Source organism: Balaenoptera physalus (genome assembly GCF_965194825.1).
Source record: "Balaenoptera physalus genome assembly, chromosome: 5".
Taxonomy (NCBI): Eukaryota; Metazoa; Chordata; class Mammalia; order Artiodactyla; family Balaenopteridae; genus Balaenoptera; species Balaenoptera physalus.
Genome location: NC_138884.1, coordinates 52,695,544 through 52,767,632, shown reverse-complemented (window position 1 = coordinate 52,767,632; position 72,089 = coordinate 52,695,544). Strand labels below are relative to the sequence as shown.

General features: G+C 38.5%; 1 protein-coding gene across 6 annotated transcripts; it reads left to right on the top strand.

Annotated features, from left to right (window-relative positions):
* Nucleotides 1-32,019: 32,019 nt before the first annotated feature.
* Nucleotides 32,020-63,668, top strand: LOC309661833 (uncharacterized protein). 6 transcript variants are annotated; one of them, XM_082463962.1, is made up of 6 exons: nucleotides 32,020-33,115; nucleotides 37,979-38,049; nucleotides 41,045-41,141; nucleotides 42,754-42,855; nucleotides 49,331-49,489; nucleotides 63,469-63,668. In XM_082463962.1, the coding sequence occupies exons 1-6, from the start codon at nucleotides 33,038-33,040 to the stop codon at nucleotides 63,604-63,606; spliced, it is 645 nt and encodes a 214-aa protein (XP_082320088.1). In that variant the 5' UTR covers nucleotides 32,020-33,037; the 3' UTR covers nucleotides 63,607-63,668. The 6 variants fall into 6 exon arrangements, with proteins under 6 accessions (XP_082320088.1, XP_082320092.1, XP_082320091.1 ...); XM_082463966.1 differs by having other exon boundaries at nucleotides 60,881-63,668; XM_082463963.1 differs by lacking the exon at nucleotides 32,020-33,115 and adding an exon at nucleotides 33,123-34,743.
* Nucleotides 63,669-72,089: the final 8,421 nt, after the last annotated feature.

The window sequence follows — 72,089 nt, the reverse complement described above, 5'->3', positions numbered from 1 at the left end:
CTTCTGGGAATTGTGTTCAAATTTTTACCTTAAGATCTCATTCACTATATCACTAATGACAGCAATAATTTGGAAACAACCTAAATTTAGGTTTGAGTCAATAAATTATGATACAACCATACAGTGGAGTAGTACATAGCTATTTAAAAGTACATGGTAGGGAGAGAGAGGGAGGGAGGGAGAAATTAGGAGTACGGGATTAACAGATACAAACTACTATGCATAAAATAGGTAAGCAACAAGGATTTACTGTATAGCACAGGGAATTATATTCAATATCTTGTAATAACCTATAATAGAATATAATCTGAAAAAAATAACTGAATCACTGCTGTACACTTGAAACTAACACAATACTGTAAATCAACTATAATTTTAAAAAATAAATAAATAAAAACAAAAGAACATGGTAGAAGAGTACTTAATGACATGCAATATGTTCATAATATATTAAAGCTATTTTAAAACAATTGACCAACAGTATGATCCCACTGTTCGCAAAGAAAATATGTATACATAAACATATAACCCTAGATAAAACACTAGAAGGATATACAAAAATTAATAATCAACAGTAATAGTAATTACTTCCCTGATGGTTCTCAAGGAATACCCCGCAGCGAAGGTCTGTTCGAGAACAACAAGCTTTGGCGGCGCGAGAAGTGCTCGGCGGTGGTTCGGCGGGTCCAGAGCGCCTCCGAGTCAGCCCGGAGCCTCACCACCCGCGGCGCCCAGCTGACAGCAACGCCCCCGCCACCCGCTCGTCGCGAACCGAAGAACCCGCTGTGAGAGGAGATGAGAATGACCACGAAGCAGAAGCCCCGGGAGGGGCCCCGTCACCTGTCAGGCAGGGCTTCCGTAACAGAAGGTCTGGGGCTCAGGCCACTAGCCCTGCAGCAGTGGTTACCCGGTGTGCCCTGCCCTTCTCTCGCTCGTTGGTACTCTCTGTCCCTAACACCGTGGGTTACCCGGTGCAGACCTGCTGCTGCCTTCTACTTCACTTTCTGCCAAGTGATGCAGAGTCTCTTCCTTCTGCCTCTATTCGGGGCAGATGATCCCAGCCCCAGATTAGGGCCAGTGCTCTATGCTGCCCTGGAGAAATAAGGAAAACGATAGGAGTGGCTCAGACAGTACAGCTGTCGTGAGAAAGTCAAGGCCAGAGCTTTTCTGTATGTTACCCCTGCATTCGCTTCTGGTTGGCATCATGGCCCCAGGCCTTCCACTGTGTCTGAACAGACTGGTCCTCGTGTCTGCTTACTGCCCCTGTGAAGAGTTCAGTGAATGCTATTTCCCTCTCCCTTGACTTTACAAGCAGATAATTTGTACTCCTCTCTCCTTCCTTAGACATGGGAAAGGATCGCTTTAGTCAGAAAGAAACCGATGTAAACAGTCATCTTATAACTTGTATTTATAACTTAGTCCAGGGCAAGGGCAGATATCTGTGGGTCCCATCAGGCCCTGTCATGGAGTGAACTGAATCCTTAAGGATGGCTTGAGCTGACACAGCCTCTTCCCAGTGGACCAGTAGGTCAGACCCACCTCAACCCCTTGGGGTTCAGGTAGAATTGGACCCATCTTGGGATGGCAATGAACTAAAAGAGCATTTGGTTCACTGTAACTCTTCCACCATGAGCCTTGGCCATCAGGCCTAGGGATCAGATCTTGATCAACTGGATCCCTGCACAGTTCATCACAGAGGCCTCCAGTTACCCTGTGACCCAAACATGCCCCCCCACCTCCAGCCCCTTATCCTCACACTGAATGTCTCCTCAACAGCAGATTGTGCTGGAAATTAGAGCCGTGTGCCTCTATTTATTCTCTGAATTGTACTGTAGAAACAAGTGTTTATGAGGAATAAACAAATCACCAGAACTGCCCCCCAAAAATAAATAAATATAGGTAGAAGTGTATAAATAAAAACTAGCTGTGTAAATTCCATTAAATGGATAAACCACAATTTACTGTACCATTCCCCCCACCCTTTCACTTTATTTTATTTATTTATTTTTGGCTGCATGGGGTCTTCGTTGCTGCGCGCGGGCTTTCTCTAGTTGCGGCGAGCGGGGGCTACTCTTCGTTGTGGTGCGCAGGCTTCTCATTGCAGTGGGTTCTCCTGTTGTGGAGCACGGGCTCTAGGTGTGCAGGCTTCAGTAGTTGTGGCGCATGAGCTCAGTAGTTGTGGCTCACAGGTTCTAGAGCACAGGCTCAGTAGTTGTGGCACACGGGCTTAGGAGCTCCGTGGCTTCCAGGATCTTCCCGGACCAGGGCTCGAACCCGTGTCCTCTTCATTGGCAGGCAGATTATTAACCACTGCGCCACCAGGGAAGCACCCCCCTCACCCTTTTAAGTTGGAATTTCTTTCCAGTTGTTGCCATTACAAATTACATAATGATAACACTTTCCAAGTTTTGTAATTTTTTTAACAGAGTCACAGAATCAGGATCCAAGGACTTGTTATCTAATCTTTCCAGCTTCCACAGTTCTGTGGAAGAGTTCCTCTCCTCCTGGCAGAATGGCCAACAGGATCAGGAAACCACCTTTGTGCCTCAGTCTTAATGCCTGGTCATTGACTTCCCTTACTCTCCAAGCTAAAATCTTCATACTCAGTAGAGGGGAGAGAGAAGGAGGGAGCCCCTTCCCAGGGGGGCCTGTACTCTTATTTAGTCATTCAACAAACTTTTAAGAGAAACTACTGAATATTGTGCTCTGACAGTGTCTCTTTGACCACAAAATATTAGCACTCTTCTAAAAAGTATATAGGATTTCATGGCACACCTTTTGTGGGTTAACATCAGTCCTCATCCCGTCTTTCTTTCCTACCCTTTTTTATGTTTTTATGTTGCATCATTTTTTACCTATTTCAAATTTCTTTAATCACACTATATCGTGGGTGCCTTAAATTCTTCCTGGGACAAAGAAGAGAAAAGGTGAATTAAGAATACTTCTGTAGGACTTCCCTGGTGGTGCAGTGGTTAAGAATCCGCCTGCCAATGCAGGGGACATGGGTTCTAGCCCTGGCCTGGGAAGATCCCACATGCCGCGGAGCAACTAAGCCCGTGTGCCACAACTGCTGAGCCTGCGCTCTAGAGCCCACGAGCCACAACTACTGAAGCCCATGTGCCACAACTGCTGAAGCCCATGCACCTAGAGCCTGTGTTCCACAACAAGAGAAGCCACTGCAATGAGAAGCCCGTGCACCGCAATGAAGAGTAGCCCCCGCTCACTGCAACTAGAGAAAGCCCATGCGCAGCAACGAAGACCCAACGCAGCCAAAAATAAAATAAATAAATAAATAAATTTTTAAAAAAAGAAAAAAAGAATACTTCTGTATACTTATGACTGCAGTTAACAGAATGCCCAACTTAGAGTGATTTGAACTCTAAAGACACACATAATCCTCTCAAGTAATAAGTCTGAAGACATACAGTTCAAGAATTGGTCCAGCAGTTCAGTGACCATCCAGGTCACAGGCTCTTTCCATCCTTTTGCTCTGAAATTCTCAACACATTGGATTTTCATCCTCTGGTTGGTTGTCTCACAGTATTAAGATGGCTAAAACAACTCCAAATATCATGTCCTCACACCATAGTGCACAACACCAGAAGAGGAAAAAAATGACCTCATACAAATCTCTCTAACAGGGAGAAATCTTTCCCAGCTGCATCCCAACAGACTTCTCTTACATCTCATTGACCAGAACTGGGTCATACCTGTACCATTAGCTGCAAACACATTAAGAAAATGAGAATCTGGCATTTTTAGCTTCATTCAGGAGAGGTGGGCTTTTCTAGATGGGAAGAGGTGGTAGAAAATATGTATTGAGTAGACAACCAAGTGACAGCTATAGATACAGGATGTATGGATGGGGCTGGTGGTGGGTAGAGGGGTGCATACATGTTTACATATCTGCATAAAGATAAAGCCTTTTTTTAAAAACTTTGAGGCCCTAAGTTTTGCCTTCAAGGCCCACGTGTCACAACATATGGCTCACGACACTCTCACACGTTCTATCTCCCTTGCCATGCTCACTCCCCTGTCTCCTCACATGGAAGAAGCCTCCAACCAACCTCCTGCAACATACTTTCTAATATTTTCATTTCAACACTGTCAGTGATGCAATACCTAATCGTTTTTTGTTTGGAATGGTTGACATTACCCAGACACATTTACATTTCCTCTCTAGGTGACAGACTCTTCTGCTTAATAACAACCAAACTTGTCTGGAAGTCTAAGGAGTCACTATGAATAAGTTACTATACGTAATTCAGTAATTCAGGAAAAAAACTCCAATAAGAACCTTATATTCAAATAGAATTATAAAATACCTATTTATTCATATATAATACTCCACCATCTACTAAACACTCTCATATTCATTATCTTATTAATCCTTACTGTGACCCTGTAAGATTAATATCATTATTAACATTTTACAGATGAAGAAACAACTACTCATTAGAATTAAGTGATCTTGGCCAGTCACACACAATAAGTGACAGGCTAGGACTTTAAGTCACTTCAGGAGACATTATACCAGTTACTTTTAGGTTCTACAAAGCAGGAAAGAACCCAGTGATTTCTCATATTTTACTATATAACTATATTTTTTAAGGATTATGAGACTTCAGGCATGTCACTTAAACTCTCTGTGTCCTTAGTATTTTGTTCTATAAAGTTAGGGCCTTAAATAGATTAAAGTTCCCAGGCACCATTGTAACAACAAGAAAAGATGATCTAGTAAATCTCTGAGCCTTACCTAAGTAATATCTGAACAATTATCACTGCCACAATCCCTTTTCTTCCAAGCCTTATCCCCAACATGATTTTACTCATTCATACATTCACTCAGGAAACATTTATGAAGCAACTGCCATGAGCCAGAAAATTTCAGGAGAAAAGATAAAGCAACAGAAACAGCTTTCTTCCCTAATGCCTGGGTTTTCACTGTCAATAACTTTATACCCCTGCCTAGGATCATCAAAATTTTATGGAAAGATTAAAAGCGGTCAACTTCTGAGGTTTCTTTGTGTTCTGAGAGGCTGTGAATCTATGACTTCAGACATGAGACATCAAATTAAGAGAGTGATTATAAGAGAAAAGAACCTCTAGGGAGAGAAATAATCAGTGAAAGGAAAAGATGAGACATAACAGCTCGGTCTTTTCCCATTAACATTTCCTCAAATAAAACATAGCATTTGGGTGGGGTCCAGATAGAACCAGCACTTCCAGAGACCCAAACATGGCCCCCCCACGTCAGCCACATCTCCCCACGGGCGCACTGTTTCTTGCTCACGAGATTAATTCCAGAGCTTGATGATCAGATCACAGTTGGTATTGCAGTACCTACCTGGGACGCTGGGCATAGCCCTTCCCTGTGCTTTTGAAATCCCAGATTTCCTAGTGGCAAAGATGGGTGGTGATGGATGTTTCTGACTCCAGAGGGCCACTGTGAAGATTAATGACTTATGTTTTGCAAAGTGTCTTTAAATCCCTAGATGAGAAGTGTTCATACAGCTGGCTGCTGCATGATTAGCATTTGCTTGCTTTAAATTGGTTACTGCCTCCATATTTCAAGACCCCAAAAAAAGACCCAGATTAAAGACAATGCCCAGGAGTCCACTGACGGCTTTTAGATTGCACTTCCCCAGAGGCTGATGAGCTGACAGAGATAGAACGCTCCCGTTCAGCACCACCTTTACAGAGACACGTTGCATCTTTACTTTCAGATGCGGGATCAAGAGCATTAAAAGTCACATTTGAACCAACATCTGATGTCTCCCTTGAGGCCATGCTGCAGACTGCCACCACACTGCTCTGTTTTTGGAACATTTCCAGGCTAATAGCAAAATGATTTCTTATGGGACTATCAGAGGCGCGGAAGACTGAGTGCAGATTTATCTTGTTATTTAGAAAAATAATTAGTAAATAAGTTTGAGTGATAATCACAGAAAGTCCAAACCGGTTTAATATGTGTGGCTTCTAATGATGTGCAAACTGATTAGAAACTATATTTACAATCTGATTATCCTTAGAAAAACTAGAGCAAAGGCCAGTTTTGGAATTGTTGTTTCATTTCAGGACTGATTTTTTGGGGGGTTCAGCAATTTGAGCAACTTAGGTTTTAAAAGATAAAAATAAATTGCATTGATCTGATAAAGAGAAAATAAAATTCCTATATTGGTTTTCCCCTGTGAAGCATTTTCCCTGGCCTTTCAAGGTTTTTTTGAAGAACATTAAAAGCATCAAAATGAGCAAAAGGTATAATTTGTAATTACATGACCCATACAAGACTCTAAAAGGTTTCCATAATACCACTAGAAAAGATTTGGAAGCCAACGTTGAAGTAGTTACAAGTGCAGTGAAAATCTATATTTGAAAAGTTCTAATGGCTTGTAGAGTCAGTTTTCACAAAAATAGACAGAGTAAACCCTTGTCCTACAGATAAATTAGATTTTAGATGAATAGCTAGTAATAATGCATGAAGCAGTCACATGAATATTATCAGACATTATCGACTGTATATACCAAATGCAGAGGGACATTGGGAAAAATGGGGACCTCATCATGGTTTATTTTGAATTTTCAATGTTCTAATTTGGTTACAGATGAGAAAATCAAAGTTCAAAAAATTAAGTCATTTGCCCAAGTTCATGTAAGTTAGTGCAGTGCAGAAAAAGTATAGTTCAAACACAGCTACTCTGACATCCAAGTCCATGTGCCAGATTTCCTCACAAACCCAGTTAACCTGAATTACAGAGCTACAAACACATCTTTATGCATCCTATGTATTTAAATACTTGGCTCTGTGTTATTGCACAATCTTCAGAAACAAAAACAGAAATCATATAAAATGGTAACCATATATTACACAGTACATATTGAGAGCTCTCATCTGAGAAATTATTTTTGTGTCACTTTCCAGGTGGGATAATCTGCATGACACAACAGAGAAGATCAAGAATAATATGACTAAACCAATCATGGGCAAAGGATGCTGGATCATCATGACTGGCTTAGATCAGTGATTCTCAAAGCATGGTCCTTGGACCATCAGCATCAGTATCACCTCAAAACTTGTTAGGAATGCCCCACCCCAGACCTACTGAATCAGATACTGGGGGGTGTAGCTCAGCGATCAGTGTTCTAATAAGCCCCCCAGGTGAAGGTGATCATGCTAAAGTTGGAGAACACTGGCTTAGGCTTTGACAAATTCTGATTCGACCTCTGAAGCTAGAGCATGATTACACCCTTGAGGTCGCAGGAGGGAAAGTAAACACCTAAACAAATCTGGGGCTCTGACAGCAAGAAAGATGTCTGCCAAAGCCTCTGTGTAAAATGCTTCAGGGGATCAGAGGAGGGTTAGAGGCCTCAAGGGAAGTGACATGTGACTCGGTCGGCAGGATGGGAGGGTTTCATAGGGCCAAAAAGGGCATTTTAAAAAGTGGAAACAAAATGAGCGAAGGAAGTTGCTATAGTTCCCTTAGCCCAGAGCCACTTAACTGATTGGGATTCATTTGTTGAAGATGAAGTAAAAATTCATTTCCCCAAATGCCAATCTAACACATACGAAAACCCCCAACTCCTTCTTTTTCAATTATAGATATGCCTAAAGGGGAATTGTAATTTTAAAGGACCTCAATGTGAACAAAGAAACTAATTCCCTTGAGGTTACTTTTCATATTTAGATGAACTTCGTGAGACCTTGTTATTACCCACATCATAGTTCCTCTGTACACCTAAATTATTATCACTACTTTTTTCAAATGGCCAGTACAAATTTTAACAACAATATCTTGGGTCATATTTTTTAACTACTGCTTTGGGGTTTTCTAATATGAACAAGAAATGTGGCAAATAAATAAGTCAAAGACAAATAATAGACTAGGGGGATATTTCTAACACACAGAATAGGAAAGAAGTTAATATTCATAATACATAAAGACACTCCTACCAATAAAATAGAAAACACAGTAGAAAAATGAGCAAAGAAAGCAAACATGTCATTCATTCAATAACTATTCACTTTCATTTTTAGTTTCAGTATCATTCACATCCTGGCTTCACCCTTTCTAGTTGTGTGACCTTGAGCAGTTTATTTAATCTTTCTAAGATTCAGTTTTCCCACCAACCATGGGCAGATGATAATAGTATCTACTTCATAGGGTCTTTGTAAGTATTAAAATATATATGTAAAGTACAAGAAAGCTCAGAAAATGCTGTATGTTGCTAGTATTATGTTATGTATTCTAAGACAAGCACTCTACTAGGCACTAGTAATTCTCGAAAGAAGAAAACTAAATGGCAACAAATTAATAAAAGATGCTTACTATCGACGATATTCACAGGTTTGTGGGGAATTGGCATTCTCATAGTTTGTCAGTGTAAACTGCAGACAAAGATTGTGAAGCAGGTGGATAGTATCAACTTTAAATGCAATACCCTTTGATGTCAGAATTCCACCACTAGGAATTTACCTGAGGGTACCCAGAAAAGTATGAAAATGTTCACCACAACATTCTTGTAATGGAATAAAAAGTGGAAATATCCTGAATATCCGTATATGGAGACTGATTTAAAGAAATATGATACATTCAAATAATGAAAAATCCATTAAAAAGAATAAGATAGAGGGCTTCCCTGGTGGCACAGTGGTTAAGAATCCACCTGCCAATGCAGGGGACACGGGTTCGATCCCTGGTCCAGGAAGATCCCACATGCCGTGGAGCAACTAAGCCCCAGAGCTACAACTACTGAAGCCCCGGGCCTAGAGCCCGTGCTCTGCAACAAGAGAAGCCACTGAAATGAGAAGCCTGTGCACTGCAACGAAGAGTAGCCCCCACTCGCCGCAACTAGAGAAAGCCCGCGCGCAGCAACAAAGACCCAAAGCGGCCATAAATAAATAAATAAATTTATAAAAAAAAAGAAAAGAATAAGATAGATGTGTATGTACTGATAGGAAGGCATCTTCAAGATATACTAAGTTTTTCAAGAGTGTAATACGATTTTTTAATGAACATCTTAAAAGGATTTTAAGATGAAAATTGCATATGCATGCAAATTTTGTGGAAGAGTAACTTGGTCACCTTGGGATGAAGAACTAAAGATCAGGGTGACTGATGCTAACCAGACTTATTGTGGCGATCATTTCACAATAGATAGATACATACATCAAATCATTTTGCTGCATACCTTGGATATGTCAATTATATCTAAATAAAACTGGGGGGGGAGGTAGAGATCAGGGAAGGGAGAAAGAGTTTTAATTTTTTCTTTCTACACTGTTGGAATAGATATTATCCTTTTTCATGAGACTGTGAATTGTCTTTTTTTTCTACATTTTTCAGTACTTCTTTAAAACCTAACTTTTTTTAAAAAAGAGCAAATATTTATTATCTCAGTTTCTGAGGGTTAGAAATGCAAGAATAGCTTATCGAGGTGGTTCTAGCTCAGGGTCTCTCAGGAGGTTGCAGTCAAGATGTGGGCTTGGGCTAAAGGATCTGATCGCAAGGTCACTGACATGTCTCTTGGCCAGAGGCCTCAATTCTTCCCTCTATGGACCTCTTCATAGTTCTGCTCACAGTATGGCAGCTGGCTTCCCCAAAGCAGGTGATTTAAGAGAGAGAACAAGAGAACAAGCAGGAGGTTGCAGTCCCCTTTTTTTTTTAAATCAGTTTCTTTTTTTTTTCCTTTTTTAAAAATATTTATTTATTTATTTATTTATTTATTTATTTATTTATTTGGCTGTGCCGGGTTTTAGTTGTGGCACACAGGATCTTTGTTGCCACATGCGGGATCTTTATTTTATTTTTTTTTAATGTGTCAAACCAACACATTGTATACCTTAAACTTATACAGTGTTATATTAATATGTCAATTATATCTCAATTTGAAAATTTTTTTTAATTTTTTACCTTGGCTGTGTTGGGTCTTTGTTCCTGCGTGCTGGCTTCCTCTAGTTGGGGCGAAGCAGGGGCTACTCTTCGCTGCAGTGCGTGGGCTTCTCATTTCAGTGGCTTCTCTTGTTGTGGAACACGGGCTCTAGGTGAGCGGGCTTCCATAGTTGCAGCATGCAGGCTCAGTAGTTGTGGCACACGGGCTTAGTTGCTCCGCGGCATGTGGGATCCTCCTGAACTAGGGATGGAACCCATGTCCCCTGTATTGGCAGGCGGATTCTTAACCACTGCACCACCAGGGAAGTCTGAGTGCGGGATCTTTAGCTGCAGCATGTGGGATTACAGTCCCTTTTATGGCATGGCCTCTGAAATCACACACTATCACTCTGCTTTATTCTAATTCATTAGAAGTAAACCAGTCCATATTCACGGAGAGGGAGATGAAGCTCCCCTTCTTAAAAAGAGGAGTATTAATGAATTTGTAGACATTTCAAAGTCACAACAGAATGGGGAATAATTCAGAGGCAAATTTAGGTGGAGAGTGAAACAGGAATCAGCATATTGAAGTAGATATATTTAAAGAACACTGGCCTTGAACCAGAAGAACTGGGGTTTATTTCCTGACATACAGCCAGCACATAATAAATGTTTTTTAAATGAATGCATGAATAACAACTTTTCTGAGATTGTTTTCAAGTCTTTGCTCACAGGCATAAGAGCAATCGCCACATTGCAGGGCTCTCCTGAGGGTTGAGTGGAAAAATGGGTATCAGAGCTCTTTGTAAAAGGAACACTTGTAGCCAATCATGCCTGGAGGGGACCATGGCTTGGGACAAGGGGAGGGGCCTCCAGCATACCAGAGTCCTTGCCCATTCCAGGTACCTTTTCTACCTGTCTGGGTCCTGGGGCAGTACTCTGATTCCAGCTCTCCATCTCAGCTCTCTATCTCAGCCCCAGTCCAGACTCCTTGCCATGTCTTACCTCCAGTCTGTGTTAACAACCTGACACATTTTATTTTATGAAACACCACCAAGCTCCTCCATATTCCCCATCTCAATAAATAGCAACTCCATTCCTCCCATTGTTCGGACCAAAAACTTAGAGCCATTCTCAACATCTGTCTCTCTCACTCCTCACATCCAAATCATAAGCAAATCCTTCTAACTATATCCAGAATCCAGCTGCTTCTCACCACTTCTATCACTACTACCCCCCACCAAACACGTCACCTAACACACCAACACGATTTCTTTATATGATTGCGAAAACCTTTCCCAACAAGCCATGTGCCTGGATCTAACATCCAACTCTGGATACAATTTCTTGCTCTGCCCCCAGCATCATTTTGCAACATTTTCCATGGGTTATATAATACAATATTACATAAGGACTAGGCATGATGCATGCCTAGTGGCACTATATTGCAATCAAGTCATGATGGCCAGTCTGTGATCATTTGTCTCCTGCAACACAAGGCACATGCCTGACCAAGGTCTACCATGACATGTGACATCTAGAACTACTAAGCTATTCATGACAAGGAGGGGAGACACTGCCAAACACTGAGAAAAATAAAGCATACATGGTCCTCCATGATATTGCTGTAACATTGAATTAACCAGTCCTTGAAATGCCAGGCTTGTCATGCAGATAATAAAGCCCTTATTGCTTAAACCATCCTAAAATGATTTCAGAAACCCAGTAGAGGAATAGGATAGAGGATGCTACCAAAAATCTGAGATCAGGTAGACATTAGCATTAAATTTAAAGTTCCTAACTACAAAAAAAAAGAAAAAGCACACTATTTTTAAAAATTTTTATTGGAGTACAGTTGATTTACAATGCTGTTAGTTTCTGCTGTACAGCAAAGTGAATCAGTTATACATATACATATATGCACTCTTTTTTAGATTCTTTTGTCATATAGGTCATTACAGAGTTTTGAGAAGAGTTCCCTGTGCTATACAATAGGTCTTTATTTGTTAACTGTTTTATATATAGTAGTGTGTGTATGTCAATCCCAATCTCCCAATTAATCCCTCTCCTCTGTTTCCCCTGGTAACTGCAAGTTTGCTTTCTACATCTGTGACTCTGTTTCTGTTTTGTAAATAAGTTCATTTGTACCATTTTTTTAGATTCCACATATAAGTGGTATCATATGATATTTATTTGTCTTTCTCTGTCTGACTTACTTCACTTAGTATGATCATTTCCAGGTCCATCCATGTTGCTGCAAATGGCATTATTTCATTCTTTTTTATGGCTGAATAATATTCCATTGTATATATGTACCACATCTTCTTTATCCATTCCTCTGTTGATGGACATTTAGGTTGCTTCAATATCTTGACTGTTGTAAACAGTGCTGCAATGAACACGGGGGTGCATGTATCCTTTCAGATTATGGTTTTCTCTGGATTTATGCCCAGGAGTGGAATTGCTGGAGCATACGGTATTTCTATTTTAGTTTTTTAAGGAACCTCCATACTATTCTCCATAGTGGCTGTACCAATTTACATTCCCACCAACAGTGTAGGAAGGTTCCCTTTTCTCTACACTTTCTCTAGCATTTATTGTTTGTAGACTTTTTGATGATGTCCATTCTGACTGGTGTGAGGTGATATCTCACTGTAGTTTTAATTTTCATTTCTCTGATAATTAGTGATGTTGAGCATCTTTTCATGTGCTTTTTGGCCATCTGTACGTTTTCTTTGGAGCAATGTCCATTTAGATCTTCTGCCCATTTTCTGATTGGGTTGTTTTTGTTTTGTTTTGTTTTGTTTTGTTTTGTTTTGACATAGAGCTGCATTAACTGTTTGTATATTTTGGAGATTAATCCCTTGTCGGTCGCTTCATTTGCAAATATTGTCTCCCATTCTGTGGGTTGTCTTTTCATTTTGTTTATGGTTTACTTTGCTTCTTTCCTTTGCAGAAGCTTTTTAGTTTAATTAGGTCCCATTTGTTTATTTTTGTTTTTTTTTTTCATTACTCTAGGAGGTAAAGCACACTCTTTAGAAAAGGAAAACTTTTTCCTGATACTAATTCTATGAGAAATTTACCATGAGAAGATAAAGGACACAGAATAACATAATGGAGACAATATGTCAATGGCAAGATTGCTAATGCCCCCCAAAATTCCATGTGCTCCTCACCATTTCCCAGCTCCCATGAAGCCTACTGGTATCATGTCACTAATTCTTAACAACAGAATGTGAGTTAAAGTGATGTGTCACTGATTTTTATATAAATTTATTTATTTATTTTTGGTTGCATTGGGTCTTCATTGCTGTCCACAGGCTTTCTCTAGTTGCGGCGAGCAGGGGCTACTCTTCGTTGTGGTGCGCAGGCTTCTCATTGCGGTGGCTTCTCTTGTTGCAGAGCACGGGATCTAGGCGCACGGGCTCTAGGCACACAGGCTTCAGTAGTTGTAGTACGCAGGCTCAGTAGTTGTGGCGCACGGGCTTAGTTACTCCATGGCATGTGGGATCTTCCCGGACCAGGGCTCGAACTCGTGTCCCCTGCATTTGCAGGCAGATTCTTAACAACTGCACCACCAGGGAAGCCCCCTGATGTGTCACTTCTAATCCGAGAAGGATGTACCTTATCCATACCCTCTCTCTCTCTTGTCCATGCAGCTGGAAACAGAGTACTATATGACAGCAGAATTGCGAGATAAAAGCAACTTGAATCCCTGAGTCACCACTTGGAGGAGAGTCAAGCAGGGGAGCCACCCAATCTACATCACACTATGACAGAAAAGAGAAATAAACCTTTGTTGTGCTAAGCCACTGAGATTTTCAGTTTTTTCTGTTCCACTGAGATTTTCAGCTACTTAGCCTAGCCTGACTGCTACATCTCCATCAGTGATTTTACACTCTACTTCATTAAGATTTTGGAATCAAGAATGTCCTTTAAAATAGATAGGGAGGGCTTCCCTGGTGGCACAGTGGTTAAGAATTCACCTGCCAATGCAGGGGACGCGGGTTCAAGCCCTGGTCTGGGAAGATTCCACATGCCGTGGAGCAACTAAGCCCATGCGCCGCAACTACTGAGCCCACGTGCCACAACTATTGAAGCCCACACGCCTAGAGCCCGTGCTCCGCAACAAGAGAAGACACCGCAGTGAGAAGCCCGCGCACTGCAACGAAGAGTAGCCCCCGCTCGCCGCAGCTAGAGAAAGCCCGTATGCAGCAACAAAGACCCAACGCAGCCATAAATAAATAAATAAATAAATAAATTTTATTTTAAAAAATAAAATAAAATAGATAGGGAATTCCCTGGTGGTCCAGTGGTTAGTAGTCTGTGTTTCCACCGCAGGGGGACACAAGTTCAGTCCCTGGTCTGGGAACTAAGATCCCGCAAGCCATGTGGCCCAGCCAAAAAATAAACTAATTAATTAATTAATTAAATAGATAGATGGTTGAGGCTTAATTCTTCTAAGTTGATCACATTCTTCCCTTTACCTAACTATCCTCAGCCCATCTCCCAAACACACACAGAAATACACACTACTATTTGGTATCTTTTCCTGAGTCCACTAGGCCTCCTATCTCTCTAATAGATGCTCCTTTCTCAGGGAAGTCTTGTTCACATCCATTCTATTTCATCCATTCTCTGCAGCATTTAGGAAGCTGAAAACAGAGAAGGAAGATGAGGATAAGTTTAAAACACAAATTTAAATGATGACAAGAAAGAGAACATCACCAGAAGGTTTTATCCATATTGGGAGAGTCCTCTTCCTCAGCATTAAAAAAATCGTATCATATCAAACATACCACTTCAAATGCTCTAAGAATTCAATCATCTATTGCCATACAAAAAGTATGCCAAACCAAAACTACTTGAGATCTTCAAACAAACACTTTCTTGACTAAAAACTCCTAGACACATACATTATTTCAACTGTATAGAAATACATTTTGAAAGAGTAAAACACTGAGGGGAAAAAAGGGTAGATGTGCAATGAAACACTGTTGGATTTCATCATTTCAGGTACCAATCTGTACACTTTTCCTACCTCTCTCTTCCTGGGTATAATGCATGCACTGAGCTGAACTTGAGCTGCTCCAGCCCTCGACCTGGAGATGCTTAACACTGAGTCACCCTTCCTGGTAGACTGCCTAGGGAGGGAGTCACTGGGACCTCCAATTCTAACCTGAGACCCCTTTACTGCCACTCAGACTCAGGATGCTATCTCCCAAAATGACCATTAATTTCCTTTGTGGACCCTGAATCTCTTCCCCCCTTAAGGTCCTATTATTAAGTTTCTGCTTGTGGGTTTATAGAAATTATTCTTTGGTCCCTATTGCAACTTATTGTTCCTAAAATTATTCTTATTAGTCTTGTACCCCCCTCCCCCCAAAAAAACCCTACTCCCTAAGGTTGGGACCTACAACCGAGGATGGTTAATAATACTGAGTATTTATCAGGCCATATGCTAGTCGGTTTTCCTACAGAATCTTTAAATTCCCACAACTACACTTGAAGGTAGGTACTATTATTAGCCCCACTCTGAAGAGGTTCAATCACTTGCCCAGAGTTTCCAGGCTAGGAAGTGGCAAAGTCACTGCTGTCTGACACTATTTAAGAAATTCAATGTACCGTGGTATAATGGATTTCAATAAATTAAGGAACTATCCACAGACTAGCCAGTGAGAGTGATTATTGGGCTGAAGGCCACATGACATTCCTATACTGTCTAGGGACTCTCAGGCCTAGTTGGATGGGACAGCACCTGCTCAAGAGAGACCTGAGTGTGTGCATGTGTTTGTGACGGTGACAGGTTGGGGAAGGGAATCAGCCTAGTCAGGAAGGTATTACCCAAGTCTGTCCATAAATGGGCAGCTCAGAAACAAAAGCTGAGCTCAGGTTAATTTTTCTATCCGTAAATCAAAAAACACAAATGTAAATTTTATAACTTTTGGTGTTAGCCAAAAATTTAGGCAAGCTAATCCAAACACTGAGGGCCTGCACATACATAGGGAACCCTATTTATGTGATGTCTGCACTGCTAGGTCTGGGTTGAGGGAAGAGGGTCAAAGGGCTCCTTAAAAAACTTTCACCAGTTGCTGACCATCTTCTCAGTGCTGAACCGATCCAGCCTCTTTTCCCCCCTCCACACTCTCCCTCTGGAGTCAGAGTTAAATCGATCCAATCTTTGGAATGTTCCTTATTGTTTTAAATCTACACTGTGTTCTAGTCAAAGTAAGGGGAAAAGACAAGATTCCAGTTCTTTGTATAGATAAAAAAAGAAAAGTGAAACTGAACCGAAATACTCTATTTGGTCCAAGATAAACATACTCACACTCACACTCATTTATTTAAGCCATATTTATTTAAGCCATGTGTGAACTTATAAGTGAAATTTAACATCAGGTTTCAAACCATGCATTGAGTAACAGCACCCTCAGGAGGCCACAACTAATGTACTGAGTTACATTAATGGTGCTAAACTGCCGCTCAGCTTCCAAGACGGGAAAGTTGTGCAAGAGTAAGCAAAGGTTGCAGAAGCGTATGCTAGCCACCCTATAATTGCCCCCCAAAGTCATCTTACCCAAATTATCATTTAACAAAGGCAATTTCTGGGCAATGTTTAATGTGTAGGTGGGGAAAAGAACACTAAAGTCAGAATGGTTTTAGTTCAAGCTCTACAATTAACTACATGACCTTGAGAAGGTTAATGAACCTCTCTTAGCCCCCATCTCTAAGATGGGTATAATCCTTACTAAGCCTGTGCCACTGGGCTCAAATAAGATACATCTCAAAGTACTTGTTAAATATAAAGCAATTATAAATGTCAAGTATTATCAGTATTATCTCTACTGAAATGATATAGCATGAGAGGCATCACTTCATTTTGGGAAGATCAAGAAGGTAATACTTGACTTAAATAACAAAAGACGTGTTATTTCTGTGTGATAGTTATCCACTTTTTAAAAAAGTGAATGTAATCTTTAATTATGAAAAAAAAGAAGAAAAAAAAGAAAGCAAAGAAAAAGCACTAGCTTTGCACGGGATCTTTACTACACAGAAAGATGTGCACTTCAGACTCACATCTTAGATGATCTACTTTTTAGCTCCTTTTAGAGGTTTTGAATCATTTAAAATAGAGGTCAACATCAACAAAGATCATTAAGTAGCAGAGGTAGGGCACTGTGCTAGGAATTCAGAGCCCAGAGAAAGGCACCAAATTTGTATTTCAATCTCAGATGCTAGGAGGCACCTCAAGAGGTCATCTAATGAACCCAGTAAGTTTCTCCTATAGCTCCTGCATCAGAGAAAGATCTCAGGATAAAAATCTGGCAAGTATAGTTACCTATAAAAGTGTGGTTCTAGGCAGGACCATCACATCTGTATTGTTTTGAAAGTTTTAAATAATAAATACATTTTGCTTTGTCATGGAAGGAATCAAACAAAAATGATTTGTAGAAGTTAGTAAACTTTTTTAAAGACTGAAGCCAAAAAACATGGTCCTTAGATTCAAAGGACATTCTAGAGATAATGATGCCCAGCCTAAAGCAGGACGCCAGACTCCTTTGCTTGCATCTCACCTATAAGAGTTTTTTGTTTGTTTTTTTTGGCTGTGTTGGGTCTTTGTTTCTGTGCGAGGGCTTTCTTTAGTTGCGGCGAGCGGGGGCCCCTCTTCATCGCGGTGCGCGGGCCTCACTGTCGCGGCCTCTCTTGCTGCGGAGCACAGGCTCCAGATGCACAGGCTCAGTAGTTGTGGCTCACGGGCCTAGTTGCTCCGTGGCATGTGGGATCTTCCCAGACCAGGGCTCGAACCCGTGTCCCCTGCATTGGCAGGCAGATTCTCAACCACTGTGCCACCAGGGAAGCCCCCCTATAAGAGTTTTGAAGGCTATTTATCTTGTATAGTATTTTAAGTGAAACATCTAAATTGTTTTCATCATGAATAGAAATACTTTCAAAAGATATAGTTCTTGGTATGCTGTAAATATTGTATACAATTGATTCTAAATATCATAGCAATTTGACACACATTAATAAACAAGCTCCTCTTTAAAAGTTGAAAATGCCACATCATTCATCTTTCTCCTTTAACTCTGACTGAACCAAGGTTCAGTACAAGAAACAGAAACCGCCCAAGGCATTTTAAGCAGAAAGGAATTTAATACAGAGAATTAAGTTCATACAGAATCACCATATAACGGGGACTTCCCTGGTGGTCCAGTGGTTAAGACTCCACGCTCCCAATGCAGGGGGCCCAGGTTGGATCCCTGGTCAGGGAACTAGATCCCGCAAGCCGCAACTAAGAGCCCGCATGCCGCAACTAAGAAAAGATCCCGCACGCCACAACTAAGACCCCGCACAGCCAAATAAATAAATAAATAAAACTGTAAAAAAAAAAAACAAAACCTCACCATAACGAGCTCTTAAGTAAGCTTGCAAAAGTCCAGCCTAGGCAAATCTACAGAGATAGAAAGTAAATATGTAGTTTCCTAGGAATGGGGTGGGGGGTGGGGAATAGGGCGTGACAACTAATAGGGTAAGTAATTTTATTGGCACACAGCCCTGTCCACTCCTGTACTGTGTATGGTTGCTCTTACACTACAAGGGGAAGTTGAATACTTGTGACAGAGACCGTATGACTATTTACTATCTAGCCCTTTAAGAAAAAGTTTGCCAATCCCTGCTTTTATTCAAAGATGCCGTGTTGAACGGTCAGAAATAAACATGTAACTTTTCACCTTCTCTTCCTTGAAATGAAGCTTATAAATAAGAACCCAGGGCACAGAATGAGACACTGGTGAAAGCAACTCCTCACCAGGCTGTTTATCGCTAATAAGAATTGTAAAACTACAGAGTGGTCCACCTTGCAGACTGAAATTTCCCAGCACACATTTTACAAACTTTATTCTAAATCTAAGATAAACAATAGTTTTGTTTTTAATGGTAATATTTATAGTACACCAGAAATTGCAGCCTTTGCAACTATTTAAGTTTATGATGAAAAATTTTAGATGTCACCTTAAAAATGTATGTGGAGTACATGGCAGTTTTTGTTTGTTTTTTGTTTGTTTACTTGTTTTCAAAATTCCCAGGGAGGGCATAGTGCAAGCAAAAATGTTTAAAGATCACTGGCCTAAAGATGAAAAGTCATCTTTGATTTTAGCAAGAGCCCTAGATGGATGTATAACATCCCCCTCCCTAATTAGAATTATCAGAATTACCTTAAAAGTTAGCTATCTTGGGACTTCCCTGGCAGTCCAGTAGTTAAGACTCTGAGCTTCCAATGCAGGGGGTGCAGTTTCGATCCCTGGTCAAGGAACTAAGATCCTACATGCCATGTGGTGCGACTAAAAAAAAAAGTTAGCTATCTTTTTTTCTAATTATTAAGACACATAGTGTCTCTGTTCATTCAGTATATCACATTATAGAGGTTTCCAGAAGAAAAGATCTATACATAAGTTAGTCTGAGTATGGATACGTAAGTGAAGGGAAACTAGCATTGATAGAGCATCCACTGTTTGCCAGATTCTCTACATAAATTTCCTTATTAAATCCACATAATTACACTTCGAGCCATGTATTATTATGTTAATCCCATTTTTCAGCTAAAAAGCAAAACTGATACCAAGTGAGTTTAGGCAATATACTTTAGACCCATACAGCTAGTACGCAACAGGACTAGGATACAAACCCAAGACTGTTTGACATGAAAGCCCATGTACTTTCTACTCCCTGCACCACTTGGTTCAGCTTTCTTATACCTCAGGTCTGTATTTGCATGTGTCTGAGTCTATGACATGCAAATATTCTGGAACCTACAGTGATAATACTAGTTCCTAACAGTCCCTGACACTTAGTTCCCCTGAAATCATCAGCTGACAGTAGTCAAATTATGTAACAACCAATGGGGCATCAGTACCAGCCACTCTAAACCGATGCCAGCATAAAGATGGGTACAGGGCTACCTGGGTTTACCAACTGAATCTCAACCCTGACTGCACCTAAAACCAAACCATTTTTCAGATAAAGAAGCTAAAGACTAAGAGATTAATGTCCTGCCAAATGTCGTACCATCAGTTACCGGCTGGACCAGAATAGAACTCCAGTCTCCAGAATCTCCTGTATTTTAGTGATTGATTGATAAGTGTGTGAATGACTGACATGACTCTGTTTTCTTTCTTTTACAATCTAAAAGAACTCAGGATGGCTTCATGTATACAATCTCCAGCGCCGGAGCATGGGCATTACAGGATGGTTTCAAATAAGCAACTAAAGGTCCAGGATAAATCTGTGAATATCTGTTAAATGATTCCAGTCCTGATACCTGCCCTACTTCTCTTCCTTTTGTACCTCATCATCCACTGCTTGCATTCTACCAATGGAGAATGGTGCAACTCACAGTGCATGCAGAAAACCTAAGGATTTTGTTAAATTGCGGTCTAATTCAGTAGATCTGGGGTGAGGGCCAAGATTCTGCATTTTTAACAAGCTCCCAAGCGATGCCCGTGTTGCTGATCAGGAAACCATGCTTTAAGGAAGAAGGACTTAGACCACATTGTATGAGGAGTGTTACTTTACACAAGGATTTTCTAAATTAAAATAATAATAATAATAAAGATTAAAAGATGTTTAGGATTACCCAAATTGACAGTCTCTAAAATCTACATTTCTGAGCACTGAACTCTAACCAGTAAGCAAGCTGCTTCATCTGATGTGTTGGGAAGTGGAATTATCACACCTCCTTAGCAAAAAAACAAAACAAAACAAAAAAACTATTGTATGAACATACCTACTCTGGATCACATTATCTTTTATACTTTAATAAAAGTAATGACACTGCCTAGAAGAATACCTACTAAAAGTGTATGCTCCATTTTTCTCATGGCTAGAAATTCATGAGATTCTATTTCCCTTTTACTTGGCTCGTTACTCTTCGCGCTGCTTTCTAAAAACAACTCTACCACCGAGTGGACAATACGAAAATCGGTTTATACGATACAGTATTCAGGCTTTTTCCAAATCCATCCTCCAACTTCACAGGTTAATGAAGGGTTATTAATTCTGGGCTAATAAATAGAACCCCAGTAGAACTCACTACTTTAAGATGGACAATCTCAAAATAAGCCATATTAATGAATCATTTTCCAGTACCATTTAAACGATGACATCTGAACAGAACCGACACTGCTGATCAGAGAATGTGTAACAACACGTTAAATATTTTCCTCCATGGACACCAATGATTAGAATACATGATTAAAGCAGTTTTCTAACTTTTGAACTCATACTCAGTAGTAATTCACAACCACAGATCTTGAACAATGAAAGCAACATGGTTTTCACTGCTTTTATCTTGCATTTTTATAATTCTATGCCTACTTCAAAAGCAGGGAAACGGAAACAAGCAACATTACAGAGAAGTATAATACAGTGAAGAGCACCAGGGCCCTTCCACTGTGGGGAGTGTGCTGTGCCCCTCCCCTTCACTCTGGCTCAGGCATGTAATTTATTTTGGCCAACAGGATATTAGTAGATGTAACACAAGCAGAGCCTTGGAAAGAGCTTGCTTGATTGAGTTTATCTGTACTTGCTCCTCTGCTATCACCATGAGAACATGCCTTCTGTATTTATTTGTTTATAGAATTTGTATTTAGGATTTTTATTTCTATAAATTTCCCTCTAAGGACTGTTTTAGCTCCATCCTATATTTTGGCATGTTGTGTTTTCATTTTCATTCATGTCAAAGTATGAGGGAATATCTCTGGTGATTTCTTCTTTGGCCCATTGGTTATTTTAGGAGTATGTTATTTAATTCTCACACATTTTGAGTTTTGTAAAATTTCTTCTATAATTGGTTTCTAATTTTATTGAATTGTGATTAGAGAATATATTTTGTAATTATTTCAATACTTTTAAATTTATTGAGGCTTATTTTATGGCCCAATATATGGTCTACCCCGTAGAATGTTCCATGTGCACTTAAGAAGAATGTACATTGTGCTGTTTTAGGGTGGAGTATTCTACAGTTGTCTATTAGTCTAGTTGGTGTAGAGTGTTATACAATTCTTCAATTTCCTTGTTGATTTTCTGCCTATTTGTTCTACCTATTATTGAAAGTGGGGCATTGAAGTCCCAACTATTTTTTTTTTCTTTTGGCCGCACCTCACGGCTTGTGGGATCTTAGTTCCCCAACCAGGTATTGAACGCATGCCCCCTGCAGTAGAAGCATGGAGTCCTAACCACTGGACAGCCAGGGAATTCCCCCAATCTCTACCTTTTAACTGGAGAGTATAATCCATTTATACTTAATTACTGATAAGGTAGGATTTACATCTGCCATTTTGCTATTTGTTTTCTACATATCTGATGTTTTTTTGTTTCTCGATTCCTCTAATACTGTATTCTTTTGTGTTAAATAGACATTTTCTGGTGTTCCATTTTAGTTCCCTTGTCAATTCTTTTATTATGTATTTTTGAGTTATTTTCTTACTGGTTGCCCTGGTGATTACAATTAACATCTTAATTTATAACAATCTGGTTCTGATTAACACTTAATTTCAATAGTATGTAAAAAAATTGCTCTAAACAGCTCCATTCCCCACCACTCCTCTATGCTGTTATTACCATAAATTACCTCTGTATACATTGTGTACTAATCAGCATATATTTATAGTTATCTTTATGCAGTTGTCTTAGATCAGATATGAGAGGGGAAAAGAGTAACAAACAAAAGCTACATTTTTATTATCTTTCATATTTAGCTATGTTTACCCACTTTACCAGTGTTCTTTATGTCTTCATGTGGATTTGGGTTACCGTATAGTGTCCTTACTGTTTAGTTTTTCATACAGGGCAGATCTGCTAGAAATGAACTCTCTCAGTTCCTGTTTATCTGGCAATGTCTTAATTTCTCCTTGCCAGATACAGAATTCTTGGTTGGCAGTTTTTTTTTTTTCTTTTAGCACTTTAAATATGTCATCTAACTGTCTTCTGGTTTCCATGGCTTTTGATGAGAAATCAGCTGTTAATGTTATTGAGGTTCCTATATGTGTGATGAGTCCCTTCTCTCTTGCTATTTTCAAGATTCTATCTTTGCCTTTGGCTTTCAATGGTTTGATTATGTTGTGTCTCAGTGTGGATCTCTGAGTTTACCCTACGTGGAGTTTTTGAACATCTTGGGTGTGTAGATGAATGTTTTCCATCAAATTTATGAAATTTTCAGCCATTATTTCTTCAGCTATTTTTTTTCTGCCCTTTTCTCACCCTCATTTCCTCTAGAACTTCCATTATGCTTATGCTAGTACATTTGTTGGTGTCCCATTGGTTTGTTCAGCTTTGTTCATTTTTCTTCATTCCTTTCCCCAGACTCGATACTATCAATATATTCATCTTCAAGTTCCCTGATTCTTTTTTCTGCCTGTTCAGATCTGCTGTTGAGCTCCACTAGTGATTTCTGTCATTTCAGTTTTTGTACTTTTAAGCTCCAGAGTTTCCATTCTTTTCTTTTCATAATTTCTGTCTCTTCATTGATATTCTCTGCTTGGTGAGATGTTGTTATCACACATAAATTCTTTAGATATGGTTTGCTTTAGCTGTTTGGAATATTTTAAATAGTTGATTTAAAGCCTTTGTCTTGTAAGTTCAACATCTGGGTTTCCTTAGGTACAATTTCTACTGACTGCACTTTTTCCATGCACACAGCATATTTTCTTTCTTCTGTTTTTAAAATTATGCCTTGTGATTTTTTTAATATTTTTAAATTATGTCTCACAATTTTTTGTTAAAAACTAAACATTTAAAATAATATAAAGTGACAACTCTGGCAATCAGATTTGCTCACACTACCTACACTTGTTACAGTTGTTGCTATTTGTTTAGTGACTTTCCTGAACTAATTCTGTAAAGTCTACATTCTTTGTCATGTTAGTGTCTCTACTTGGTTAACTCATTAGTGAGCTAATGATTAGACAGAAATTTCCTTAAACCTCTGGAACCAATCAATCTCCCAGGTTTTGCTATGAGTGGCTCTGTGTGGATACTGGAGCATGCCTTTAAAACTCAGTTTATAACTCCACCTTAGCCTTCACTTCCTGCTTGCATAGAACCTCGTGGTCAATTAGGAGCGAGAGCTTAGGGCCTTCTCAGGTCTTTTCTAAGCATGCTCACAGCTCTTCCATGTACCTGGCTTTCTAAATTACCAAGAATATTTCAGAGCTTTTCAAAGCCCCTATGAACAGTGCATTCACCATAATGTAGTCTACCATTTCCCTCAACTGCTATCCATCTTAGGCACCTGCAAAGTTAAAATCTTTGCCTTTAATTGTTCTTGATAATGCCCCCTGTGGGAGGAGAAGGTTTTTAGCATTGAGTGAGCCCTGAGCTAGCCTCGTAAGTGAAGTCTCCCAGGGAACCACCAGACAAACCAGATAATAACAATTCTATAAGAATGAGCCTTTGAATAAATCCCATATACATTTTGCCAAGCTGCCCAGAAATGTGGGCTGTTAGTTTTTAAGGCTATTACATAGCTGGAAAGTGGGGGAGGGGTGGACTATGGCAAGTTAAAATGCCACAGAGCTCACTGTTCATACCAAGATTCAGCCATTTTTCTTGAATAAACAATTCCTGGGTTACTACAAGCCTTTGGTTAATTTCCAGAGTTCTAAAAAAGTTGATTCTGAAAATTTTTGACAGTTTTTCCATTGCTCTTAAGGAGGGGAAAATCTTTGGAGGTCCTTTTTTCTGCCATTTTTGCTGCCATTCTCCCATAACCTTTTTCAAGCCAAAAATGATCCAAACCACAGCTAAATACAAAAGCACTAGTAGGCAGACCCCAGCATCATGGGAATGAAGAGTTAGGAGTTGTGAAGTAATGAAGACATAACAAAGAGCCTATGTCTTCTGTGAAATTGTCCCATAAGGCCCATGCAGAATACCCACTAATTTCCAACACCTCTTCATCTCCTTTTAATTAAACCTGCTCTTCCTTACACCAGCACTAAGATAAATGAGAGTAAGCTAATTCAATCTTATTAATTCCCTGTTTTGTTTAATCACTAGAGATTGTTTTCTACTCTTTCTATTTCAAATACACCTTGACTCAGTTACAATATTTCTGCAGAGGAATGTGCTCTACATTCCAAACAATCACTTTATAAACTTTTTAAACCCAACAGATTTGTTAACAAAAAATTAGCTGTCTGCAATTAATGGCTGAGACCAATATTGTAAAAAATAAGTGGTGTAGGCTGGTAGATAACTGGAGCCCTCTGAAGGAAGTAACACTTAAGCTGGATTTTGAAGGATGGAAGAGGAATTAGGAGAATGTGGGGAAAGATTATATGTCCAAGAGTTTCCAGCCCGGAATCAGCATAATATGATGTCAGATCAGTGAGCAGACTATAGTGGTAAATAATGTGGGAAGGAGAATAAGGTTAAACTTAGGGAGATACTGGGGTTTAAGAAGACAACAGAAAACCTTAAACAACAGACAGAGAATTTTGGACTCCACTTGTAGGACAACAGTTCACAACCATTTTCTCTCTTCCAATGCACTTGAGAGATGCAATTGCTCCCAGTGCCAGCAATGGCACACAATTCAAGAGATCCTCAAATATGGGAATGAGGTAGTGAGGACGATATCAGAATATCTGAGGAGGAAGGGTGGTAAGGGACATGAGAAATTTCAAAAAACCCACTTGAAATTCTGATATTCCTTCCTTCAGCACTCCACTCATCCCTGCACACCTCCCTCAGTAGGAATGGGAAGCCACAAGAGACTTTTGAAGAAAACACTGTCCTTTTTAAAGTGCTTCATGGCTGCTTGTTAAAGTATTTCATGGAGTAACTGCCTAATTTCCTAAACACTAGACAAGTCTATTTCTGCACTTTCCAAAGGTAATTCATAGAATACTCATCCCATAGATACCGTTTGTTAAAAAGGTTCAGTCCACATAAGTTTGGGAAATCTCACATCACATCCCTTTCTGTCAGAGATTCACAAACCATATTAATTAGCCTACCAAAGGATCTAAGGACTCCCACAGTAGAGAAACCGGTTCAGTTTTTTTAACCCAGAGTTTCCACACACTTATTTGATCACAGATTTTATTCCCACGTAACACCTGTTAATATCCAAGCATTCCACAGAAAAAGTTGAGAAACTCTGGCCTATGTTAGTTTGTACATGGTTGGAGCATGTCACATGTGGCTCTGTACCCACCACAGACCTTCTTATGCGAGACAATAAAGCATTTTGTCCCCACTCCCCATAACCTTTCCTGTCTGCTCTCATTTGCCTCTTCAGTTCCTCATGCAGAGAAGAACCCAACTCCAGCCCTCATTTCTACCCTGTAAGTACCCCCCAAATGGCTTTATTCAGTGGGGATGGTGAAGTGAGGCTTCTGGGTTCGTCAGTGTTTTTCTGGGACCCTCACCAATGTCCATCCCCCAAATCTGAGCTAAGTAACCGACCTGACTAAAAGAGAAAACAGCCTGGAGAACCTGAGGGCACTTGTGGGTCTGCCTGTGTAATTAACTACAAGAACGGGAAGGGTTGTGAAAAGCTGCTGAGCAAGGGCCAAAGAAAAGAGGAGAACAGACCTGTCTGGACCTGAATGAGTTACAAAAGCAGATGAGAATGAAAACGAGGAACGGCCTTCCTCCTAGCTCTCATTTCCTTCTTCTGCAAATGCCCTGAGCGGCCTTTTTAATCCTTCCCCAGCACAGCTGTAGTCTGCTTTCTCCTTCAACGCTGTGCTCTGTGCGCCCTCTGCTGGCCCTGACCAGCAGTTAGATTTAAAACCAACTGCCCCATAAAAGTTACATTTGGGTGGCCTACAGAGATCTTTGCCATCTGCATATCCTCTCTTAAACTTAGCTACACTTCCTAGCAAAGATGAGAGTTCAACTTCTTTTGTATCAGCAACAACAAAAAGTTGGGGGGGATGATAAATAAGGAACTATAAAATAATTATATTCATACTATGAAATGCAGCCCACCTATATTGTGTCCACAATTGTGCGAGGCACTGAAGATTTAAAAATTAATAATACTCGTCCCCTACGCTCAGGAAACTTACAAGTTAGAGAGAGGAGGCCAACATACAGCACATTTCTCAAAGGGAAGAGTTTTAGAAAATTTCTGTAACATGTGCCTCGAATGATGATTCCAATATGTTCACTGAATCTATAAAGAATCAATTCAATATACCAGACCATGCCTTCTTAAATGTGCCTCTTATTGGATAGATGTGGTTACATGACAATATGGACTCATAATGATCATGGAACACCTGCTGGGGGCCAGTCACGAAATGCTTTATATGTTAGCTCATTTTGTGAATTAGGTTCAGAGGTGAGCCTAAGGAAGAAACTGAGGTTCAGAGATGCCAAGATTACACAACCACCACGTGGCAAAGTCAGCATGCAAGTCCAGGCCTGCTTGACTCCAAGGTCCCTTCAATCTCTCCCCACTATCTCGATCACGATCCAATTTCCACAAATATCACTGCTACCTGAGGTTCCCCTCCACTTGGTCATTGAGTATAATGGAAAAGCCTAATAAGACAGTCAACAATAGTATCCTACGTCATGTTCATATCGAGCAAAGCATTATGTGAGGGCCCTGGCCTTAAGGAGTTTACAATATAATGGAGCAGGAGCTACATGCAAAATAAATTAAATGCAGCCAACAGATTTTCCACACGCCAGAAACAGCTAGCTTGAAAACATAATGGAAAACAAATTCCACTAACAAGAGCACCCAAAGTACCCCAGAATAAACATTTAAAAATTTGTCAAGCCGGGCTTCCCTGGTGGCGCAGTGGTTAAGAATCCGCCTGCCAATGTAGGGGACACGGGTTCGAGGCCTGGTCCGGGAAGATCCCACATGCCGCGGAGCAACTAAGCCCGTGCGCCACAACTACTGAGCCTGCGCTCTAGAGCCCACGAACCACTACTGAGCCCGCGTGCCACAACTACTGAAGCCTGCGTGCCTAGAGCCGATGCTCCACAACAGGAGAAGCCACCGCAATGAGAAGCCCATGCACCGCAACGAAGAGTGGCCCCCGCTCGCCTCAACTAGAGAAAGCACGTGTGCAGCAACGAAGACCCAACACAGCCAAAAATTAATTAATTAATTAATTTTTTAAAAAAATTTGCCAAGCCTTTATGAAGAAACTTACAGAGCTTTTATAGGAAGATATAATATAGAACAAATAGAAAGTCAACCGATGTTCCTCGCTGAAAAGACTCAATATTGCAAATATATTAATTCTCTCCAATTTGTTAAATTTAAAAAATAAATTTGCTTTATTGAATCACTGTGATATCAGCACAGAAAGAGACCTATACATCAACTCTAAAATCTAATTAACAATGTACATGTGGGAGTTTAGTCTGTGGTACAAGTGGCATTTCAAACTAATGAGGAGGGACTTCCCTGGTGGTCCAGTGGTAAAGACTCCAAGTTCCCAAAGCCGGGGGCCCAGGTTAGATCCCTTGTCAGGGAACTAGATCCTGCATGCATGCCACAACTAAAGATCCCGTGTGCTGCAACTAAGACCCGGTGCCACCAAATAAATTTTAAAAAAAAACAAAAGAAAACTAGTGGGGAAAGTAGTCAGTAAGTGGTACAAAACAGCTGGCTGTACATTTGGGAAAACACAAATTCCTACCTTGCAAGAGACAAAAAAACGAATTCCAGGTGGATTAAAGATTTAAACAGTAAAACAAGCAAAAGAAACAGAAAAAGAATAAGGCAATATTTTTATATGGAAATAGAAAAGGAAGCCTTGCACAACATGCCACCAAGGTCCAAGATCATAATTAAAAAATACTGACATGTTTGACGAGGTAAGAAACAAAAATGTCTGGAAAAGAATAGACACCAAAAAGAAAAAGAAAATGGTAAACTTCAGAAGAAAATATTTGAGATATGTATAATAGTCAAAGAACAATGTATTATTAATTTTAAAAACAAAACAGGGCTTCCCTGGTGGCGCAGTGGTTAAGAATCCACCTGCCAATGCAAGGGAGACGGGTTCGAGCCCTGGTCCGAGAAGATCCCACATGCCGCGGAGCAACTAAGCCCGTGCGCCACACTACTGAGCCTGCGCTCTAGAGCCTGCGAGCCACAACTACTGAAGCCCGTGCGCCTAGAGCCCGTGCTCTGCAACAAGAAAAGCCACCGCAATGAGAAGCCCACGCACTGCAGTGAAGAGTAGCCCCTACTCACCGCAACTAGAGAAAGCCTGAGAGCAGCAACAAAGACCCAATGCAGCCAAAAATAAATAAATTAAATAAATAAATAAATAAACCAAAACAAAATAGGGACTTCCCTGGTGGTCCAGTGGTTAAACACTCCGTGCTTCCACTGCAGGGGGCACGGGTTTGATCCCTGGCCGGGAACTAAGATCCTGCATACAGCACCTCACGGTCAAAACAAAAAAAAAATAGAGTTCAGAAAAAACATGTTATTCATTAATGTTAAATATAAAATGCATAAAAAAGAAAAGATAAATATAAATTAGATCACTGCAATGGTTATTTTCATGGGATGGTAAGGAGACTTTTACTGCTGTATTGTTTGAATTTCAACAATGATCACACACTACAAGAAAAAAAACTATAAAAATATTTCCATTTCTGAAAAACAACAATAAGTAAAAGAAGAGTCCTTTACAGGAGAACTTAATACTTCACAAGAAGCATCTTGAATTAGTGAGTGCTTGAAAGTCTCCAGCTTGTGGAATATTCGGAAACTCTCTAGTGACCTAAGAAACTGGATGATTCAAAATTAGTGACTTTTCCTTCTGAGATGCTAGTCTCTAAAAAGCAATGACAGGCTTCCCTGGTGGCGCAGTGGTTGAGAGTCTGCCTGCCAGTGCGGGGGACAAGGGTTCGAGCCCTGGTCTGGGAAGATCCCACATGCCGCGGAGTGACTAGGCCCGTGAGCCACAACTACTGAGCCTGCGCGTCTGGAGCCTGTGCTCCGCAACAAGAGAGGCCGCGATAGTGAAGAGGCCTGCGCACCGCGATGAAGAGTGGCCCCCACTTGCCACAACTAGAGAAAGCCCTCGCACAGAAGCGAAGACCCAACACAGCCATAAATAAATAAATAAATAAATAATTAATTAAAAGGTGCTAATAATTTAAAAAAAAGAAAAAAAAAAGCAATGACCGTAGATTTGCTGGTCCATGAAAGTAGTCATGAGGTCTAAAAGCTTGTTTTAAAAGAAATGGATGCAAGTGAAATGTCCCCCTTCTCCTTCCCAGGGGTCCATCTTCTCTTTCTGCTCCACCCTCAAGATTTTGCCAAACGATCAAGGGAAAGACAGAAATACCTGTGCTGTTTTATATTACCTGCTGTGGTTTTTATTCTCAATGATTCCTTTTGCATAAAAATAGAAAACACAGAAAATGGAGGAGGAGGTGGAGGAGGAACAGAGGATGAAGAGCGGGGAGCGAAGGCAAAGACTCTCAGCTCTAAATCTTTCAGAATAGATTCTGGAAACTCCCCGAAGAGAGAGTCCGTGGAAAGAAAAGGTTGGCGACAGCAGAAGCCAACAGTAATGCCACAAGTTGGGAAGAATGCCTGAAGGGTGGGCAGCTCCCCACCTGGGCCTGCTGGAGTCTCCCCAGGCTGGAGGAGGGCAGAGGGTCCATAGGAAGCAATCCAGCCACAGAGCCCCAGCTGGGAGATGAGGGGTGATGGAGTGTGGGATGCGAAGACTCTCAGCCAACTGGGGATCCAAGGGCTTGCTTCCCAGGTGAGGTGAAGTCTGAGAGCTGCTCCCCCATGACAACAGTCTGACAGCATGACAGGAGGGGTGGCAGCATGCTGTGTTGGCCAGAGTCCTGAGACAGCCTCTTGAACCTCCCAAAGCCTCAGAATGGCATGAGGGAGCAGCAGAATGTGTCCTTTGCCCCTAAGAGGGCCACAAAAGCGGTTGCGAGAGAACCAGAGTGCATGAGGGAGCCTGCAGGTTCCAAGTAGAGCGTGTGAACTGATGACCACAGACAGAAAACAAACATTAGCAGCAGATGCCACCTTAGAGAGACGAAGATCATGACTCAGGAGATCTCCCCGCCACCAAGTTCCTCACACACACACAGATGTCCCCCCCCACCATGTAGAAAGCAGGGAAGGGGGAAATTCTGAGTTCACTGAGGACACCGCGCACTGACTAGATTAAGCTCAGATATCGGGTAACATGAGGCTCACGAGAAAGGTCGAGTTGTGTTATACATTATGTTTTACGTTGCTGTAGGCCGGAATTTGTGGGCTGTGCAAAGTTGACCCACCACACTAGCTTCACAGGATTGTTTTAATATGACAAGGTGAGCCCAAGAGGGGGACAGTCCCACATACACCTCTCCAATTATCAGATGCTTGTTGTTGTTACTACAGCTCATGATTTCATTGCCCAGTGGCTTCCAGCTCCACTATTTACTAAACAGGAGCAACGCAATGTGGCCAAGTTTATTAAGCTTATTTTTACAGTAAGCAAGAATATACCAATGCATTACCTCAGAGTTAACATATTTCATTTTCTCACATATAAGTAATGTGACCAGTGCTTGTAATTCACTCAACCCACCTGTAACATGAGATATTATCTCTAAGTTGATAAGACACATTGATTCAATATTTCCTTTATATAAAATGATTCAACAAGGCATTTTTCTCAGGCGCTACAGTCCAGACCAGTTTTGCTGCTTGCTTGTCAAATACAATTTGATTGTGCTGGGTTAAAATAAACTCAGTCAACTACCTGTCTTCACCTCCTGCCAGGCACCCCAGAAGGACATCGACTGTTTTTCTTTTAAAGTTACACCATTGGAAGCAAGAAAGTAATTGTCATTAATGTATTTATCATACTAAAGATTGCAGCTACATATCTATGGTATGCTAAGTATTTTGCATAATTACTTAACTTAAACTTGAGAACTATCCCTATTTTATAAATTAGCAAATCGAGTCTCAGAGAGTTAAGTTACGATAGAGGCACAGAGTAAATGGCAATGCCTATATTTTGGATCCAAGTGTGTCTGGCTTCTTCCAACTCTACCACAATGTCTTGCTAATGAAAATATCTAAGCTTATGCACAGGGAGATCAGCTCGGTGCTTGTGTCCACCTAGAGGGATGGGATAGGGAGGGTGGAAGGGAGACGCAAGAGGGAGGGGATATGGGGATGTATGTATACGTATAGCTGATTCACTTTGTTATACAGCAGAAACTAACACACCATTGTAAAGCAATTATACTCCAATAAAGATGTTAAAAAAAAAAAAAGAAAATATCTAAGCTTATCTGAAGCACTTTTAAAAATTCTTGTCAAGAAACTCGAGGTCTAGGATAACAAGTCATTCTACCACTCCTACCCTTCTCATCTCCTACCCACTCCACCACACACCCTTCCTCTGCCACACACTCACATCCATTCCCTGAACCCGCCTGCCTTCTTCCAAGCCTTCACAGAGCTGTTTCCTCTGCCTAGACTGTCCTACCTTTCCTCCCCGTTTAAGAGAATTCCAACCCACCCTCTCGATCGGACAGTGACTTTGAAAGCTTTGCTCCCCCTCCCAGGGAGAATTAGCTGCCTCCACTCCAGCTTGTGCGATTAGTTTATCTTTCAATCATAGCGCACACCTATCACTTCAGATTGGCACTTGTCTACATGTGCCTCTGCGACCACTACTAGAACATGAACTCCTAAAAGTCAGGGTCTGGAACCTATCTTTTTGCATACCTGTTAGTCCAAGCACTTGGGGAGCGCACAGTGGGAGTTCAACGAGTACTTGCTGAATTCATGAATGAATCGCATTTTAAATCATGGTCTATATTTTACATGTCCTAGATTGCGAATGAATCCTACGTAGGTAAACACTGTGAAGTAACTGGCTCATAAATGATTTTAAGGATGACCACAAAGAAAGGCTTCACTTAACCAAAGCCAGTTTTTCCAGAGACTTCGCCAGGTCTCATCACAGTTTCAGCCCAGGCAAGGGAGGGCCCCCGCCTCCCTCCCCCTTCCCTGCCAATCAATCAATCGCTCCTCGCGCCTGCGCAGACACCGCCCCTCCCGGAGCCACGCCCCAGTCAGCGCCCCGAGACTGTCGCGGGCGGTTAGGTCTGGCCGGAACCTGTATTTCACTAGCTCGCCCACTATGACGATCACCTACAGCTGCATTGCAAATGGCCGAGCCGTGCTAGCGGAGCTGGCCCTAACCGGCGGCTCTTATCAGGTACCCCTGGGTCGTCACCTCGGCCTTCGCAGGTTCCGCTTTTCGAGGGTGGCTCCCACTGCACCCGCGCCTCAGGACGGAGCGTCGAGGGGCTGCCCGGAGCGGGCTGTTGAGGCGTGAGGCCCCGCTCCCGCGTACGGCCTAGCCTGCGAGATGGTGAATCCCTGGCGGGAGCCTCTCGCGCTCCCGGCCGGCCGAGCCGCAAGTGCGCCGCCCAGGGGTTAGGGTTGGTGCTGCACGCGACATACTTGTGATTTGCAGTCCCGTTTAATTCCGGAGACCCTTAAAGATTTTCTCTCCCCCGCGGAGGAATGGCCTGGAGTTCAACACACATTTATTGAACGTGTTTTAGTTGCAAAATCCCGGAGTAAAGGTGTAGGGGATGCGACAATGAAGAGAAGACGGCGCCTGGAGTTGTCCCTTGACGAGCACATTGTCCTTTTATACCCAAGGGCTGCATTCGTTCTCCTCCAGTGTAAAAAGTATTTCAACGGCGGGAGATGGAGATTGCTCCTGTAGCACTCAGGACGGGTGACTGCTTGCCAACCACAGAGGAGGTGCTTGGCTTAAAAGTATTACAAGAGCGAGCGCTAGCCTGCCACAGGAAAGGGGAATGGGGACTCCATGCAGAGGGAACAGGATGGCGTGTCTGGGGGAACCGCGAGAACCTCAGTGTGGCTAGAGCACAGGATCGCAGTATATAGGAGCTAAAGCTGAGGTCAGAAGAGTGGACAGAGAATAGTTAATGAAAGGTCCTATATTCAGTTTGTTCTCTTATCCGAGGGAAACCAGGGAGCGGTTAAAGATTTATAAATGGAGGAATAGCAAGATCTGATCCATTTTCTGGAAATTTTGGTCTGGTTACAATACAGAAGGGGGATTGGAGGGAAGAGAACCAGTTTGGATGGTGGTGTTACAGTTTATCTAGGCGATCTAAAGACCTGAGCTAAGACAATGACAGTGAAGAAGGAGAGGAGTGGGCAGATCCTAAAGAGACTTTGCAAACTAATCCTCAGGAGTTAATGACTGGTTGGATATGTAGGATAGGGGACAGGGCCATGCCTAGGATGATTCTCAGTTTTCTTTTTTTTTTTTAATCTTTTTTTCCCCAGCTTTATTGAGATATAATTGGCACATAACATTTTGTAAGTTGAAGGTGTACAGTGTGAAGATTTGTCAAATTTTTTTCTTAGGTGGCATTAAACAAGATAGAAACTACGGATGGAGGAGCAGGATTCTGGGGGAAGAAGTCAGAGGAAATGCCAGGGCGGAAAGTACAATTTGGGACAGGTTGAATTTTGTTGCCGGTTGGAAATAGCCAGTCTACTTGTGTGTTTATTCCTCCACCTTATTCCCGAAAGATTTAAGTCATTAAAAGTTCCAATAGGTAGCAGTCAGAGGGTCAGGGATAACAGTTAAAGATGGTAGAAGTGGGTAAGATTGCCCAAGTGAGAAGAAAGGAGTACCAAAAGGCAGAACACTGTTAAGAACAGAATAGAGAGGCTGGTCACCAAATGAGAGCAGTGGTATTCTGAAAGCTGAGAGAAGAAAATTACAAGAATGTCTCATGACCCAAAGAAGTTGAACAAGATCCAAGAGGTGTTCATTGGACTGACAATTAGGAAATGGTAAGTGATCCTGCTGTTAGTGGTAGAGGTAGAGGCAGATGGCTTTAGGCCAAGTGAATGGGAGACCAGGAAGTAGAGAGAATGAAGTTAGACTGTTCTTTCAAGAATTTAGAAAGGGAATGAGAGAGGGTGAAAGCTAGAAGAAGTATGGTCCAGCAAAGGGCCTCATTTTTTAATACAGGGAAAACATATAGGCTAATGGAGAGGAGAAGAAGTTGAAGATACAAGGGGCAGTGATTATTGGTTAGCGCAAGACCTGAAGGAGCACAAAGGGATGGAATCCAATGTGGCAGTAGAGATGTGAGCCTTGGTTTAGAGGAATGCTGTCTTTCTCTTGGGGAAAGGAGGGGGTGTGGATATAGACATGGAATTTAATTTAGTCTCCTTCTGAGGCTCTCCTCTGTGCCAGTCCCTTGAATGCCATGTTCTTCAGGGTTCTAACTTTAGTCCTCTTTTAACTTGACACATTTGTTCACACCAATGGACACCTTTATTTTGATCACTGCCAAATCTGCTTCCAAGGTAATCTCTCTCCACGAATAGATTGCCTAATAGAAGAAGTTCAAGCATATCATGTCCAGCACTAAATTAATTCTTTCCTAGCGGATTCCTCCCCGTGTATTTCTAATCTTGCCGCATAGCTCTACTAAGCCATTCAAGCTGGAAACTGGGAGTCATCTTTCATTTTTCCCTCTTCTGCACCCTCAAATGTGTTCTTTGCCACCAAGTTTTATCAGTTCCATCTCCTGAGTATATCTTGAATCCATCTCCTTGTTTCTGAACCACATCTTCATCAAGGCCCTTATTACTTCTCACCAGGGTTATTGAAGATGCCTCCTAACTCATCTCCCAGACCTCAGCCTTGTCCCTCTCAAAACCAGCCTCCACACTGCTGCTCAGAGGATTGTTCCTAAAAGCAAATATGATCCTGTCACTCCCCTGCTTAAAATCATTGGGTGGCACCTGATTACTTTCATTGTAAAGTTCATAGTCCTTAGCCTGGCATTCACAGCCCTCCCTGGTAGGGCTTTTCCATGATTACCTCCTTCTCTTCCCCAGCTGTCCCTGTGCTCCAGGCATCCTGAACTTCACGCTGCTCTCGAGTCTCACCAAGGTCTCCCTTCCAATCTCCTGTTCCCTCTCCCCCGAACCCACTTGTCTCCATTTTTTAGCAGTGTCACCTCTTCTGTGCTCTGAGATGTTTCTCAGTTCCTCCTTGAAGCCTTCTCTATGCCCAGGCTAATTTACATCCCTTTACCAAACTACTTGCCAGGTTGAACTGGAATCTTCTTTTACTTATCTGTCTCTGCCATCGGACTCCTTCAGGACAGGGACTGTTTTCATCTCTGTCCTTACAGTGGACAATGCCTGGACATAGTATGTTCTCAATAGGTACTTCATTAATTATGAAGGGAGAGAGTCAGAAAGTTGAAGGAGTTTATAAGCCCATTGGCCTCTCATTATGAAGCATGCAGGGAGGTAAGAAAGTGGAAGGTGGTGGAGCAGTATGCAGTTGGGGGACAGGATTAAAGGTCTGCAATGACTGCTGTGTGGAAGGCTGACCAGGGAGAAGGAGCTTTAAGGCACAGTTCTACCATATCTTCCTTCAGTGCTAAATATTAATGTCACAAATATTTTATACTCATTAGAAAATATTAGTACCTACCAAAGCTTAATCATGAAATCAAATGGAACTGGACAGGACTGTAGAGATCATCTTACCCAGTCCTTTCATTCTTCACACAAGGAAACAGACCCAGACAAGTCATTTTCTTAGGTTGTGCAGCACTTCAACTCCAGAAATGGCACTACAGTCCAGTGTGTCGATTATTTTACTGCCTCATATTGCCATTTGCTTTGTTTCACATTTTTCTATGATTTCATAGTTTATATACTGTAAAAGAGACACTTTGGGAAGGCTAGGGGAATATGTTCCAGTGATGAGAATAGAGTAACTGAAAGATTATGTATTCTCTTAATTCCCTTAATGTTTCTTAGGAAATCCTTTCCTAGAGAATATTGCCTGGATTTTTCTGGTAATACCAAGAATTTCAAGTTTTACTCTCTACCATTAATAACAAGCTTTTCTCTCCCAAAAAGTTTTTATTTCAAGTGTCATTTTTTGAAAATGAAAAGTTAATCAGGAGTTTGGCTATTCAAGTATTCTTAGGTAACTTTCAGGTTCCTTTCACACTTCTAAAGTCAATTAATGGGATTCCGTATAATTAACTGTATTTAAGGTATTCTGGATAATCATAATACCTTGCGAATTTTCTCCCAAAGAATGAGCCTTATAAGAAACAAGTAGGGACTTCCCTGATGGTGCAGTGGTTAAGAATCCTCCTGCCAATGCAGGGGACACGGGTTCAATCCCTGGTCCGGGAAGATCCCACATGCCACGGAGCAGCTAAGCCCATGTGCCACAACTGCTGAGCCTGTGCTCTAGAGCCTGCAAGCCACAACTACTGAGCCCGTGTGCCTGGAGCCCGCACGCCGTAACTACTGAAGCCCACGTGCTGTAGGGCCCGCGTGCTGCAACTACTAAGCCTGTGTACTGCAACTACTGAAGCCTGCATGCCTAGAGCCCATGCTCTGCAACAAGAGAAGCCACTGCAACAAGAAGCCCACTCACCACAACGAAGAGTAACCTCCCACTCACCGCAACTAGAGAAAGCCCGCGCGCAGCAATGAAGACCCAACGCAGCCAAACAAAAAAAAGAAGAAATAAGTAGAAGGGATCTTAGCAATTATTTGTTTAATAGAAAGATGTCAGTGAATAATAATGAGTAAAATTTTTATCTTAATAAAAAAAAAGATAGAAGACTGCATAGGCTATTCAGAGACTAAAAGCTGAATACGTTTACTCCATTAACATTTTATGTATAGCTTCGTAGAAGTCACTGAAAAGATATTTGATTAGATAGTCAAATATCTTCCCAGTCAAATTAATAATGTGCTGTGAAAAGGACTAATTAGTGCAACTTATATTTGCACACTTATATGTATATACACAAAGTATATGTATATTTATGTAATTTTAATATTTTCCTTCATATTCATATGAACATTTCTTGATAACTTGCCTCTTACCATGCATTATGAATAACCACCCATTAATTCTCCTAGTGAACAGTTGTTCCTTAATAAACTAAACAGAACATTGGTAAATTAAGCAGATGAGTAATGAAAGACACTACAATCTTCTAAAAAGTAAATGCTGACAATTTATTTTTAGGAAGCAGCGGCAACAGTGCTTAAACTAGTGCTTCTTAGAGCTGAACCAAAGACCATAATTCAAATGGGAAGGTAAGGTATATTCTAATAAAAGTCTATTTTTTAATCATTACCAGCTGATAATTACAATGATAATGACATGGGGAAAAATATTTCTTATACAGACTCGACTGAACCTTCAGAAAGGAGAACTTCTATATGTAAAAGTATAAAATCATGAATGGGAATGATGAACATTAAATTCAAGATAGTGGTTACCTCTGCAAAAGAGAAGGGAGGAGAAGTTGAAGGGTATACAGGGGACATTAATTGTATCTGTAACATTTTGACTGAATGGTAGGTCTACAAGTGTTCTTGTTATCTTATTCTCCATACCTTTTTAGTTATCCCCAAAATATTTCATTAATAAAAAAGGAAACTTCCACTTGAAAATATCTTTAATAACATCACTCTACTTTACTTGGGACATCACATGGTTTGGCTTAAACCATGTAATGTCCCAAGTAAACATTTTGCTAGTAAAACAGGTGGGGAATAAGAGAACTTCTATTATTTTTAGACTCATCATTGTTTTTTTAAGAGGAGGTTTGTTTTAACCTTTATATTGTAAAATAAAACAAAAGCCACATCAAGCAAATGTATAGTTTTATGAAGTTTCTCAAAGGACCTCCCGCAACCAACTGCAACTACCATCTAAGCCAAAAAATAGAACGCTGCCAGGTATCCCCAAAACTCCCTACCACGTATCCTGCCCCATTCACAGTTTCCTCCCTTCCCCCCAAATCAACCACCATTCCAAATTCTGTAGCAGTCACTTATCCTGTTTCTTCATTGCCTCAGCACCTAAATAAGCATCCTCAGGCACGAGAGCCCAATCCTGCCCATTTTTTAATTTGGTGTCTTTTAAGTCTCTTTAATCCACATATTCCCCCTCCACCCCTTTCCTTTCCTTACAATTTATTGTTGAAGAACCTATAGAGTTTCCCTCAGTCTGGTTTTGCTGATTGCATATTCAAAATGCAGTTCACCATGGTCCAGGCAGCTGGATCCAGTGGCCTAATCCCTTTGGCAAGACTGTAGGTGTTTTTTCATCAGACGGTATATAATACCTGCTTATATCTCCTTTTGGCATGCTAGTAGCCATTGATATTCATTGCCTACACCCTAGAGCCATTAATTTATTGGGGGTTGCATAATGGTGATATTCTAGATTTGTTTTCACTTATTAGCTGGAATGATTTCAAAAAGAGATTCTTTCCTCCTCTACTCTTGGCTTACCTATATTGAACATTCTAATTTGAATCTTTTGAGGACCTCTTCCCTGAACTCCAGACTTGTATATCCAGCTGCTCATTCCACATATCTGTTGGATGTCTGATGGGCATCTCAAACTTCTGTCCAAAGCCAAGCCTCCTCCTGCAGTCTTCCACATTATCACCTTTCCAGTTCCTCAGGCCTAAAACGTTTGTGATCCTTGACTTCTGTCTCTTTTACTTCCAAACCCAGCCCATCAGCAAATCCTGTTGTCTTTACCTTCCAAATGTATTCAGAATCTGACCACCTCTGCCACCATCTCTTGCTTGGGTTACTTGATATAAAGTTAAGTTCTTGTTTTTTATTATTTTGTTTTTGATTTTTAAGGATTGCACTCTTTAAAGTTTGATTTAATAACATTTTATAATTATGTAAAACATTTATATGGCTCCAAAGTCAAATCTGCAAAATGAGTTTCCTTCACAAAGTCTAATTTTCATTGCTTTCTTCACATTACTCTCTCTCCCTCTATGTAGGTAACCATTTTGAATAAGTTCTTAGTTTATCATTTTCCTTTTCTTTTTTTTCTATAAGAGACACATACATATATTTGTACTTCCCTTATGTTAGGAAATGAGACTGATACATAATTGCAGTACATCATACACACTTTTCTCCATCTTGCATTTGTCAGTTAACAATATACCCTAGTCATCAGGTATTCAAGATTTTTAATATTTAAGGATGGTTTCTGAGTGTTACCAATAACACACTAAGCATAAATTTAAAGTCACGTCCAGTATCAATTTAGATCACATATATAACTTTTGGAGAGAGGACAGAATTAGCAACTCTTTTCCTGTGAAGACTCCTCCCTATTTAAAAATAAAAATATTTTCCTAGTGGATATTATGCATGTCAATTAATATCATCATTAAAAATATTCGTAGCATATTGTATTCATGATATGATATCAAGGATTTATATTGAAGGGGCACATATCTTAAATTTTCTGCCCCTGGGATTATCTTTTCTACCCATTTTTGAGATTCCTCATTCTCATATCTATCCAGTTTAGCATTTGAACAGGTCTGTTGCCGGTTAACCATTTGGATATAGGGTGCTCAGAAATGACTAGATTAAAGCCTAGGCACCAAGCAACTATTCTGGTTGCCATATTCCTAAATTTTCTGGATTGTTGGGTAGTAAAGATGGAGGCACTTTCCAAGAGTCTTCTAGCCTCCTAATAAGTGAGTCTGAGAAGGCACAAAAGGTCTAGAAGTTGGAGTGGTCAGGAAAAGCTACACTTTGGATTACTATAGGGGAGTTTAATTCCCCCTCCCGGACTCATCCTGTTCTCTAGAATATTTGTCTTGGGAATTTACAACTTTCAAATTCGAATCTATCATAATAGAAAGCCAAGAAGTGCCAAAATTAAATATGTCTACCTAAAAATATAAGGATAGTAAAAATCATTTTCTCTTTGATCAGAATCTAGGTTCAGTCTTGGAATGAGAGTGACTTCCATCAAAGGCATGTGAAATATACATATATATGATTAGATTATTAGAATTTTCTCTATTGTAATTTATTTTTATTGATGCAACTTTAAATGCATACTCACATTTTAGAGAGTTTTTATTTAACATAGTTTAATTTTTCAAATGTATGAAAGATTTCTAATTCTGATTATAAATAAAGTTATCTACTTTTTTTTATACTATTAATGAGAGCTTGAAAACGAAATTAAATTCTCTGTATCAGTACTTAATTCTTTAATATTATCATGTAACTGAATGTATTCTTTTCAAAGCTTTGTCTACCATACTCTCTTTATTGATGGAATCACTTACCTATGTGCCTCAGACAATGCCTTAGATACTGTAACACCATCTGCATTTCTTAAAAATGTAAGTAATTTCTTTTACTGCTTTGACTTTTTCAGTTATTGAAATTATGAGGTCTGTTTTATAGTTTATTGGTAATAATGTCCCTAACCAAAAGCAGATCTGTCTATATAGCAGAGCCATTAATGACCTTCAGAGATTTCTTCCCTTCATCCCTCATCTGTCTTCTGCTTCTACAATTCCCCTAACTCTAAAGCAAGATCTACAAAGATGATTAACCCAGATCATCTTTGGAATCTCTCATATTTATTTTGTTCTTTAAAAATAAGAAAAATTGAGCTTTACTAATATTTAATATACCTTCTCAATAGCATATATATTTAATTTTCAAATAATTATAGATAAGACACTTCTGGCAGAAAATATGAATCAATTATGAGTTAAATGAAAAAAAATTTTTTTAAATCAAGATATACTACCTTTAGAGAACGTTTTACCTGAAAGTTGCCAACAAATATGAAATATGATAGAGTACTTATGTGTATGTACTTACATAGATACATGAGATTTTATAAATTTCTTAAAGGCTAATTAACCTTCTCAATAGATATCATCTACTGCTGACTATCACCCAGTGTCTAACTTCCAACTAGAATAAGACTGTGAAAGGCAGTCTCAGAGACAGACTAGGGCTAAACCATTATTCTGGTAATTTTATGATCCAAATATATGTTTTTTTCTTATTTTAAAAAGTAAATAATACTAATCTTCAATTTTATTCACAAATATATAATTTAGGAAAAATATTTTAACAAAAAATATTAATGGAAAAATCGGTCAGCTGTACTATAGCTATTAATAATTATTCTCCAGTCACATTCATGAATTATGCATATATTTCATTTGTTTAGTGTGCCAACTTGTTTTAACACAACTCAAACTGTAACCATATATAGAATCAAGGATTATAAGGCCTAATATTGTAATTCACTCTACATTTAAGCCTAGACAATTGTTAGCATCTACATGATAAACAATGTTAGCCATTTAACTGACTATACTCTAATTTTTTTTTTCCCTCTCTGCCATTATGGAAAAACATCCCAACTTTTTCAACTTTCCAAAACCAGATGACACAAAATTACTAACTGCATGATTTTTACCACTACTTTTGGGTTGATACAACATTAAGTACAAACAGTTGTCAGAATTCCTTCTTAAAGCTTTGAAATATCATATAACAACCCTATAGGGTTTGGACGATAGTCTCATGACATTTAGTTGGGATTGTTTTGTTATCATTGAATGGATTTTGAGGGTAAGAGCAGGAGGGGAAAATGAAAAGCACTTACTTAGAGCATATCAGTGACTCCTATCCTTCCTTGTCTGCCAGAGGTGAACATCTGCGAGTCCCCTCAAGTCTTCAGAAATACCAATACCAAAGAATCAAGGTAGCACCTGCAATCTCACGATACGAGATATGAGATACGAGCACAGTTTTCATTAATACTGCATCTTTAAAATAGAAAAGATAACCTGCCACCAAAAATCTAGAACTGTTCTGGTTTCTTTTGTTGCAAGTTTCTGCCAGACTTTGCTTCAAATAAACACTTGCTATGTAATTCTCCAGTTGAAATTATCTATGTAATTTAAATATTTCCATTAATTTCCTCAGGTTAGTGAGACTTTTCTGAGAAATCCTTTGATGTCACAAGAACATTTTTCTCCGTCAAATGCAGTTGCTACAGATTTTCAACAAGTATTAGGAAAGTATATGGTATGTAACCTCCAAGTGTGGTCCTAAACATTGTCAGTATTACATCTGACAAGTCAGTTAGGAATTATGAGTTAAGAGCTGTTAAGGTGAATGAGAACTAAGAACTTCTATCTCTATATAATGATAAGGAATGATATCCATGAAATATTGATAAGTGAATAAAGCAAGACAGAGAAAATATATATGGTATACTGTTATTTACTTACCATCCTTATATGCAACCATTTAAGAAAGAGGGAATAAATACAAATATGTTTGCTTATAGCAAAAAAAAGGGGGGATGGGGGGGACAAAGGAAGGATAAACCAAAAACATTTCAGTGGTTGCCTGTGTATGGATGGGGACAGGAATAGAAACTAGACCTCTCTGAATGAAACTTGTCTTGCAAATTCGACTTGGGACCGTGTAAATAGTTTACACAATTTTAAAAATTATAATAATCATAATCATTGTGTAAATATTTTACACAAATATTAAATTAAATATTTTAAAGGTAGTCCCTCAGCAGAAATTAACATTGTAAATCAACTATACTTCAATAAATTTTTTTTAAAAGAGTAGTCCCTATTAAGTGAAATAAGACAGTCACCAGAGGACAAATACTGTGTGATTCCACTTATATGAGATACATAGAGTGGTCAGATTTATAGAGACAGAAAGTAGAAAGGTGGTTGCCAGAGCCTGGGTGGAAGGGAGGAGGAGGAGTTATTGTTTAATGGGTACAGAGTTTCAGTTTGGGAAAATAAAAAGGTTCTGGAGATAGATGGTGGTGATATACTTAATGTGAACATACTTAATGCCACTGAACTATACAGCTAAAAATGATTAAAATTGTACATTTTATGATATGTATGTTTTACCATAATAAAAGTACAGTTGCTGTACAATATAAGTTACGGGTGTACAATACAGTGATTCACAATTTTTAAAGGTTATACTCCATTTATAGTTATTATAAAATATTGGCTATATTCCCTATGTTTTACAATATATCCTTGTAGCTTATTTTTTTCCTAATAGTTTGTACCTCTTAATCCCCTACACCTACCTCACCCCTCTCCCCTTTCCTGACCCCACTGGTAACCACTAGTTTGTTCTCTATATCTGTCAGTCTGCTTCTTTTTTGTTATATGCCTTAGTTTGTTGTATTTATTAAATTCCACATATAAGTGATATCATACAGGATATGTCTTTCTCTGTCTGACTTATTTCACTTAGCATAATGCCCTCCAAGTCCATCCATGCTGCTGCAAATGGCAATATTTCATTGTTTTTTACAGCTGGGTAGTTTTCCATTGTATATATGTATACCACATCTTCTTTTTGTTTTGTTTTTTTGTTTTTACTACATCTTCTTAATCCATTCACCTGTTGATGGACACTTAGGTTGCTTCCATATCTTGGCTATTGTAAATAGTGCTGCTATGAACATTGGGGTGCATGTATCTTTTCAAATTAGTGTTTTTGGTTTTTTTTCGGATATATACCAGGGAGTAGAATTGCTGGGTCATATGGTAGTTCTATTTTTAGTTTTTTGAGAAAGCTCCATACTGTTTTCCACAGTGGTTGTACCAATTTACATTCCCATCATCAGTGTATAAGGGACAAACCAAATATTTGATGATACTAAGGAATTATTTTAGATGTGATCATGATGTCGTGGTTTTGTTTTTAAGAAAAACAAGGCCATATCTTTTAGAGATACAGACTGAAGCATTTACAGATTAAAATAATAGACTGTCTAGGATTTGCTTTAAAATAATACATTTGGGGAAGGAGTAATCAGTAGTAGTACGGATGAAAGAAGATTGGCCATGTGTTGATAACTGCTGAAAGTAGGTGATGGGTACGCTAAACAATTCACTCTGCTTCTGTATATATTTGAACTTTTCCATAATAAAATATTTTAAGTATACCTGCATTAGTTTTCTATTTATGGTAACAAATTTGTATGGTAACAAATTACCACAAATCAGCAGCCTAAAACAACACACATTTATTATCTCACAGTTTTTATGAGTCAGGAATCAAGGCATGGTTTAACTGGGTTTTCTGCTCAGGGTCTAACAAGGCTGCAGTGAGTGTGTCAGCCAGACTATGTTCTCATCTGGAAACTCTGGGGAAGAATCTGCTTCCAGCCTCATTCAGATTGTTGCAGAATTTATCTCCTAAGAGCTGTGCGAGGGTTGCAGCTTTTTGCTGGCTGTTGGCTGGAGGACACCCTCGGTCCTAAAGACTGATAGCAGTTCTTTGCCACAAGGGCATCCTCAGCACAGCTGCTTGCTTTTTCAAGGCCAGCAGAGGAATCTCTCACTCCAGTCTGCTAAATATTATATAATATGATGTAATCACAGGAGTGACATCCATCCCCTTTGCTTCCATTCGTTAGGGGCAGATCACACTGAAGGGGAGGGAATTTTATGAAGATGTGACTCAGTGGGGGTCCCCATAGGGTGAGTCCACCACAATGCCTGAAGAAATAACTAAGGATAGATATATTAAATTTTTATATTCTCTTATGGAGAATTCTGCAATACTCAACACAGCTAAAATATATAATTAACATAGCTCCCTGAAAACTATGCGAAAATATGCACATTTTAAGCAGTTAACACATCTGACATCAAAGAAATTTGTTTAACATGTATAAACTAACCTGGTGAGCTTCAAATCTGTAGAAAATTTTATAAAAGGTGTTGACTTTTTTATACTATAATTAGCAAAATGCACACAGCAAAAAAAAAGTAGTTTTGAGAGAGTTTTAAATATATTTATATATATAAATGTACCAAATGCCATTGAATGGACTATGAATACATTATCTTAACAAAACTTAGATGAGTCTCTTAATCTTAAAAGATTAAGCATTTTTTCAAAGGAGAGAAAAAGAGAAATGGAATAAAAAGAAAAATCAAAGATTCACCATTTATCTTAACTTGATTATGTCTTTTTTTAATTAATTTTTATTGGAGTGTAGTTGCTTTACAGTGTTGTGTTAGTTTCTGCTGTACAGCAAAGTGAGTCAGTTATACATATACATATATCCACTCTTTTTTGGATTTCCTTCCCATTTAGGTCACCACAGAGCACTGAGTAGAGTTCCCTGTGCTATATCTTAACTTGATTATGTCTTAATAAAAAAATTTTAACCCATGAGCCGTAGAGGCATCCACTAAACATTTCTTAACACAAGCCACCAAAACCTTATTTCCAAATAAGGTCACATTCACAAGTATCCAGAATTAGGACTTCAAAGAATCTTTTTGGGAGGGCACAGTTCAACTGGGAATTCCCTCTTTTCTACATCCAACTAGTGAACTCCTCACAGAACATCAATTGTAAGTTGCATGGTCCAGTGACCAAGATCAGAGTTCTGTTTAAGGTGGATTTGATCACTTGCTAAAGAGCAGGGGATTTTAATATCATTTTTATATTTAAAAAATAATGCTCATTAGTAAAGTGAGATAATACAAAAGTATATAAAGTGAAATATAAATATCTCCTACAATCTCAATCAAACCCCCCTGAGGCGAACACTCTGAACAGTTTGGTGTGTAAGCTTCCAGAATTTTATATATATATATAAATTCACAAAACTGGGATCATTAGTACAATAGGTAAAGGCTTAATCTCTAGAGCTTCTTAGTCTGAATCGTTGTTTTGCCTGTAGCTGTGTAACATTGGGCAATATATTAACTTCTCTCAGTCTGAGTTTTCTTATTTAGAAAATAAAAGATGAAAAGAGTAGTACTTTATATAATGGTTTGGGAATTAAATGAACTAATACTTGTGAAGTGCTTAAAACAGTGCCTGGCACATACTAAGTGCTTGATAAGTTATTATTTAATACTCTTCTGCAGCTGCAGCTTACTTTTTAAATATAACACTATATCTTAGAGATCATTTTTTATTAAAGTATAGTTGATTTACAATGCCGTGTTAGTTTCAGGTGTACAGCACAGTGATTCAGTTATATATATATTCTCTTTCAGATTCTTTTCCCTTACAGGTTATTACAAAGTATTGAGTACTTTGAGTATCATTGAATATAGTTGACTGTAGTTCCCTGTGCTATACAGTAGGTCTTTGTTGATTATCTATTTTATAAGTAGTAGTGTATATATCCCAAACTCTTAATTTATCCCTCCCCACACTGTCCCCCTTGGTAACCATAAGTTTGTTTTCTATGTCTGTGAGTCTCTTTCTGTTTTGCAAATGAGTTCATTTGTGTCTTTTTTTTTTTTAGATTGCACATATAAGCAATATCATATGATATTTGTCTTTGTCTGGCTTACTTCACTTAGTATGGTAATCTCTAGATCTATCCATGTTGCTGCAAATGGCATTATTTCATTCTTTTTTATGGCTGAGTAATATTCCATTGTATATATATACCACATCTTCTTTATCCATTCCTCTGTCGATGGACATTTAGGTTGCTTCCATGTCTTGGCTATTGTAAATAGTGCTGCAGTAAACATTGGGGTGCATGTATCTTTTCAAATTACGGTTTTCTCCAGATGTAGAGGTCATTTTTAATATGGATAGAGTGGAAGACAAAAATATCAACAAAGAACAAGAGCAATGAATAGAAAATGGTAACAAATATGGTAGATATTAATCCAACTATATCAATAATCACTTTAAAAGTTAATGGCCTAGGACTTCCCTGGTGGTGCACTGGTTAAGAATCTGCCTGCCAATGCAGGGGACACAGTTCAAGCCCTGGTCCAGGAGGATCCCATATGCCATGGAGCAACTAAGGCCATGTGCCACAACTACTGAGCCTGCGCTCTAGAGCCCACGAGCCACAACTACTGAGCCCACGTGCTGCAGCTACTGAAGTCCGCGTGCCTAGAGCCTGTGCTCCGCAACAAAGAGAAGCCACCACAATGAGAAGGCCGCGCACCGCAACAAAGAGTAGCCCCTGCTCGCCGCAACTAGAGGAAGCCTGCACGCAGCAACGAAGACCCAACTCAGCCAAAAATAAATAAATAAATAAATTAATTAATTAATTAAAATTAAATTAAAAAGTTAATGGTCTAAATACACCAATTAAAAGACAGATTGTCAAACTGGATCAAGAAGCTGTCATGAGAATGAGAAGACAAGCCACAGACTGGGAGAAAATATTTGCAAAAGGCAAATCTGATAAAGGACTGTAACCCAAAATATACAAAGTACTCTTAAAACTCAACAATAAGAAAACAAACAACCCAATTTTTAAAATGGGCCAAATATTTGAATAGATACCTCACCAAAGAAGATATACAGATGGCAAATAAGCATATGAAAAGGCTCAACATCATATGTCATTAGGGAATTGCAAATTATAGCAACAATGAAATACCCCTAACACACCTCTTAGAATGGCCAAAATTCAAAACACTGACAACACCAAATGCTGGCAAGGATGTGGAGCAATAGGAACTCTTATTCACTGCTGATGGGAATGCAAAATGGTATAGTCACTTTGGAAGACAATTTGGCAGTTACTTACAAAACTAACATACTCTTACCATATGATCCAGCAATAGTGCTCCTTGGTATTTACCCAAAGGAGTTGAAAATTATATCCACACAAAACCCTGTATATGGATATTACAGCAGCTTTATCCATAATTGCAAAGACATGGCAGCAATCAAGATGTCTTTCCATAGGTGAATGGATAAATAAACTACAGTACATCCAAACAATGGACTATTATTCAGCACTAAAAAGAAATGAGCTATTAAACCATGAACAGACATGGAGGAAACTTAAATGCATATTGCTAAGTGAAAGAAGCCAATCTGAAAACACTGCATACTGTATGACTCTAACTATATGATATTCTGGAAAAGACAAAACTATGGAGACAGTAAAAAGACCAGTTTTTGCAAGGGCTTAGAGGAAAAGGGAGTATGAATAGGTGGAGCACAGAGGATTTTACGGGCAGTGAAACTGTTCTGTATGATACTGTAATGATGAATACATGTCATTAGACATTTGTCAAAATCCACTGAATGTACAATATTAACAGTGAACCCTAATGGAAACTATGGACTTTGGATGATAATGATGCATCAATATAGGGTCATCCATTGTGACAAATGGACCACTCAAGCGCAGGATGTTGATAGTGAGGGTGGCCGTGCATGTATGGGGGGTAAGGAGCATGCAGGAACTCTGTAATTTCCACTCGATTTTACCATGAACCTAAAACTGCTCTTCTAAAAAGTCTATTCAAATAAATACACAATTTAAATTCTTTAAAAATCCACTACTGATTGAATACATTGATATATTCCCTCTCCTGCCACCCCCCATTTTTTCTGCAAGATTATGGTAGGACAATTTGAGGCTTAGTTGATTCCTTATGCTGAAATACAAGTGAGATATGCCTTTGACACCTTTGTTCTAATTTGTACAATATATTACAATAGATCTCATTTATCGAAAATAAAATGTATATTATATTTCACTTCTATGTAGATGAAATACAATAAAAATCAAGAGGACAGCTTGATATCCGCACTGAAGAGTCAAGTAACTGATGTAAAAAATGTTATGACCCAAAATATCGATAAAATTTTGGAAAGAGAAGAAAGATTGAATATCTTCACTGATAGAACAGATGATCTGCAAACAACTGTGAGTGTTACACAGCTGTCTTAATACCCAAACAGTGCTCTAAGTCATAGGATCATTGCCCTTGAGACAAACTGCCAAAAGCAAAAACATACTGGGACACTTGGTGAGATAATCCTATGTCACCAAACTATGGCTTTATCAAAAATTATTGAAATGCAACTAAAATATTAAAAGAATAATTATAAAACAATCCAAATTTTAAAGCCCATTAAAGTAGAAAGTGGTTATTTGTGTAACAGAATGGTTTCTTACATTAAGAAACACACAGGTTAGTCAACAAATAAATTGCAAGGGAAAAAAAGGAGAGGGAAACTTACCAATAAAAGGACTTAGAAGGTATATCAATTGCAATGTGTGGTCCTTATTTGGATTTTGATTCAAACAAACTATAAAAATGAAAATTTACAACTTCATGAGACAAATAGATATTTGAACTCTAGCTGGATATTAGATGAGGTTTAGGAATATAATTAATTTTTAGGTGTGATAATGGCATTGTGGTTATGTTTTTAAAAGAGTCATTACTTATTAGAGATACATACTAAAATATTTACAAATGAAATTATGTAACATCTGAGATTTGCTTCAAAATAGTTCAAGTGGAGGAGTAGAATGGTGTATAAATTAAACAAAATTGGCCATAAATTGACAATGGTTAAATCTGGATGCTGAGTATACAAGGGTTCATTATACCATCCTGTCAACTTTTGTATGTGTCTGAAATTCTCTATTAGAAAATAGTTTTAAAACAATCACCAAGTGTTCAACAGTTCCTTTTGAGCATTTTTTTTTTTTTGGCTGCATCTCGAGACTTGTGGGATCTTAGTTCCCCAACCAGGGATCGAACCTGTGCCTCCTGCAGTGGAAGCTTGGAGTCCTAACCACTGGACTGCCAGGGAATTCCCCCGCTTCGAGCATTTTAAATTTTATTTTGACAGATCTTTTCTAGAAACACAGCCACCATATAAAGCAAAGTATACACACTACTTTTTACTCATCAAGTTCTATTGATTCAACTTCCTAAATCTTTTTTGTTCTAAGCCTCGTTTTTTTCACCTTTCAAAACAATTTACCAAGGTATTATTCACATATATTCACCCAGTTTAAGTGTGGAGTTTGACAAATTGTGGTAATTGTGTACAATTGTGTGACCACAATCAAGTTGTGGACTAGCTCTTCCATCCTAAAATCTGCCCTCCTTTGTAGTTGACTCTTCACCAACCCTGACCCCAACCAACCACTAATCTGTTTTCTGTCACTATAGTGTTGTCTTTTCTACAACGTCGTATGAATAGAATCATACAATACAGTCTTTTGTGTTTGACATCTTTTACTTAATATAATGTGTTTTATATTCATGTTGTTGTGTGTTAATATGTTACTCCTTATCATTGCTAAATAATATTCCACAGATAGCTAAATCTCTCTTAAACACACCTTCTGCCCATCCCAGTGCCACTCACTGTCTCACTCCAAGATCAATTATCTCTTGTCTGACTATGGTAATTCCCAGATTTAATTGTTCTCCCTATTTTTGGTTCTACTCTGCTCCAGTCATCCTCCACACCGACACTAGAGTATTCTTTTAAAATGCAAGTATGAGCGTTATCTGTAGCCTTTTTAAAACCCTCTAGTGGTGCCCCTTTGTCCAAGCAGGGTAGAGTCCAACCTCCCTAACTTAATGAGCTTTCTTCTGACTATATTGCCAGTCATATCACCCAGAGGTCATGTCTTGTAGTTTATAAATCTCAAAAAATATCAGACTATTTGTAGTTCTCCAAAATACCTGTTGCATTATTTCACACCTTTATGCATACTGTTCCCTCTTTTTCCTTGCCCTGGAAAACTTCTACTCATCCATCAAAACCCAACTCAAGAATCATCTCCTCATCCACTGCCCAGGCTGAGTTTATGCCTCTCTCATCTATGCCATCCCTGTACCTTGTATTTATTGATCAATTAAACAAATATCTTTTGAAGATCTGCTGTCTACCAGACTCTATAATAGGCACTAAGAATAATAAGGATGAATATGATAGCCACAACCCCAGCAAACAAGCACTCAATGTTAGTTAAATTAAACACTACTTACTTAAACAAAGCAATCCTCTACATTGTTTTTATAGCAGGAAAAAGATGAGGTCACATCAGTTTATATAATCTACAAAGAAGAATTAATAAAGTAAATCATTGTCTAGCATTGCAGTTGTTGTCTTTATGAGAGTTATAACAAGAGTTCAGATAAAACTGTCCAAGCCATTTAGATTCATTCGTTGTTCATTAATAAACATTCTTTGGGGGCCTGTTATATACAGGATATTATGCTTGTCATCTTCAGGGATAAAAGAATGGAATAAGATACTTGCCACAGTTTAATCTACTGCAGGAGACATATTTGTATAAACCTAACTGCAATATAAAGTATGTGTTAAGTGTCATAATAGATGGATAAAGCATAACAGCCAAATAACAGCCAAACAGTGGATATCTGATAGTACCTACATTTTTACAACGCATTTTGAAATTACAGTCAGAAAATTCCACAATCAATATTACCTCATTCAACATTTATTTCAAGTATATGAAAAGGGTTTTTAAAAATATTTATTTATTTATTTATTGGCTGCTTTGGGTCTTAGTTGCAGCACACGGGATCTTCTGTTGCGGCGTGCAGGCTCTTTGTTGCGGTGCACAGGCCTTTCTCTAGTTGTGGCATGTGGGCTCCAGAGCGAGCAGGCTCAGTAGCTGTGGCGCGGGCTTAGTTGCCCTGCGGCATGTGGGATCTTAGTCCCCAGACCAGGGATTGAACCAGCATCCTGTGCATTGCTAGATGGATTCTTAACCACTGGACCACCAAGGAAGTCCCTATGAAAAAGTTCTGAGAATAATATATCTAATACCCTTGTAATCATCAGCCAGCTTTATCTGGACTTAATATTTTGCCACATTTGGTTTGGGCCTTTGTTTCTTAAAGAAATAAAATTATACATATAATTAAAATGCCCTGTGTACCTTTCCCAAACCCATTCCACTCCTCACCAGAAGAACCACTGTCGTGAATTTGATTTGAATCATTTGTATGCATGTTTTGATTCCTCTGCTATATATGTGTAGCTATATATGTATCTGTAGTATTGGTTTGCATTTTTAAACTTTGTATTTATGACATTATAATGAACCTATCCTTCTGAAACCTCAGTTTTTAGTTCAACATTATGTTTTTGAAATGTATTCATTTTGATACACTTAGCTCTAATTTATCAATTTAGCTTCTGACAGCATATCATTACTATTTTAAGAAATACAGAAATACTTATCCTTTCCCCTTTTAATAAATATTAATGTAGATTCCAACTTCTTTATTCTGAACAACACTACCCTGAACACCCTTGTACATGTCTTTTAGTACACATTTACAAAATGTTTCTAAGACAGTGGTCTATAGAGTTTTTTGATCATGTATACTTATTCATAAAATATTCTTGAGAATGCATTTAAATATATATAAATTATATATATTCTTCTATAATAATGTTATATATTAAAACATACTAAGTAGAAATTAAAAGAATGAGACAAAGATGAAATAAAATATTAAATAACTTTCCTTAAGAAAATTAAAACTATGTCTCTCTAAGAAAAATTTTAATAATGTATTTTAATGATAGTGTGATTAAAAGTCAGATTTGATTACAAATGACTATTTTTTAAGTCTCTAAATATGGCAGGTAGAGTGTTCAAACTAGAAGCAGAGATATATCCTCTTTGTCATTTTCTTGTTTATCTTTGCCTTGTTAGTATAATTAAGCCACATGTCTACTTTAGCTTAGTTAAAACTAAATAATATTACCCATGTATTACCCATAATTCACTTACCCATATAAATTGTAGGTATTGCAATACACTACAAGAGAGTGGACAAAGGGGTCTGCAGTGGCCAACTCTGCATCACTGTGGAATTTCCTCTCTACCCTCAAAACATCTTAACTTTCATGATTTACCATTTTACATCATACCTAGGGAAGATATCAGTGCCTATCCATATGTTAAATTTTAAATATTTTCATTTCCTTCTTGTTTCTTAGATTAAAATGAACAAATAGATATGGTTCTAATATTATTTTCCTGCTCTCCAGTGGGTCATGTTTTACAACCCCCTGGGATGCTAGATCCCATTTTTGACCCACTGTTCTATAATATATACATAGAAATGGAATTGCTGGATCTTAAAATATGTGCACCTTTGAATTAGCGAAATGTTTCAAAATTGCTTTCCAAAGTGTTGTGCCAGTTTATACTCCCATCGGCGCTGTATGAGATGCCCCGTCGCTCCACACTGTCTTTCCAAAACCTGAGATTATTAGATTATAACTTTTAACAGTCTGGTAGGGGAAAGAAAGTAACTATTGTCTTGATTTGCATTTCCCTAATTTGGGATGACAGAGAGCAATTTTTGTTTATTAACCATTAGAGTTTCTTCTGTGAGTGGCCTGTTGATATCCTTTGCCCATTTTGCTAATGGGGTGCTTATCTTTTTTAATAATTTAGTATATATATAAAATACTAATTTTATAACTATTAGAATAATGAATGAGTATATAATTCTTCATCCTAATACCTAGTTGTAGAAAGTGTAAATGTGTTCTCCCCGTATGTGGCTTGATTTTAACTTTGTGTATAGTGTCTTTTTTAGGACAGAAGTCTTTTCTCTTTACTATTTTTTTTTATTAAAGTGTAGTTGATTTACACTGTTGTGTTAATTTCTGCTATAGAGCAAAGTGATTCAGTTATACATATATAACAATATATATACATTCTTTATATTCTTTTCCATTATGATTTATCATAGGATATTGAATATAGTTCTCTGTGCTGTACAGTAGGACCTTGTTGTTTATCCATTCTATATATAAAAGGTTACATCTGCTAACCCCATCCTCCAATCCATCCCTTCCCAACCCCCTCCCCCTTGGCAACCACCAGTCTTTTCTCTATGCCCGTGAGTCTGTTTCTGTTTCATAGATAGGTTCCTTTGTGTCATATTTTAGATTCCATATATAATGATATCATATGGTATTTGTCTTCCTCTTTCTGATTTAGTATGATAATCTCTAGCTGCATCCATGTTGCTGCAGATGGCACTATTTCATTTTTTTATGGCTGAGTAGTATTCCATTGTATATATGTACCACTTCTTCTTTATCCATTTATCAGGACAGACGTCTTTAACTTTCATGTAGGCAAATGTATCAGTCTTGCCCTTTATGCTTTCTGTGCCTTAAGAACGCCTTCCTTTCCCCAGGTTATAAAGATACTCTTATATTGTCTCCTAAAAGTTTTCATTTCTGCTTCTTAAACATGAATCTTTAAAACATCTGGAATTTTATTTTTGCATAAAATATGAGGTAGGAATCAAATTTTATTATTTTCTGTATAAATAACCAGTTGCCCAAATGACCATTTATTAAATAGCTCAGCCTTTCCCATTTGGTTTGTAATGCCATCCTTGCCACGTATAATGTTTCCATATGTAAACAATTTTCGTTCTTTTGATTCGTATGTATTATATTCTTCTGATCTATTTCTATTTCCTTGGGCCAGTACTACACCATTTTAGTTACTGTGGTTTTATGAGAAGTCTTAATATCTTATAGGGCAAGTTCGTCTACCTTCTCTTTTTTGGAAATTATGTTGGCAAGGCTTGCTTCTTTCTCTTTCGGGGAACTTTAGATTCTACATCTCAAGTTACACACACACACACACACACACACACACACACACACAAATTGTTGGGGATTAGTTGGAATTACATTAATATGGGGAGAACTGACACCTTTAAAATACTGTTTTCCCTTCTCTGAACATGCTATGTCTCTTCATTTTTCTAAGTCTCTTTCAAAATCTTTCAGTAGAGTTTTATAATTTTTCCCCTAAGGGTCTTGTACAACTCTTCTGAGATTTATTTCTTGATATCTTACAGTATTTGCGGCTATTGTATATGATATTTTTTAAACTACATTTTCAAAAAATTTTTGGTTAATAGGAACACAGTCAATTTTTGCATACTGATTTTGTATCCCAAGTCTTGCTGAACTCTTTTATGGTAATATTGTTTGTCTGTGGATTTATTTGCATTTTCTACATAGAAATTCCATCATATATGAAAAATGACTGGATTTTTTTTTTTATCCTTTCCAATATGTATTTTCTTTGCTTCCTTGCTCATGCCTCCCTCTCAAGTTAAAGGCAACTACCTTGAGACCATTAGGCTTGGTTGGATAGGAAGCTTATACCCTTAATCTGATCTCTAATGCAGGGCACAATCTTTTTGTAATTGAGGTGAAATTCACATAACAAAAAATTAACATTTTAAAGTATACAATTCAGTGGCAATTGGTACATTCACAATGTTGTGTACCCACCACCTCTATCTAGTTCCAAAACATTTTATCACCCCAAAAAGAAACTTCATGCCCATTAAGCAATTACTCCCCAGCCCCTAACAACCAATAATCTACTTTCTGTCTCTATGGATTTACCAATTCTGAGTATTTCATATAAATGGAATTATACAATCTGTTATCTTTTGTGTCTGGCTTCTTTCACTTAGCATGATGTTTTCGAGGGTCATCCATGTTGTAGCATGTATCAGTACTTCATTCCTTTTTGGCTGAATAATATTCCATTGTATGGATTTACCACAACTTGTTTATCCATTCATCAACTGATGGACATTTGTGTTGTTTCTGCCTTTTGGCTACTGTGAATAATGCTGCTATGAACATTTGTGTACAAGTTTTTGTTTGAATAGTTGTTTTCAATTCTTTTATGTATGTACATAGGAATGGAATTGCTGGATTATATGGTAATTCTATTTTAACTTTTTGAGGAATTTCCAAACTATTTTCCACAGTGGTTGAACCATTTTACCTTCCCACCAGTAATGTAAGAGGGTTCCAATTTCTCCACATCCTGTTCAACACTTGTTATTTTTCCTTCTTTTTTTTTATTATAGCCATCCTACCAGGTGTGAAGTGGTATCTTACTTTGATTTGCATTTCAAGTCATTTGCCCATTTTTAATAGGTTTGGGGGGGTTTTGTAATTGAGGAAGGGTAGAATCTTAGTGGGCATCTGTCATTAAAAGGCCTTTTCAATCTAATGTCTTATTATTTGGGCCCAAAAACCATCAGCTTATCCAATCTTCCAATGTTCCACATTTCTGCAGTCTCTCTATTCCTTTTCATTTCTTCTTGCAAACCAGCCAGTTGTTGCCTTGCTAAATGTAGCCAGTAACAAGAACTCACACTACTACCTTTCTATTTTCCAACCTTTTCTTCTAAAAGGACAGACTCAGTAGTATTTTGTCTGCCTTCCAAATTATCACAGGCAATAGTTTTAGCAAATATTTTACCCTGCAGAGCATTGGTCTCTATCTTTCCAGACTCTAATATCAGTTTCTTCTGTGCCTACCACCTGATGGCTAAGCCAGTGCTACATGTTTTAGAGTTCTGTATTGATAATAACAACATCTCATCCTACTACAATTTCACTATTAGAGAAACATTAGCTATACCAGCACACCTCAAGTTTTCAGTGTTTTAACTCAACAGAGGTTAATTTCTCGGTATATAACAGTATAAGGCAGGCTTTCAGTGAGCAGACTTCCACAGGGTAATCCAGAAACCCCAGTTTTTTCCATTTTGTGACTCTGTCATTGCCTTTGGCCCCTCAGAATCTTTCAATTTCAGGTGGCAGCTGGTTAAACAGGGAGTGGAAGAAGCACATTTGCTTTGAGCCAGTTCAGCCCGAAAGTGACACCCATCTTTTCTACTCACAATCTATTGGTAGGAATTAGTCTTATAGCTTTGCATAGGTACATGGGGTAGAGAGGGGACACAGCAAGGGGTGGGGTGAAAGGCCTGAGAAATGTGGTCTGTGATTGGACAGTCTCTTGCCAGCAACAACTGTACATTATGGAAGGGGAACTAAAGTCTTCAGTGGATAGCTGGCTGTCTTTATCACATCTGGAAGTTTATCACTAAAGGAAATTCTAAAGGAACTATAGATAGTGGTAAAGGTGTAGGTAACACTAAATGAATATTGACTGCAATATAGGTGACGAGAAGTGGTTGGATTCTGGATATATTTTTAAGGTGGAGCGAATTAGAGTTGCTGACAGATTGGCCATGAGGTGAGAGAGAGTCAAGAAAGACTCCAAAGCTTTGAGCCTAGTTAACAGGAAGGATGGAAACTGAGTAGTTTCATTGCTTTCCTCACGTGAGCCCAAGGGTTAGCCCGCTGTGAGCACTAAATCCTAAGCCCTGCCTGCATGGCAGAGGCCAACATCATCACCTTCCCAAATCCAGAGGAGCTGCACCATCAGAGCAACTTCTCACTGCTTTCCTAGGTTCCTTCACTTGGCCTTACTCTTACTTTCTTCCAAATCAGTTATGCATTTAAAAGTTTGCTTCTTATATTTTATCTAGCATTTCTGAGTAGTAATAGTGGCAGGGTTATAGGGTTACATAATCTACTATATCACTGGATCTATTACTTTTTTATTAGATTATATCATGTTTCTTTCTTATCAGAAAAGAGGCAACATCTAAATCCCAGAAAGTTATAGCAAAAAAATTAAGAGATTTTTTTTTTTTCACTTTACTGCCTTCCAAACAAATCCCACTTTTATGTATACATTGTATTTTCATGATTACATGGGAAAAAATGACTTCCTCTTTGAAGCCAGTTGAGTAGAAGCAGCTCAATAAAAGATTAAATTTGGGACTTCCCTGGTGGTTCAGTGGTTAAGACTCCCCACTTCCACTGCAGGGGCTGCCAGTTTGATTCCTGGTAGGGAAACTAAGATCCCACATGCCATGCGCAGTGCAGCCAAAAAAAAGAAAAAAAAATAGGAAAAAAAAATAAAGATGAAATTTGACTGAAATATTTTACTATTGTTCTCAGATTATTTTCACACAGATATCACATAATCATTCTCACTAAACCCTCTATTTTTGCCTAGCTAAATTAATTTTCTCTCTCTCTTTATCTTTTTGTAAAAGACCCAACTATTCTTAAAAAGCAGATTTGGCTTTTTAACAAAAAGTAGGCCAATAGGCTTTCTGTCAGTCTGCCTACAGATAAATATGGGTCATGGATTTTAACTTGCAGATTAAACATATACATTTATTTTGGTATCCTCTCAAAACTCCAATAAAATGATAGGTAAAACAACAATTAGAGATTTTAATGTATAAACCACTAGGATTTTTTAGAAAAAGAACAAGAGAAAAGAAATTTCAAAATTTTGGAAGCTAGGAAAATGGGTTCTGAGTACTTAATAGCCTCATTAGAGCAGTAAAAGCTCGAAAAACAAGCTTATAGCAGAAGATATTAAGATGCCAAATGATCCAGGCCATAGAACCTTGGAAAGGTTCAGAAATTGGACACACATCATACTTCTAAAAGTAGACACACGGTACTTCTAAAAGCAGTATGGGTCTAGAAAGAAGAGACTGGGTATAAAGTCTTTAAAAGGAACATTTTACCTGTAGAGCCCCTTCCCGACTTTTTACAGCCACAGTTTCCTCTCCTTACCCCTGACAAAGGATAATAAATTGTATTATCTAAAGACAACAGACCTAAGAGATTCTAAACTCATTTACCAGGTGCAGTTAAGGCCAGAGTGACCATCATATTAAAATTAGGTGGACTAAGTAAAACTCCGCGTCCTGAATAGGGTGACCATTCCCCAAGCTCTCTCCCAGTCAGCTTCACCCAGGCAGGAGGTTAGAGTATTCCTCCCTAAGAAAACTCACGAGGCCAAGGAAAAAAGACCTACGGATACTGACCGACAGATATTGAGGCATTCCCCCAGTGAAATAGTCAGGTTCATACCAGATTATCCTATAGTGAAGCCCACCACTCACTCACTCATATGGAGTTTCCAATCATCATTTTAGATCATGAGATATTTGAGAAAAATCTCTATGATAAAAAAAAATCAAAGTAAACAGAAAAAAGGAACTCAGACAAAACAGATAATGCAGAAGCAAAAGAAAGCTTCATTTAAAAAAAAAAATCTCTCTGGGGCAAAGGATAAATTAGAAGTTTGGGATTAACATAAACACACTACTATGTATAAAATAGATAACCAATAAGGACCTACTGTATAGCACAGGGAACTATACTCAAGATTTTGTAATAACCTATAGTGGAAAAGAATCTGAAAAGGAATATATATATATATATATATATATATATATATATATATATATATACACACATATACATATGTATGTATATCTGAATCACTGTGTTGTACACCTGAAACTAACACAATATTGTAAATTATACTTCACTTAAAAGAAGCAAACAGGGCTTCCCTGGTGACACAGTGGTTAAGAATCTGCCTGCCAATGCAGGGGACACGGGTTCGAGCCTCGTTAGAGCAGTAAAAGCTGCTGGTCCGGGAAGATCCCACATGCCGCGGAGCAACTAAGCCCATGTGCCACAACTACTGAGCCTGAGCTCTAGAGCCTGCGAGCCACAACTGCTGAGCCCGTGTGCCTAGAGCCCGTGCTCCGCAACAAGAGAAGCCACCATAACAAAGAGTAGCCCCCACCCACCACAACTAGAGAAAGCCCACAGACAGCAACAAAGACCCAACGCAGCCAAAAATAAATAAATAAATTTATTAAAAAAAAGAAAAAAAGACCTCTCTAATGTCTTGGGAGAAATAATAGAAGATAATATTGTACAACCCTGAAACAAGAATGGAAAGCTACATAACAGCTTATTCATAGAACAAAAAGATCTTTTGGAATTTAAAACAACAGTAAAATTTTTAAATTAAATAGAATGATTGTAATATAAAGTTGAGATATTCTCTCAGCGAGCAGAGCAGAAAGAGAGAGAAAAGACAGAGAATCAGTCTAAGAGATCCAACATATGAATAACAGGATTTTCAGAAAAAGAAAATGAAGGAACCAGAGGGGAGAAAATCAGATTAATACAAGAAAAAATCCTACAACTAAATAACATGAATTTACAGATTCAATGAACAACAAAAGAGGATCATAGCAGGGCATGTAATCTTGAAATTATAGAACGTTAAAAAGGAAGAGAAGACTCTGAAGGTTTTTAGAGAGAGAGAAAAAACAAAGACTTGGCAATTAGAATAACAGATTTTGCAGAAGCAATATATGGGTGTTAAACAAAAATAAAGGAATGCTTTTAAAATTCTGAAGGAAAATGATTTCCACACTAGACTTCTATACCCAAATTACCAAGGGTAGAATAAAGACATTTCTAGGCATGTAAATTCTCAGAAACATATCTCCCACTCACCCTTTCTAAGCAGTTTTCAGCAGAAATTTTTCACCAACAGAAGGAAATAAATCAAGAAAGGGAATGAAATGAGACTGAAAAAACAAAAGGCCCAGCACAAGAGAAGGGCATTCCCAGGATACTGGTGCAGAAAGATCTGAAGGTTAAAGCTATAGGTATAGCAAACCTAGACCCCAACCAAACCACATTGGAGTAGATCAAAAGGCTCTGTGAGGACCTTCAAGATACAGCAGAAGGATCCAACAGAGGAACCATCAAAGGAAGGATATTTTCCAGCTCCTTTGGAGAGCGTAGGAATGAGTTACTGGTTGGTAGATTAAAAACTAATGAATGAAAGCATTTTAACTACCTACCTATTATTAGCTCTAGAGAAACCAAAAAGCTATACATTAAAGTCAATGTAGTCAAACATGCTCCATGTCTCAGGGAATAGTTACAAAGCTTTAATTAAACAAAAAGAATAGGAAAGAAAGGAAAGGTGTGTGTTTGGGGAAGGGGGGTTTGGAGGTACGGTAGGAGTTATATCCCCTTTTCTATAGTTGGAAACAGGGAAAATCAAGAAAAAAAATATATGTATATATATATGTTTTCTAGCAATACAGAGGAAAACAAACAGCAGGAAAAAATAAACAACTAAATGAGGTGCATTCAGCAAGTATTTACTGAGCACCCACTATATGTCAGACACTGTTCTAGGTCAGGGTTTCTCAACCGTGGCACACTCTGGACTGTCCTATGCATTGTAGGATATTCAACAGCATTCCCGGCTTCTATCCATTAGATGCCCAGTAGCACCCCTACAGTCATGACAGTCAAAAATGTCTCCTGATATCGCCAAAAGTCCTCTGGAGGGCAAAATTATCCCCGGGTGAGAACCACTGTTCCAGGAAATAGAGATACAGCAATTAACAAAACACACAAAAAAAGAGCTGAAAGTGATTACCTCTGAAAAATAGGATCAGGTTGAGAAGGAGCAGAGCAGGAAAATGCAGTTTTTACTCATAAGCCTTACAGAATTCTGACTTTTCAAACTATATATACACACTACATTAATAAAAGAGAATAAATAATCTAAGAGAAAGATATAAAGTCCATTTATACCTTAATTCACTGTTTCTACACGAGGCAGTATAGAGTCATGCAATTCTAGATTTGAATTCCAGCTCCACCACTTACTCTAAATCTGAGGCAAGTAACTTAAACCTTTCTGAGCCTCATTTTCTTCAACACTATAAAACAGGAATATTCACCTAAGGTTATTATAAGTACTGCATATTATTATGCAAAAATACATATAATGCATGTCCTATAGTACCTGCACTTTAAGCATTCAATACATTATAACATCTTGGAAAGTATATGTAGTCACTAGCTTCCATACGCCAGATCCTTGAGAATAACCACCAGCATCTTGGATATATAAACCTGGGGCTCCCATAACTTGTCATATACTAGAGTCATGAGGCCATCTGAGTGGCATACCAGGACTCATGCCACTTATAGCATGCACTGTAATCATGTACATACCTTGATTTTGTTCTTGGGAAATCACCATATATACTGAGAGTAAAAAAGCAGATCTGATGCACGAAGAAAGATAACTGAAATATGTTACAGTTTTACTTATCCAGGTGGCAGATAGCAGAAATCCATGTAAGCATCAAGCAATTTATTTGTATCACGACTATATGAAAAGCAGTTACATATATTTTAAAAATAAAAAGGAGTAGACCAAATGAAAACAATAAAGCTTACTTCATGGGGTGGGGAGAAGGATTTCACAATTCCGTGTGACCATGTTTCATTTCTCTCCACTGCTCCTTGGATTCTTTCAATAATCTTAATAAAATTTAATAAAAGTGAGCTATTTTGTTTAGGTTAATTAGGTTAAGATATGAAACTTTTTGTATCATACTTAATGAAGTCCATCTCATTATTCATCAGAATATTAATTAATTATAATAATGGCATAATTTATTCTTATATCCAGTCTCGATATACTGTATTCACTATCTCAGTTAATCCTCACAATCTGGGCTACTATGTGGCAGATGGTATTATCCTCATTTAATAGATTTAGTCAGTCATTTTTTCAACAAATACTATTATAATTGAACACCTGCTCTATGTTGTTCGCTGTTGGGAATATAGCAGTGAATGAAACAGACAAAAAATCCCTGCCTTCATAGAACTTACGTTCTCAACAAACAACAATTAAGTAAAATGTACATATTGTTAGATAAGAGGTAAGTACTTTGGAGAAAAATAATGTATTGAAGAGGAATAGGGCTTCTGGAATGGAGATGGGGTAGCAATTTTAAATAGGGTTGTAGGGGATAGTGGAATTTAAGTAAAATCATGATGTAAAGATGAGGAAAGTGAAGTTCAGAGAGTTAGTAACTTATTCAAGGTCACAAAATTAATAAAGCCAATAAAAGTATAGCTGAACACAATAAAGAATCTTGGTGCATCATTTTATAATAGCTGCTCAGACCTATTGAGACTTTCTGTGATTGGTCAAACACAAATTAAATCTGTTCCTCTAAATCATTCTAATAAGTATTGTAGTGTGCACATTAATCCAGAAATGGAAAGAAAACATTAAATTTGTGTTTATTTTCATTTCAGGCCAAAGAATCCCAAAAAACAAGAAAGATTCTTGGGAGGATATGGTGGAAACACTTCAAAAAGATTATAGTCATCACCATGGCCATTCTCCTTTCAGTCATCATCATTCTTTTAAGTACAAATGTAATACCAACTTGACCCTTCTCCCCATCCCCAGCAGGTACCAATAAATTGTTATATGTAATTATAGAGTTCTACAACCAACGATTACAAAAGCCTTCTCTAGTGGTAGGAGGAATGGAGGAAAAGGGGGTTGGAAGTATTTCCTTGTCCCTTTAGTGTTCCTTGACTCTTGTCTTTGTACCTCTCCCATTTCTGTAATCCCATTTGTTTTTTTTTTACCACTGCTCCACTACTCTTCTCTTTGTTAATACTACAAGCACATACCCTGAAATCAGACTGCCAAGCTTCAACTCTCCACTCTGCCACATACCATATAGATGACTTTGGACAAGTTGGTTAACCTTTGACCCTGTTTCCTCATCTTTAAAATGGAGCTAATAATAATAATATCGCATAGAGTTGTTGTCTACCACATAGAAAATGCCATTTAAGTGTTAACTATTACTTAATAGGAAAGATGATTGCATTTATGGCATTGATTAAATCCCCATCATCTTACTCCTTACTCAGAAATGACCTTAAAATTCCCTTAGAAATAAGAATCCTTACATGAGTACAGTCCAGATACACAGTCACCTCTTCTACATATTCTTTCATTTGAAATGAAAATTCAAACCATTGTGTTTTATACTAGGCATTTCTTTGGGTAAAGATTAAAAAATTAGGAAACTTTATCATTTCTCTAATAAATCACAGGTCATGTCTTCTATTTTACCACCCTAACAGCTTTTTTTCCTTTTTAACTGATACACTTCATCCAATAACCTTGAATCACTAAAGATTTCTAAAACCCAAAACGTTCAACTTCACTTCGCAGTTGGTTACAAAGTTTCATGAATTCTATTTCCTAAGTGGGATCTTGAGGTCTAAAGTAGGTTTTAAAAATCATAAAAATCATAGTGATTCATGGGGAAGAATAAAAAGATTAGAACAGGGGTTCCTGACTACCAGAGAACTCATTTTAATTCTGATAATGATCAAATATCAGCATTTTAAATAGGTCCCAATTCCTCCAGCACAATATCACCTTTGCATTCACAAAATATTTTTTAAAGCATTTTAAATGTTAGAAACTTTTGGAGTTTCTGTAATTTATACCCAGGAAAAAAAATATAGTCTGACATATGTACTAAGTGCTTTGGGGGAGAGGTGTCTCATTAAATTTTACAATGACATGAAGAGGTAAAAACTATTAAGATAGTATAATGTAAAGCACATAAAACTGGCTGGCACGTAAGTGCTATGTAATGTTAGTTCATATTATTTTTATTTTGCATATGAGAAAATAGCAATGTTAAATAGCATGTTCAAGATCACACAGCTAGAAGGCTGAGATTTTACTGATTCAAGTACTGACTGAGGTATATAGTCACGAAACCCACATGTTTAACTCAGAGTATATTATCTGACCCCTTAAATTAATTGTGAGCCAGACAACACACATCAGTACTATTTTGCTTTGGACCAGGTTAGTAGGTTGTTTTGGGGGGGTAGAGATAGGAATCTGAAGGAATATTGAGAGGAGATATTGTCATGCATTTTGCTGCCATTATTTTTGTAGCCCTATAAAATTTGCCTCCAATTATTTCTATAATTTATAATTATGTACAAAACAATGTATTTGTATCCTGATTGCCAGTGAATACTAGCATATTTATTGCCAAAAGACATCAAATGTAACACCTAATCTAGCCACCACACCACCCCCAATTTCACATTTTAGGATGCCAAGACCCAGAAGCCTAAGAAATAAATAAAATGCCTTTGCAACCTCCCTCCACTTGCAGCGTGTTTAAAGCACAGGCTATCACCCTGGTTCCAGGCAGCACGTCCCATGTAATACCTGTTTTCCTAGGCAGTCTTAAATAGAGTTTAAGAGTTTTCCAGATGACTTCTATTTTTATGAACTGTTGAAAGCTGCTAGGAAGAAGTAAGCAAAGCACTCATTTAGTAAAGTGTTTCCCTGCTATTTGTGCAACATCTAGCAGAATGTACCTGAGTAGAAACAAATATTAAGACAACCTTAGATTTTTCATTTATGCATTCAAATATTGTTGAGTTCCTCCTCTGCACCAAAACAGTCCTAAATCATTAGGATTTATTCTAAGTTACCACACTGATAGAGATAACAGATGTTTGAGAAATTAACGGCTGTATATAGAAGTATAAGAAATGGTCCTGATCCTAAGGGAAGCGTACATTCCAGTTGAGGAGGCAAGACCAACAAAGATCATAAACACGTTAAAATAACATCTACTAAGTGATGCATTGTGTGGCAGGGAAAAAAATACAAGAAAGATAATGATCAACACTGGCTCCAGTAAAACTGAGGAAGATCTGCACGCTTATAAGTGGGATGGGAATTGGACCTTATTAGAAATCAAATTTATCTCAATAGGTAAAGGCAGTCCAGTTAATATTGTTACTGAGCACTGATATGCCAGTAGCTGTTGAAGTACTTTATTTTTATTTAATCCTCACAACAACCCTGAGGTGGGTACTATTATTATTTCCATTTTACAGATAAGAAAACTGAAGCACAAGTTAGGTCACTTGCCAGAGTCCACTGGGCTAACATAGTAAGAGGAAAAAAGATGAACAAATGAAGACACTGCTTGCTGTGTGGGTGGAGAAAGTGGACTAGACCTTGGGAGTTCAGTCGTGCATTCATTCATTCACTCAGATGGACTGCAGCAGAGCTCAGCTTTCCGTTCTCTTCATTTTCCACACTCTCCAGGGTGCTTTTATTCACTCCCATGGCATTGCCTTCTCCAGCAATAACCTTCCTTCTGAATTCCAAACCATTTTCTCTACTGGAGACATCCATTTGGATAACGTGCAAACACCTGAAATATTAAATCCTAAAACTCGTATATATTCTTCTTCCTTTCCCCACAAAACTGCTACTGGACCTTATCTCCTGTGTCTATATAGGGGATCACAGCTATTCTGTGATCTAGAACTTAGTCTACTGTGACTCCTCCCTTCTGCTTATCTCCTTTTCCCAAATTACCAAAATCACAGAGCTTCCACATGAAATCTCCTGAAGACTCACAGCAGGGAAGCCCAGAAGAGAGACAGAAGCAAAAGTAGGGAGTCCCTGCAGGTGCCCAGCAAGCTTCAAAAAGGGCACTCATCCCCATCATGGTGGACAACTATGTGTGTCTACTCCCCTCCAGCCTTTTTTGTATTCGGACTGCCTAGCACATATAGACAGACATTAACATTTAACACTTTTTCATATGCATGATTTCCATAGCTCTTAAACATGATCACAGCAATAAATATGAAGCTTTGGTTTTCAACGCTCAGCATCAGAATCACCTGGGGATCCTAATAAGACAGTGTAGGCTGTCTGGGCTCCAAGCCTGAAGATTCTGCTTAAGGTTGGGATGGTGCCTCAAAGTGTATGTGTTTAACCCCATTCAGTGTATGAAGCTGAGAACGACTAACATCAAAGCACTTTTCACATACCTATCATTTAATGTCCATACCTAAAGAACATCTAATTTTACAGTTGGAAAAACTGATGCTTGTTGGAGAAGTTCAATTTTATTTGCCCAACATCACAGGGCAAATGACAGAGTGGGACTTCTGAACCATTCACTTGAAATATCTATTCCATTCAACATATTAAACAAGAATTTTTAAAATATCTACAAAATAGAATGTCCCACACATTCTAATAAATCTGAAAGAATTATTTTAACTTGTTTTGAAAATTCGTTATCTCATTATAGTCTTCGCAGAAGCTAGAACAAAATGCATTATTTAATTCCGGCCCGAATTTTAGACAAATCACAGGCTGGTTACAGGAAAACAGGTCGTTTGAGGTGAAGCCCCTGCTCAGCACCACACCATGACCCACCATGATGGGAACCTCTCTTGGCAAGCCAGCACTGAGTGACCCACATTCCTTAAAGAGTTCTCAGAGGAACGTAGGAAATGTAATAATGAAATGATACTGTTAGTTTCTTTCTGTATTTACGTTGAGTATGGGTACCTTGGTTAACATTATTGCTATTGTACACATCTAATTCGATTTGCCATTTTTTGAAAAATTTGTCTGCATAGAGAGTAAATGCATTCCCAGCCCTTTTAGTGGTTTCACTACAATTTGACAGCAAGCCCAGTAGAGGCTAAAGACTGAACATCCCCATATAAAATATTCCTACTCTTGGTATCCTTTCTCATGAACATTCTGGAGAAAACTGGAAATTGCTCTTTTTTCTTCCATCAAAATCTCAACCTGTAATACTGTTTAACCAATTATGCATCGCTAACTTTAAAAAGAATCCCATCATTTAACATTGTCATTTTAAACATGACAGTAGTTGCCTTACCTTCCCAAGTAAGAAAATAAGACCTACGTTATTTCAAGAAATTCATCCAAGAGGGGAAACCTTAAAAAAAAAAAAAAAAAAAAAGACAGTGCAAAAAATGCATGACTGCTGTTAAGAGTTTAATTTTAAGACAAAAGCACTACATTATAATTTAAACAATCTTTCAGAAAAGATAGTGCAAATCAAAACCCCATTAAAGCCCGCTATAAACTTCACATGAAGATTCTAGAAGTAGGCTTCTAGAACTGGAAACACTTGGTTCCAACAAAATCTGCTTAGGGAGAATATGTCTTGAAAATGTCAAATGGTACAGAGAACATTATGTTGGTTTAGAATCAAGTCAACCAGGTTCTAAAAAAAGACATGCTGATAGGTCTTAATACATATAGCTAATTAGTTGTAGCATGCTTTATTTATCAATTATTGTAGAAGCAGTTTACAACAAATTTCTGAGTATTTCGAAGTTTTCTTTATTGCCTTAGCCAATCTCTTAACTACACTGCAATAATTATATAGCCATCTTCCAATTTCTACTTTTAAAAGGGTTCCACTTCATCAGTCTGAGATTGGCAAATGTTCTCTAAAAATGTGATAAAGCCCTGGGTAACCCAAGGCCATCCATACAACAAAGGGGCAATTATATAAATTCCTTTTCTCAAGTATTTATTCAAAGCATAGCTTTCCATGACATGTTAAATGTCACATTTAGGTACTGGCATTAACACAACTGTTAAGTGTCTTCCAATATTTTAAAGAAAAATTTCAAAAAGCCAGGAAAGTAACCTTGCTTTCAAATTCTAAAATACAAACAGAATATAGCCTACACAAATAAAATGTGTATCAACTAACCTTGAAATAAACTATCTTTCCCAACACCGAGCAACTTAGGTAATTTTCTCAAAATAGAATCCAATAACCCTAATATCAATGTTTAACAAATTCGGACCTATCTGTACTTTCTCTGAAGACTTTAAAGAATTCCTCCCATGACAACTGATTTGGACTGCTGAAACAAGGAACACCTTGTTCTTACTTAGGATTTCATTCCTACAAAGTATCTCACCCTTTTAAAGTAGTAAAATAATTTTGTAAAGTCCTTTTTTCATGCCCTTTAAGCACCTGTCCCCCCAAATTATCCACCTCTACAGAGCTTACTGGAGAAAATTAACATTTAGCAGTTACCCCTCTGCTCTGTCTTCCTAAGTTATATATTCCCTTGGATCCTGCAGTCTTTACCCAAAGCTACTATACTATAGCCACTTATAAAGGGAAGCTGTTGGAATTATCTCCTTCATGAGAATCTAAAAGATACTTATGGACAATAGGGCAATATATAACTAGCCCAACTCAAGACAACAGAAAAAGTCAGTTTCAAACAGAGTTGCTGATTACCAATTAATAATAATGGAATGAATGAATGAAGTCAGTGACAAACCAAAGGGGGCAATATGCAGGCAACAGGGGAATGTACTGCCTCTGAAGGGTTGAATACCAACCACCTGCCCCCACCACCTCCCTTCCGGCGTGGTACGCTGCTGCTCGTTGTACTCCCATTAGAATGCTAAGTCTGTATTTTTTTTCTTTCAAGCTAGACTTAGGGTCCGTGATTAAAATGCTTGAGTGGTATAAGTTTTATGAAACATGCACCTTTATTTGTCTTTACACGAGATAAAAGTAAAAACAGAAAAACAAAAAATCCTTATGAAACAGCAAGCTTAACTCTAACCACCTTAAAACAACAGTCCTTACAACTTCAGCGTAGGTAAGATCAGTTGTTTTGTGTGAAATACAGAATCCCAGGGAACACCTCCAAACAATACTGATTCTGATATAAATAGCCTGCAGATCTCTTTGAAATACCAACCAGATTATAATCAACCCTCCCCCAACTTTCCAGATTATAGGCAATTGACAGCAATATACAGCCCAACCCAACTTACACAACTGGATCTTGCTAGAATCATGTTACACATGCAAAATTTCAGACTAGACTCCTAATTATAGCCAGTAGTGAAGAAAGGATAAAGTATGCATTCTTCTCAACTTTTCAAAAGTAGGTAGTAACAGTCTTCATGAAGTCTGGGGTCATCCGTAAGTATTAGTACACTGATAAATTGCACTATTAAGTAAACTGCATCCAAAGAAATTTACTTTATTGAGATGTGCGTCCATGATGCATGGATCTAGATTTTTACATTTCAGGTTAATCTGACTCCAAACCAAATAAACTCATTATACATTTCAGGACCAACACAAATACTGTGATGGACAGTGGGATCAGTCCTTGTTTTAAAATTCCCAATACCTCAAGGCCATAAACATAAAGTACTTTTGAAGTACAAGACAACTTCAAAGAACTTTCCCAAGCAGTAAAACAAAGCACATAAAGTATAGAATACAAAGACCTAATAATCAGATCCTAATGTTATTGAGACTACCTTTCAAAACTATCTCAGCATGAATGGCACCTGGATAGGTGTCCACACACTATATTCTAACTTGTATACAACAAAGAACAGTGAAGCAATTGCCATCCCAATGTGGAAAGAGTAATGTGGCAACAGGAAACCTGTTACAATACATATCTGAAGGTTAGAAAAGGAGTAAGAGGAAACCCAGAACCCCAGGAAGAGAGATTAACTCACCTGGTAGCAAACATCTAGTAAACCAAAAGGTATCAAAATTTGACTTAGGACAACAGACCTAGAAAGGGGGGTTCGTAGCTCTAACAGGGTCTACAAAACTGATGGGAGAACTGAAATCAAAGCTTCCTAACACTGTCCAATAGGTAAATGAGATTTGTTCTATAATAAACTAGCAAACTACTTGTAAACTACTTTGCTGGCCAAATTTTAGAAGGGTACTGGACTACTTACATTTTGTCTCCCCAAATCTGTCATTACTGCACACAAAAAGGGTGCTAAAAGTAAACAATACCACTTCTGGTCTCCTCTGAAAACCTACTAAAACCCATTACTTAAAAAAAAAGAGGGGGGCAACATAAAAAATATATAAGGTCAAAGAAAATGGGAGAGGGAATTCCCTGGTGGTCCAGTGGTTTTAGACTCTGTGCTTTCATTGCCATGGGCGCAGGTTCAATCCCTGGACTGGGAACAAAGATCCCACAAGCCATGCAGCCAAAAAACAAACAAAAAAAAGACAATGGGAGAGGAAACAACTACAAAATTTTGGAAGCTGCAAACCTTTGAATAAATGGCAACTAAGGAGACAAGAAAACTGAATATTCTGTCAGCAGTGAGGATATTTCAGATTGTACCACAGAACCCCCAAAGGCTTATTAGCAATCAGCAGCCCAGGTATCTCTGTAAACAGAGGTGAAAGGGACTAAAAGAGGATTGGTTGAAAGTCTGTTTGACAAGCAGTTAAACCTCCAGATCCCCTCTGTACTGCTGGACAACTGAACTCTTCCATCCTGGCAGAAACTTGTCTGAAGCAGGTAAGAGGGTGGTCTTCGGACTCAATAGGCATACAATGATGAAAATAAAGGAGTTCAAGTAGTTTACTTGTTCAGACCCCTCAGGTTTCTCCCCTCACTGGGATCTCAGAACACTGGCAGCCAGGTTTTTTACCCTCCAGGCAGCAGAGTAGAAAAAGACTTCTCTGATGAACCTGATCAGCTCAAGGAAGGAAAAAAAAAATGTATCAAGAGGTTCCTCAATAAAATGACACAGCCCAATCACCCAGTAGTGAACCCCATGGTTGACAAGTACCCATCCCTCAGCCCCACACACAAATTCACAACATCCAAGCTGCTTTAAAAATGCTGCACTCCTAAATATGAGACAAGGATCACCAAACATCTGAGGAAGATTACAGGCAGAGGCCAAAGCAACAGGAAAGAAAAGCATCTTGGAGGAAACAAACTCTGAAAGTTAACTTTAGACTTGAATAAAAGATAATGCACACCCATGTAAGAACAGGTTACTACTTATAACACAGGTTGGAGGAAGAGGCCTTAGGTATTAGATGACTGAAATTAAAAACCTTAAAAAAAGTTGAAAGATTAAGTTGTAAAAATCGCTCAAAGGGTAACAGCCTGCAATGGAAAATAGGAAAACCAGGTGCGCAGGGCTCACACCCAAAAAACAATTCTGGAGGAAAGACTGGGGTGGTGAAGGACATGAGGAAACATCA

Coding starts and splice junctions, on each gene's coding strand:
- LOC309661833 (XM_082463962.1), top strand. CDS start 33,038: ATGACGATCACCTACAGCTGCATTGCAAATGGCCGAGCCGTGCTAGCG. Junction 42,856..49,330: donor AAGTATTAGGAAAGTATATG/GTATGTAACCTC, acceptor ACTTCTATGTAG/ATGAAATACAATAAAAATCA. Junction 49,490..63,468: donor CAGATGATCTGCAAACAACT/GTGAGTGTTACA, acceptor TTTTCATTTCAG/GCCAAAGAATCCCAAAAAAC.